The 72,089-nt window shown below is 41.4% G+C and overlaps 2 protein-coding genes across 4 annotated transcripts; both read right to left on the minus strand.

The window, feature by feature from the left end:
• Positions 1–9,022: 9,022 nt before the first annotated feature.
• On the minus strand, positions 9,023–14,732 carry LOC311066091 (nuclear factor 7, brain-like). The gene is made up of 6 exons (XM_084087088.1): positions 13,944–14,732; positions 11,842–11,937; positions 11,397–11,627; positions 11,297–11,319; positions 11,097–11,215; positions 9,023–10,017 (listed from the first exon to the last, which is right to left on the minus strand). The coding sequence occupies exons 1-6, from the start codon at positions 14,418–14,420 to the stop codon at positions 9,545–9,547; spliced, it is 1,419 nt and encodes a 472-aa protein (XP_083943214.1). The 5' UTR covers positions 14,421–14,732; the 3' UTR covers positions 9,023–9,544.
• A 6,859-nt stretch (positions 14,733–21,591) lies between these two features.
• Positions 21,592–44,519, minus strand: LOC311066089 (zinc-binding protein A33-like). Of its 3 annotated transcripts, none has more exons than XM_084087085.1 (7): positions 44,153–44,509; positions 28,904–29,164; positions 27,130–27,225; positions 26,687–26,917; positions 26,591–26,613; positions 26,391–26,509; positions 21,592–22,590 (listed from the first exon to the last, which is right to left on the minus strand). In XM_084087085.1, exons 1-7 carry the CDS (start codon positions 44,285–44,287, stop codon positions 22,085–22,087), a joined length of 1,371 nt encoding a protein of 456 aa, XP_083943211.1. In that variant the 5' UTR covers positions 44,288–44,509; the 3' UTR covers positions 21,592–22,084. The 3 variants fall into 3 exon arrangements, with proteins under 3 accessions (XP_083943211.1, XP_083943210.1, XP_083943209.1); XM_084087084.1 differs by lacking the exon at positions 44,153–44,509 and adding an exon at positions 30,257–30,406 and having other exon boundaries at positions 28,904–29,475; XM_084087083.1 differs by lacking the exons at positions 21,592–22,590; positions 26,391–26,509; positions 26,591–26,613; ... (1 more) ...; positions 27,130–27,225; positions 28,904–29,164 and adding exons at positions 32,303–37,632; positions 38,931–39,049; positions 39,131–39,153; positions 39,231–39,461; positions 39,674–39,769 and having other exon boundaries at positions 43,895–44,519.
• Between the last annotated feature and the right edge of the window lie 27,570 nt (positions 44,520–72,089).

Here is a 72,089-nt window from a genome sequence, read left to right on the forward strand (position 1 = left end):
TTTTCACTGTTAAGCGGTGTCATTGCAGTGTCTGACGATTGAAGTGAGCACGTTGAATATTTAAAGTGGTTTGATACATGCACGAGTGTTTGAAAGTTTGATGTTACCAGCACTTTGAAAACTTAGTCGGAGACCATCTAGTCTGGTGGAGTACCAAGCATTAATGTGAACATAGAGGACCTGAGATCCGCCACTGCATGCTGCCATCGCTGTCCTGTGGTAAGAAGACTCAGTTGTTAACTGCTGGATTCTGTACTCACCACTGCTGTTCTGTGAACACAGAGAACCTGTTATCCGTCACTGCATGCTGCCATCGCTGTCCTGTGAGGGATCCTATTATCCGTCGCTGCACTCCAACTGCCGCTGGCCTGTGAAAGGAAGGTGACACCCAGTTAGCTGACGCTGTCCTGTGAAAAGAGAAAGCCCACTGTCTGCTGCCACCCACCTGTAGTCCCTTGTACCCTGCCCGTCACCTACTGCTGACTACTGCATTTGATCTGACGGTTATTGCCTTCTGCCTACCATATACTGATCGTTGCTCCCCACCAAAAAGGTCCTGGTCCTCCGTCCAATCCCCGTCGTCCTGTGAAAGAGAGGTGACACTCAGTTATCTGATGCTGTCCTGTGAGAAGAGAAAACCCACCGTCTGTCGATCCTTACCTGTAGCCTCCTGTGTACTACTCATTACTTACATTGGTCTGCTGTCTGCCATCTGAAGGTCCTGGCCTTTGGACCAATCTGTCCCTCGTCCCTTTTTCCCCTCCCCCCTTCTATTGTGGTCCTGTGAGCAGAGTTTCCCAGTCCCTGCTGTTGCTTAACCGAAGGCATCCGTCCCTTGTCCTTTCCCCTCCTCCCTGTACCGATCTGTGCAAGGAGGTGATCAACTGGCGGCTGACCTGAGCCTTCCTCCACTGAAGCCCCGTTCCGATGAGTGGCCCTTATGAAGAGTTCTGGGGCAGTGACATTCCTTTAAAGTGTTTTTATATTCAATAAAAAGAATCAAGTTTTTAAATCACGTCGTTGTCTGGCTTTTGGTGTGTTTTGGTGTAGCTCCTCCGGAGTGGTGGTTGTCCTCGGCCCTAGCGGTGACGCATACATTTGGCATTTGCTTTAATTCTATCTAGAAATTGTCTTGTATTGCCATCATCCTCTTTGCCATATAACGTCTGATAAAAGGTTGATATATAATTAGAAATTTAATAGGATCTTCAGACACCTCCCCATTTATATTTAGTTTTAATACAGAATTCAATTCAGTGTTTATTTTTTCTAAGTTAAAGAAATATCTGGAGTTTTTCTCCCCTTCAAGCCATTTCCCTGTAGACCTTACAAATGCCCCTTTGGCTTTATATTCATACATCTCGTCTAACTGTAATTCAAATAACCTGAGTTTGTCCTGCTGATTCGTTACATTAATACTTGTCAAATTAACTATCTCTTTTATTACTTGTTCCTCTCTAGTCCTTTTAGCCTGTGCTACTACACTGAACAAAATTATAAATGCAACACTTTTGTTTTTGCCCCCATTTTTCATGAGCTGAACTCAAAGATCTAAGATCTTTTTCTATGTACACAAAAGGCCTATTTCTGTCACCAGGTGACCACATGTTGTGGGGCGGAACTAAAATTACAGAGTTTTGTTTCCCATAAGGAGGAGGCATTAAAAGACGGACCAAAACAAAGCCGGCATTTTACACGTGATGTCCTTATCGTTGACGATGGACAGGTGTGCAAGAGGGAAGTGTGGGGTTTAGTGATTGGCTAACAAGACTCGTCAATGTGTTTTTAAGCTTGTGACTTACAGTCTTTGAGTCGAGAGAGTGTGGGGTGAGACGGATTCGCGGCGAGTTCTGGATTTCCGACCGGGTGCTGGCTGGGGACGCAACGGTGGAGTTTGTAATCAAGAGAGGATAACGAGCACGAGTGACGTAGAAGCAGGACTGCCTGGGGCTGTGGATTATCGAATCTGACGAGGCAAGAGAGAGATCGGCTGAGCTACGATAAGCTAAGTGAACATTCCTACACAAACATACTGCTGTCTTGCTAGTGCTGTAGCCAACGATTCACCTGCCCCATTGCACTGTTATATTGACTTCCATACTGAATGTGTATACTGTTGTCTTGCTAGTGCTGTAGCCAACGATTCACCTGCCTCATCGCACTGTTCTATCGACTTCCATACTGGATGTGCATACTGCTGTCTTGCTAGTGCTGTAGCCAACGATTCACCTGCCCCATTTCACTGCTCTATTGACTTCCATACTGGATGTGCATACTGCTGTCTTGCTGGTGCTGTAGCCAACGATTCACCTGCCCCATTGCACTGTTCTATTGACTTCCATACTGGATGTGCATACTGCTGTCTTGCTGGTGCTGTAGCCAACGATTCACCTGCCCCATTGCACTGTTCTATTGACTTCCATACTGGATGTGCATACTGCTGTCTTGCTAGTGCTGTGGCCAACGATTTACCTGCCTCATTGCACTGTTCTATCGACTTCCATACTGGATGTGCATACTGCTGTCTTGCTAGTGCTGTAGCCAATGATTCACCTGCCCCATTGCACTGTTCTATTGACTTCCATACTGGATGTGCATACTGCTGTCTTGCTAGTGCTGTAGCCAACGATTCACCTGCCCCATTGCACTGTTCTATTGACTTCCATACTGGATGTGCATATTGCTGTCTTGCTAGTGCTGTAGCCAACGATTCACCTGCCTCATTGCACTGTTCTATCGACTTCCATACTGGATGTGTATATGGCTGTCTTGCTAGTGCTGTAGCCAACGATTCACCTGCCCCATTGCACTGTTATATTGACTTCCATACTGAATGTGTATACTGTTGTCTTGCTAGTGCTGTAGCCAACGATTCACCTGCCTCATCGCACTGTTCTATCGACTTCCATACTGGATGTGCATACTGCTGTCTTGCTAGTGCTGTAGCCAACGATTCACCTGCCCCATTTCACTGCTCTATTGACTTCCATACTGGATGTGCATACTGCTGTCTTGCTGGTGCTGTAGCCAACGATTCACCTGCCCCATTGCACTGTTCTATTGACTTCCATACTGGATGTGCATACTGCTGTCTTGCTAGTGCTGTGGCCAACGATTTACCTGCCTCATTGCACTGTTCTATCGACTTCCATACTGGATGTGCATACTGCTGTCTTGCTAGTGCTGTAGCCAACGATTCACCTGCCCCATTGCACTGTTCTATCGACTTCCATACTGGATGTGCATCCTGCTGTCTTGCTGGTGCCGTCGCCAACGACTTAACAGCCTCACTGTACTACTCTATCGACCCCCATACTGGATGTGCATACTATCGTCGTGCTAGTGTTGTATTTAACGACTTAATTGCCTCACTGTGCTATTCTACTGACTTCCAGATTGGGCGGGCATTGCTGTTGTGACCCACCAGCCTTACTGTAATATTCTATCCTGTGTCTCGCTATCATCAGTCTGCATTGTCGCTTAAGGATCCCAGCTCTTTGCTCCAGCCAGGCAACTGTAAATCTATCATCCAGTTTGTCTCCTCCCTGACATGTAAATAATGGAATAGTCCATCTCAGTGTCGCCGGCGCCGCCTGCCTGTCATTGTTCCGAGTCGACCGCCTGCTGATTATTGGTGTGAAGATTGTGGTGAGACCTCACTTGAACCTTGGGGTGTTGTGGTATTTTCTTCTGTTTCAAAGAGTATTCTACGTTTGCTGTGGATTCCCCCCAGGCTTCGTTGACGGGGCTGTGGCAGACTAAGCGGTCAGCTGAGGGTCAGGGAGCAAGCCGGTGACACCACACTGCTGGTTACCTGCTGTGGGAGGAACCAACTCAACTGAGTGGCAGCACCCTCTAAGTGGGGGAGCGTGGAGGAACTTCGGACTTAAGCCGGGCTTGGAGACACAACGTGGAGAAAAGCAGTTGTTCTGCTTCAAGAGATATATCGTAGTAGAAGACAGTTGCCTTGCTTCCAGAGACATTTTAACTATTGAGACTTCAATAAATTCTTTGTTTTAAACTCACTTGACAAGCCTCTGAACTTTATTGGTGGGTGTGGTTTGCTCCTCGGGGTGGTAGGTTAAAAGAAGGGAATAACGCCCTCATCTCCTGGTCACATTTCTCTTAAATATTGTTCACAAATCTGTCTAAATCTGTGTTAGTGAGCACTTCTCCTTTGCCGAGATAATCCATCCACCTCACAGGTGTGGCGTATCAAGATGCTGATTAGACAGCGAGATTATTGCACAGGTGTGCCTTAGGGCTGGCCACAATAAAAGGCCACTCTAAAATCTGCAGTTTTACTGTATTAGGGGGTCTGATAGTTGTTGCTTACATATAATAGTTAAAGCATATAATAGTTATAGACAATTAATATAAAGTAGGACCTTGCTAAGTTACTTTATTACGTGCATCTTTAAATGAGTGTTCAAATACTTTATTTATGAATGTTACATGTGCTCCGAGCTAGTTTATGTACTTATGTCTTGTATGTTTTTCTAATCTATTTGTTTAATTTTGGTTATGATTATTTAAAGGACATAAAAGCCTTTATGTTTATGCCAGTATTTCTTCAAAACAATACATTACAAATAACGAACAAAGATCATTTAAGACTCCATTCTGCTTCATGTAAGATATCTGCCCGAACAAACAACAGGATGAAGTGATACTGTTAAACAGAAACATGATACTCTAACCAATGTGTTCATCCGAGACACTCTCATGGAAGCAGTGGCTGAAGTTCAACTGAAATCATGAGGATCGGGATCTATCGACACGTCTTCACTGCACTGATCCTCTTTCCTGATGTTTGTGCATAAGCTGCGTGACTGCGCAGTGTAACAAAGAGGAAATGCTTTTGTTTTCAATCGCTCTGCGCACTTGGAGCGCAGCTTTGACTGGAGAAACTACATGAATGTTAAGATGCAGAAGTTGGATTTTTTTATTGCAAATTAAAGGTTACAGACATTAACAGTGAGAAGAAAAACAGATGAGGAGAAATCATAAGAGAATAAATTAGGCTACACAAATCAATACAATATTACATTTTGTCAATATGAAAAATTAAAGGTTCCTTAAAACAGACTCAAGGATATTATATATTTTAGAAACTGTTGAGTTCAAAGGTTTTGATATTTTCTTAAGGGAAGTAAAAAGGGACTTTATATCAGAGGAGAATATTCTAAAATCAGGATTACATTGAATGGTTCTGGCTTGGTGAAGATGAAACTTTCCCAGAAGACAAAGTAATAATACAGTATAATCAAAATTAGTTCAAGTTCAAGGAGTCTTTATTATCCCCGAGGGGTAATTCGTAGTGCAGCAGCATGTGACACAAGTAACACACAAATTATACAAACAACAACCATACAATCAGGTAAAAAAAATACATACTACACAGAAGTCCACGACTCACATTGACTTATTTAAACGACCTATAGCAGTAGGGACAAAAGAGTTTTTATGTCTATTTGTCCTGCATTTAGGCATACTGAATCTACGGCCCGACGGTAACAAAATGAAGCAGCTGTTCAAGGGGTGATTTTGGTCAACCAGGACTGAATTTGCCTTCTTGAGGGTCCTTGTCTCATATACAGAATTTAAGTCTGTCAGAGAGTGGTTGGAAATTTTGCCGCACACATTAACTATAAATTGCAGCCTATTCTTGTTTTTAAGTGTAAGGGACCCAAACCAACTCACAAGAGCAAAAGAAAGAATGGATTCAATAAAACAACAATAGAACATCCTCATAAAAGTATTATCGACATTAAAATTGCGAAGTTTACGATAAAAAAACATTCGTTGATGTGATTTCTTACAGACAGCGTCGACTTGTGGCTCAAAGGTGAGTTTGTCATCGATTATAATACCAAGGTATTTGTATTGCTTCACCACTTCTATAGCTTGATCATTAATAAGGGTAGAAGAGAGGGTGTGTGGGGGGGGGGGGGTGTTCTTCCTAAAATCAATCAACATTTCTTTAGTTTTAGCCCCGTTAATATTAATAAAAGATGACTTACACCACTCTGTAAAATCATTTAAGATAGCGCCATGCTCAGGATCCTTATGTGTCAGCAGCGACACTATTACCGAGTCGTCAGCAAACTTAATGATATGACGCCTAGTGTGCTGACTTTGACAGGCATTTGTATATAAAATAAACAAGATCGCGGAGAGGACACAGCCCTGGGGGAAACCAGTGGAGGAAAAGAGGACATCGGATAAAATACTATTCACTCTCACGCATTGAGACCTGTTAGTTAAAAAGTTCATCAACCAACAGATGAGACAAGGATCGATATTAAAAGTACTCTTTAAAGTCTCTGCTAGAATATGTGGTTGAATACAATTAAAAGCTGAAGAAAAATCAATAAAAAGCCGCCGCACAAAGCTCTTTGCACCCTCAAGATGTGTATAGATCAAGTTAAAAAGAGTACATACTGCGTCTTCCACTCCCCGATTTGGTCTGTAGGCAAATTGAAACGGATCTAATAGATCCTGGACAGAGTTCAAAAGTTCTTCCTTCACAATCTTCTCTAACGTCTTCATAGTGAGGGACGTGAGCGCCACCGGCCTTAAGTCAATAAGAGACGCTAGAGCTTTATTTTTAGGCATCGGGACAATAATTGAGTCTTTCCAAATGCGAGGAACGGTATGGAGATTTAAAGACATTTTAAAAATAAAACAAAAAATGTCTACCAGCTGGTCAGCACAGTTCTTTAATGTACGGCCTCCAATACCATCGGGGCCAGGACTTTTCCTTTCCTTTATACCTCTGAAGAGTGTCAGAACCTTGTTTCTGTCAACCTGGACTTTACCTTGCCCAGGGGCAACGTTATTAAAAACTGACAGCTCCTCACTAAAATCGTAACTATTAAAACGATTATAAAAAGTGTTCAGATCATTTGAGAGGGCAAGGTCTGACATGCCATTTAGGGAAATTGGACACTTCTTAGGCTGCATCCCCATCATGGCTTTCACACCTTCCCATGCAGGACGTGATTTACCTGTGCTCAGCATGTTCTCAACTTTATCCTTATAATTAAGTTTTGCAAGCTTAAGTTCCTTTTTAGCTTGTTTTTGAAGTACTCTGTATTGAGTCATGTTACCTTGATTGAAACTAATATTTCGATGGTTAATTATGCTTTTGACAGATTTGGAGACCGATGGTTTATTGTTTGGATATATAAAAATGGGTTTACGAGGGATGACTAAGTCCTCACAGAAGGTGATGTATGCGGAGACAGTCTCTGTAAGCTCATCAATGTCCTTACATTCATTTTTGAATAGATCCCAGTCAGTGCAGCCGTAACATTCCTGTAGACACTGAATTGCGTCCTCTGACCAAACCGGAACCCACTTCCGTTCCAACTTGTTTCTCTTCAGTACCGGTTTGTAAGACGGAACCAAATAAACAGAGTTATGGTCAGACATGCCGAGTGGGGCTCTGCTGTAGGATTTATAAGCACCTTTGACGGATCCATAACAGAGGTCCAAACTTTTGGTCCGTCGTGTTGCGCAGGTGACATATTGATAAAAGTTACACAGGGACTTCCCTGGTTTACAGTTATTAAAATCGCCCATGATGAAATTTGGTGCTTCAGGTGAAATCCCCTGAAGCCGCTGCACGCACTTCACCATAGCCCGAGTTGCTAAATCTGCGTTAGCCTTCGGGTGAATGTAAACAAGTGTGACGAATATCTGTGGGAATTCCCTGGGCAGATAAAAGGGGCGTAAGGACACGGACAAAAATTCTATATCGGAGGTACACAATGTTTCTCTGATGATCACCGTATTGCACCATTTCTTATTTATATAAAGACATAAGCCTCCACCGAGTGATTTTCCCGTCACTGTGGAGTCTCTGTCAAAACGGACAGGTTCCCCAAACCCGTCCAGCTCAAGATCAGAGAGTGGATCCTGTTCTTTAAGCCATGTCTCTGTCAAAGCGAGGAGACAGGCATTTCTATATTCCGAAAGGAACTTTACTTTAGCCTGCAGCTCGTCCACTTTATTACGAAGAGACTGGATGTTGGCAAGGATAATTGAAGGAAGAGGTATCCGACGATGGCCTTGTCGCTTCAGTCTTTGCCGTACGCCACCGCGTCTCCCTCTTTTCCTCACTCCTGTCCTGGATGCCCAACTCTGGTTCTCCGCGGGAGGGGTGTCTGCCGACCGGATGATCTCTGATGGAAGAGCCGCCGGGGGATCCACGGAGCTACGCAGGAACAGGAGAAACTCACGGGTGTATTGGAGGGACTCCTGGTGTTCACAGAGTACACCCAAAAGTTTGCATACCAGCATAAAAAAAATAAAACAACACGTCAAACTGAGGTGAGTCATTGTTATCACCGTCACACGCAGATAACTTAAAAACAAAAGTTAGTAGGAACGAGGTTAAAAAACAGTTTAAACGTTAAAGGACAACACTCTCACTCTGCACTCTGCTGCTGCCTATCGCCATTACAGCGCCATACAGCGCCAATGTAAAAATTAACATCATTACATTGAAAATCTGACAAAAACTAACAATTATTAGGGTTAAGTCCATAAGTTATTAAAATCAGAGTTCGGATAACAGATTCTCCATGTAGATCGTGCTTTAGGGAGGGTTCTTGGAGTTGAAGAAAGAGCATTTCTAATAAAGAAGTTGTTGCATTTTTATCTAAAACATTAACACCACTGATTGCAAGTAGGAATATAATTGTTTAAACAGTCGTATCTTAAATGCGCTTTAATCAAGGTTCTTAAACTGACAGGAATACTTTTAGTCACCTTATTAAAATCTCTTACTGAAATTGCAGCATCTTTCAGAGACATAAACTCAGAAAAAGAAAGAAGGTCTCGTTGAGCACTGAAATAAATCAGAAACAAAAATAATATTTTGATCCACCCATTCCTTGAAAAAAGTTTAACCTAAAAATAGCCTAATAGCTGCACCCGTTTCTGAATATTGCTGGATCAAGTATTGATCTAAATAGCCTTTATAATGAAGTACAAAAAATCATGACACTTGTTAATAAAAATATTTTTTTGTATACAATTTATTACTATAAAATACCTTTTACATCCATTTATTCCAATGGACAAATGATCATTTCTCCTCTATAACTGAAATAATTATTCATTTAGTCTCACGTTGAACAAACACTGAGAATGTGCAGAATTTACTGCTTCAGTGATTTGATGTAATACAAGAAAAAACATGATATATAATCATATATAATTATGATACAAAAAGTTAAGAAATTAACAAACACACATTGACTGTAATAATCGGGTAAATGTCAATTATCCTGAAAACATGAATGCTAAAACGGTCTCTGATCGGTCTAATTGTGTGAAGTGGAATATAAATGAAAACTTCTTGTTTATTGATCTGAGTGTTGCTGTAGTGCTGGATATCAGTCATGTGATCATCACGGCCCAATCACAGCCACCGTACTGATATTCAGATCAACAGCACTCTTACTCATGTGATATGGATTAAATATTGGAAACATGATGAAAGCAGGAAGATCCAGATCTACAGGAGTGACGTTTACTGATTATTGACCGGTAAGATCCTCAGAGAGTCACAACAACAGAAGAATGGAAAGAGTGTGTGAGTGAAGGTGGTTGTGAATGTGTGTAGATGTGTGTTAGTTACAGGATCAGAGAAGGACAGCGTTCCTCCGTCATAGTCCAGATTCACTCTCACACGATCAAGCTTCTGTTTAACATGAAAACCAGAACTAAAATACAGTCCATCCTGATCATACTCCACACACCAGACATCAGTCTTGAAGAAATCATCTCCCTTCCTCTGGTTTGATGCTGTAGTTACTCCAAGAGTCCAGTCTGAACTCTCTTTAACCTCCACATCCCAGCAGTGTGTTCCTGAGTTAAAACCCTCTGAACCCAGAACACAGTAATAATCGTCAAATCTCAAATTCCAGCTCCATCTCACACTGGTCAGATCATCAGACAGGACGAGACGTGGATCTGCAGTGTTTGGATCCAGAATCACAGGAGCTGATGAGACACAATCAACAGATGCTTTTATTCTGATCTTCATATAATGATCAAGAGTGACCCAACACAGATTATTATGAATTATGACACTCGTCCTGTTGATCAAACACATTTTCCTCTGATCACTGTCAGTGCTGTTATTAGTTTCACACTCGTTTTTATCATCAGCGTTTAACGGCATCAACTACAAACATTAAATATGAGATTCAGACATTTGTGTCCATCAAGAGAAACTGATACTTTGGGAAAGTTAAATAACAATAAATTAAAGAGATCTGTTGAGATTTATGCTGTAGATGAAGAACTGTAAGTGTGTGTCTGATCTTCAGCATCTGATCATCTTCACTTTATTGGCTCTTATAGTCTGTGTTTTGTTTTAAATTAGTTTATTATGACTGTCTGTTGGGTTTGACTTACAAACACGAATCACCTTCAACACTTCCTAGCCATGCCCTAGCAACCATTGTCGAGCACCCTAGCAACCCAAATCCAAAGAGGGATATCTTGTAATCTGAATGTCATCGAGGAGTTGCGGTTGGTTTATATCATTCATACTGGCAAACAGCCTTTGAAGTAACATCATTGGCAGCTGTCAAGCCACTCCCTAGCAACTAAACAGAGTACCCTAGCAACTGTTAGGCAAGACCTATATCTCTGCACCAGAACATCGTAGAGACATGGTGGTTGGCTCCTTTGACTAATGCTAGCAAACAGAACTTGCTACAAATGCTAGCAGTGAATAGCTACATGCTAATAGCAATTAGTTAAGTTTTAAAACATGAAAAATGCTAACTAAAACACAGAAGCATGCTAATCATGTTAGCACAATGCTAACAACATGTTAATAATGCTAGCATTATGTTAGCATCTTGCTAAAACATGCAAGCAACATGGTAATTGTATTAGAACAGTTTGGTGTTTGTTAGATGGTTAGAATTAGTAGCACAATGCTATCTATCTATCTATCTATCTATCTATCTATCTATCTATCTATCTATCTATCTATCTCTGTCATGAAGAGCCTCTAACTCTCCACCCATCCATCATGTCCAGCTCAGATCTCCTGCAGTCAGACTCACTGTTTTGGACGATGTCCTGCATCTTCTTCCAGACTCTGAACGGCAGGTTGCCCAAGTATCGTGGCACATGAATCAAAGCTCCAGAAGCCATCTGTGGATCCGGCTGTGAGCTCTGGACTCTGGAAGAACATTCAGGAGTCAGAACTGCAGTGGCTTTGGATCAGAACCAGAGAGACCAGAGACAGGAGCAGATCACTCACCTTTCCACTGAGACTGGAAACTCCTGCAGAACAAACACACCATTTATCATCAAGAACTCAATCATCAATCAATCAATCAACCAATGATCTGAAATCAGACCTTCAGAAAGCAGACGTCATTGGCTTTCATCATCTCCTCCATGTCTTTGATTGTGTGTGAAAGAGCTGAGATGTGTGTGTTCATCTCCTCCAGCTTCTCCTTCATCCTCTGCTTCTTCTGCTCCTCTTCCTCCCTCAGTGCAGTGACTGTAGCTTCTTCTTCATCTCTGAGAAACTGATGAAGCTTCTCAAACTGCTGTTTAATCTGACGCTCTGTGTGCTCAGCTTGAGACTGAAATCAAAGCACATTCACTTCAATCATCTCAATCGACACACATCATTAATATCCAAGATAAACTCGGATACCCGACATAAAACGGATCCAGAAGCAGATTGCTGCTAGTCATTTACAGAAATAATAAACTGGAATCTATTATATCAAATCATAACTGTATATAGTGATCCAACAGCTGTAATGAAAATGACTCTCGTTTCTGTTTCCTCACCTTGATGTGTTGAACTGTTTCCTCAAACTCTGCTTTCATTTCTTCATTGTGTTTAAGTTTCTCTTGTAAGGACTTCAGTGCTGTATTGAGCTCCTCCTAGAATTGAACAAAAATACATTAAAACACCAGATTACAGTGAAGAGAAGACAATACAGTGATATGATCATATAATGCAGTGAAAAAGTATTTGCCTCCATCTCATATTAAATTGATTCAGAAATTAAAACCTACTATAAAACAAAGGCAATCTGAGTAAACACAAAGTACAGTTTGTAAATGACAGTGTTATTTATTGAAACAAAAAAAGTAATCCAATACCAACTGGGCCGGCGTGAAAATGTATTTGCCCCCGTAGTTACTAATTCCTCAGATCTATGAAACTGCATTTATAATGTAGCTCAGCTGGACTAAACACAACCAGTCCTGATCACTGCAGCCCTGTTCAATCAGATCAACACTGAATACTGAAGCCTGATTGGTTCACATTTGTACAGACAAATGGCTTTTCAGCCCGCCAAAACGGACGGGGCCGACTGCATATTTAAGTCGGGCTGAAAACTATATTCATCAGAAGTTTTCTCCTTCAAGTGTGAAGATCATCTCCTCGCTGTCTCCGAAGAGAAGAAGATAGGAGCCTTTCTGCTCACCGTTGAAACGAGCCTCAAGCAGCTGTTTAAGATCTGCAGTGTTACAAAGCTCAAAGTCTCAAACCCAAAGAGATATTCTTTGTAAAAGTTAAGCCTCAGCCACGCCTTCCTATAATGCTTCATTCAAACACGCCGCCACAAATCTACGTCAGTGTGTGTGCGCAGTTTCGTAACACCGCCCAGATGTATACGCACAGAAAGAAGGTGTAACTTTTATTATCGCTGTATTATTGTTGCCGCCGGCGCCGGCATGTCGTGGAGACGCTGTGAAACTACTTTGTTTGGGCTTCCAAAAGAGGACAAAATTAGAAAACAGTGGTTAAGCTTTACTTACAACACTGTTCCAGAAAAGTACAACCAAAATGTTCGACCGTGTGCTGTGCATTCTTCTGACTCACAGACACAGCCTGTAAGTATGTTTTCATATTTTAATAATTTGCTACTGACTATTCAAACGAGAGTTTTGAGCAGTATAGAGTACGATCACAAATGCAGACATGGTTTTATGCTTACAAAGTGTTGTCCCCCGTAGCGCGGCGCAACGTAAAAAGACGGTATAAGTCATAAATAGCCTCTCATCACAGTTCTTGAGATTCACGTTCGAAGGGGTGGCTTACCATCCTACAGTCCTACCATTCGGACTGTTTCTTGCTTCGCGCACTTTTATGATATTCGTGGATGCGGCCCTCTCCCCCTGAGACAAATAGGAGTTCGCATCCTGAATTACCTCAATGATTGGCTGCTTTTGGCCTAATCGAAGGCCTGATCGCACAAAGATCTTTTGCTCCTCACAACGGCCGACCTTCGGCCTCTCTCGCTAAAGATGCCCTTCTGCCGGCTCTGACATCGGTCAAGTGAGTTGGTGATCTGCAGGCTCTTTCAGTGGACGCATTCTGCCTCGAGTTTGGGCCTAATGACAGTAAAGTCATCCTTAGACCAAGACAAGGCTATGTGCCTAAGATGCTTTCCATGGCCTTTAGAGCTCAGGTCATAAAGCTCTCTTCTGTTCTGCACTAGTAGCACGGCGCTATTGGATTGCGTTCCCCATAAGTATCAGCTACTTATGCAAGGCGAGTGAACAGTATTGAAAGGGGATGTTCCAGTTACTAACGTAACCCTGGTTCCCTGAGATAACAGGAATGAGTATTGTCTAGTTTGTCGTGCTACTGTACACAAGTCGATGCTGCTGCTCATCAGTAGAAAAATTCGGATGAAAATGGCTTTCGGTGTGACTTAAATAGGCAGTCGGTCCTGTCCGTTTTGGTGACTGAAAAGTAATTTGTCTGTGCAGGTGCAGAGCAGGCTTCAGTATTCAGGGAAAAAGTGAGTTTTCCTCATAAGCGTCAGTTACTGAATCTGATCTCTGGGAACTGAGGTTACGTTAGTAACCGGAACGATCTGTGTTTATGACTTGTAATGGTTCTTTACATGTGAATCAAGAAACATTTGTCTTACCTTATATGATGAAACCACTTCACTGATGGGTCTGAATTTATGATTGTCATGTTGTTTTGAATCTCTGCACACTAAACACACAGGCTGTTTGTCCTCCAGACAGAAGAGTTTGAGTTTCTCACTGTGTAAACTGCAGATCTCCTCAGACCCTGATGAACGCCTCTCATTTCTCTCCTTCAGGAACGACTCACACAAGTTTTTTAACACAAGATTAACTGGAGGATGATTTCTTGAGGATCTTTTCCTGCAGACAGGACACTCCTGAGATTCCTTGGTTCTCCAGAACTGTTGAAGACACTCTTTACAGAAACTGTGACTACAGGATAAAATAACAGGAGCCTTGTAGATTTCACAGCACACAGGACAAGACAGTTCTTCTGCAGAGACATTTAGTGAATCCATTTTCACTGTTTGAGCTCCAGCAATCTGAACTTTACTTTCACTTTCTGAACGACGGTTTAAAAAATGAATCACCATGAGAATCACAAAGATCAGAAACAAATTTGTTCAGAAAGAAACTTCTCAAATTCCTCTGTAAAGTTTTCCCCTTCGTACTCCACTGATCGCTGAGTCTTTATTGCTTTTGTCGAGACAAAGTCAGTATGGCAGAAAAGAGAAATAACAAGTCAGTGTCTTCCTGGTTAGTGTTGTAAGAGGGTGGAGCTTCTGATCAAGGTGTGTTGAAACAAGTCAAAGAACAACATCAGGATTTCTTTATGTAAAATTAACTTGAATTGAAACGTTAAGATATAACGCTTTAAAGCCTTAGATAAAACACAAAAGAACAATGAAAATAATGAAAATATTAAAAATAAAAAATAAAAGATCTCAAAACCTTTGTCACAGAGTTTCTTCAGGGTCTGTCATGATCCAATCTTTCTCAAAATGATTTCTTCTCATGCTGAAGTTTCAGTGATAAACATTCCTCTGTTTATCTGCTGATTGTCAGTGTTTGTAGAAACGAACAGATCAACAGATTAAAAGTCCTGAATAAACAGGAGAAACGGAGATGAGACAAAAGTTTGTCTCTCAGGAATCACTCATCAGCACCTTTGTTAATACTTTCTTGTCACTTATGAAAAATATACTCACTTCATTAGCATAAAGACATTTCTTAACGAATAGAATTTCAATATACAGTGCGTGCAGAATTATTAGGCACGTTGATTTTCTGATCATATTTTTTTCCAGGCACATTTTACCAATTCCAAACCACATTAATCGTAATAACTACTATTAATTTTGTATTTAATAATTTAAAGAATTCGTCTTCCCGAATACATTTTAATAAGTTTTGGGAGTTTATTTTTAGTCCATCTCCTACCCTGAAGTCTGTTTTGCAGAGATGGACTAAAAATGAACTCCCAAAACTTACTGTCAGATTCTGGAAGATGAATTCTTCAAACAGTGGTAGAAGAGGATCTGGTGCTGGTCCTTCAAGAGTCTCTCAATCTGTCAGTCTATAAAGCCTATAAAAAAACAGTCTTCATGTATTTTACTACACTTCAGCTTGTGATTCTTATTAAGTGGGGGTCATTTTTTAGGATTCTTTGCCTAACCCAAGTCTCTGAGATCCTGACACCTTGCTCTTCTGGAGACTCCAGGTTACAGTTCTGGAAAATGGTGGCGCTGGAGACTAAAGGGTTCCTGATGGTTTCACACTTAATTCTTCACCTTAATTCTTCATTCTTTTGCAGTTAACATGTGTCTTTTCTTCTCCACCTGTATTTGTCTGACCCTGCTGACCCAATGAGCATTTCACTGTCCAATGGTCATACCTTAACTGCAATCTCTAGTATTGCATCAGTATTGCAACCTTCTCATGGGGATTTAAGAATTTTTTACTTTTAAGTCTGAATTAAATCTCTTTTTTGGCTTATTTTATCTGTAAAAGTAAACTTGCCTAATAATTATGCATACCTGAATATAAGGCGTTTTTTATATTTCCAGCCTTCATGAACAATTATACTGTATATCACTTATAAATGATTAAATAAAAAATTAATAGTAGTTATTACGATTAATGTGGTTTGGAATTGGTAAAATGTGGCTGGAAAAAAAATATGATCAGAAAATCAACATGCCTAATAATTCTGCATGCACTGTATATAAAATCTTTATAAAGAAAATGTACCAATTATTTCTGTTACAAATAAAATGAGTATTAATATGTTCGAGTTTGTGACTTAATTTTTTAGTTAGACTAACAAATTTGATTTTATGATTCAAATACATGTTCGCATGACAGCCGACTGCCTTCCCAAGTGAGATACATATTGCATGAGAGCGTCCCTGAGAAGCACAGCTTGTGCAGAAGGTCGGTCATCGCATTGCAAGCAACACGGTTGTCTCTCGCCTTCGCCTCGGGAGTCTTCACAAGGCTGTGTGAATCGTTGCTTCTCCATCTCACAGATGTTATGGAGTACACAACATGCTGCCACAACTGTAGGCATGGTGAATGTCTGACCATTTTGCCAGGATGCGCCATCTTCCTTTCAGGTGTCCGAATGTGTACTCCACCTTAAAGGCAGGGTAGGTAGGACTATATAAAAATAAAAGATCCACATTTGTTAAAACTTTCTATATATATCAATACATAATTAAAATGTAAGTACTCTGAAAAAAAGAGTATAAAAATCAAGTGACTCTAGACCGTTTAATCTGTATTAAACACAGCTCATTATTTCGATTCGGGACGAATCAAAGGATTGGCTTAGGCGACTGTCACTCTCTCTCGCAACCATGGCAACCACCCTTTTGCCACGGGATCTGCCCACTTGCGCGCGCACGTTTGATTTGAGGAATTCGAGAGGCACGGAACCTAGGAATAGCAAAACAATGGCAGAGAAAGAGCAATCAAAATTCACATTACCGGCATGCAGTTAGTGAAGGCAAACAAGGCAAAAAAAAGAAGACAGTACAAGAAAAGGTAATGAACAAAAAGTCTTTGGATAAACAAAGAAATAAAACGCGTGTCAATATCGGCGTAGCTTTCCAGCGACCACTCCGTCCTCAGCCTCTACTTCCTCGGACCCTAGTTGCACGCCACGGCCTCTTGCACGACCTCCTCTGCTTCGCCCTAAAATTATTTTTATTTTACAAAAGGACATTTTACAAACCTACATTTTGCGCATGTGCTCCTGCACGCACTTTTCCAGTCACAACACAGCAATCAAAGGAGGACGCGCTGAAAACTGTAATGCTGTTCTCTTCCTTCATAACTCGTACTGAGAATGTTTGCGTTGCAGAGGAATTTGTGACTGTTTCAGCTGTTCAACCACATCAAAGTTTCGTAATTAGTAAGTCCGTGCTTTTTCTCTTTTTGTTCTTATGTGCTGAAGGGCTGCTGTGCCTTGGTGAAACGGTGTTTGTACGTGAAGAGCTCTTTTCCAAAACGCCATAAACCTAAAAAGCTGCCTCAAAGAACCAGCAAAAGTAATGATTATGAATGTGTAAAATATTGCAATAAGACATTTTAATTGTTTATTAATTTCTGTGTCGGCTGCAAAGATGAAGTTGACGATATTTGACTCGCGATCTTCGCAGTAGGCTAGTGAACGCATGCACTGGAGAAATGCACATTTATTAGGCTACATAGTTTTATTTTGTTTTGGATGGTTTTGTTTAGAACCAGATTTCTGTAAATATATTCCACATTTTTTAGGCCTGTGAGGCGAGGCTACAGTTCGGTTCATGATGATATAATCTCCAGTTCAAGCACCTTATGTTGTGATTGATAGCCTATATTTACTTTATGTATTTAATCCAGGAATGAAAATATTAATGAATTAATGAAAAAAAAAAATATTAAAATTAAGATACAATTAATACAAAACGAAATTCGTTTTAAAGAAAGGCTTTGTGCTTTCTGTTTTGAGGTCTCTGTTAAAGTTTGAAAGTCTTAGTGCAGCTTTCAGAGCGCTGGCGTCCATAATGGAGAAATGTCAAGTAATATTGTTTTTTCCTCATAAATGCAAACACGAAAAATAAAAGACAAAAACTTTTTTAAAAAGACAAACCATAAATTTAGAAAAAAAAAAAAAAAAAAAAAAGGATTTATAGCGTTTTGGGGGAAAAATGAATGGATTTATACCGTTTTGAAAATGTTGATTGATCATCAACAATATTGTTGTTTGATTTAATAATCACTGTTGCAAGAAGTGCCTAGTTAAGTGTTTTTTTTTTGTTTTTTTTTTGTAAGTGGAAAAAGTAGGGGCTGCCACAGATTCTGTTTAGTTAGCTCCTTTATTGTTTTTTTCTATAGCCTAGAATAATACAGGTCAAATGCAGCAAGTCAAAAGACCAACTGGACCTTCTTTGCCAGTTTGCTCACATTTCTTTGAAGGATGGCAAAAATATCGCCTGAATATCGATATCTAGATATTGGAAAAAAATTTCGAGATATTCATTTTTGTCAATATCTCCCACCCCTACATGCAGAACACCATATATGTTATGAATCTTACACGAAATTCATCTTCATCACAATATAACTGATGGTAATGTAAAAAAGTGTATCAATGCAACCTGTTTTTAGCTTATATAACTAGCTCGTTAGCGAATCAAAAAATATATATATTTTAAATTTACCAATATCAATATGCTAGCTTGATAGTGAGTACTAAAATACATCTTATTTGTTTATATTCATAAGCAATTAGCGTTAGATTTTTTTATTACATGTGATTCTGACATGATGTCACTACATGCACTGTGCTCCTTCCTCTCTGCTTGTCTCTTGGTAAATAATGCGTCTTCAGCTCAGCGGTTGGAGTCGCGCGTTCATGTGTTTTGGGGGCGTGGCTTTGGAAGGAGCCCAGAAGGGAGGGGGTGGAGTGAATGGAAATAATGAACTGTCTTTAAAACAGTCCTGAGAGGTCTACAGACACTCGATTTTTATACTTTCTTTTTCAGAGTACTTACATTTTAATTATGTATTGATATGTACATAAAGTTTAAACAAATTTGAAAAAGAAGTTTTTTAGACCATTCCTACCTACCCTGCCTTTAAAGGATTAGTTCACCTCAAAATGAAAATTTCCTGACAATTTACTCACCCCAATGCCATCCAACATGTTCATGTCTTTCTTTCTTCAGTGGAAAAGAAATGAAGTTTTTTGAGGAAAACATTTCAGGATTTTTCTCCACACAATGGACTTCAATGGCAACCAAGATGTTGAAGTCCAAATCAGTGCAGTTTCAAAGGGCTCTGCCCGATCCCAGCTGAGGAATAGGGTCTTATCTAGCGAAACAACCTTTCCAACGTGATGACGTAATATGAGTAATATGACGCACAGATCAGCACAAGACGAACAATTGTGGTTAAAAAGTATATAATTTTTTTTTTTTTTTTGAAAATGACAGATCGTTTCGCTAGATAAGATCATATTCCTCAGCTGGGATCGGGCAGAGCCCTTTGAAACTGCACTGATTTGGACTTCAACATCTTGGTTGCCATTGAAGTCCATTGTGTGGAGAAAAATCCTGAAATGTTTTCCTCAAAAAACTTCATTTCTTTTCCACTGAAGAAAGACAGACATGACCATCTTGGATGGCATTGGGGTGAGTAAATTATCAGGAAATTTTCATGGAAAAGAAATTAATTTTTTTGAGGAAAACATTTCAGGATTTTTCTCCACACAATGGACTTCAATCCATCCATCCAAGATGTTGAAGTCAGGGGTGAGTAAATTGTCAGGAAATTTTCATTTTGAGGTGAACTAATCCTTTAACTCTCGATCCATTCAAGTGACAGCTGAATGCTCCCTGCTCTTCTGACAAAGTGGGTCCAGAATAAGCTTTTATGAGCCAAGGCAGTAGTGGATCGGCTGGGTCTCCTGCCACTAGCAGAGGCACCTGGACTCCCTCCACAACAGCTGTAGCCTGGGGGAGTCTCTCAGGGTGTCTGAGTAATACAGATACAGCAGAGCTCATTTACTGTGCAGGTGAAAAGATTTGACACACCTCACGTATCTTCATTATTTAAACAATGTTTTATTAAATTGCAAATATTTCAAATTCTTTCCCATAATAATTGTACATAATTTAATACCCCCAATACATTTTTTTTTGTATAAATGAATGTGGTTCAGTGATGTTAAATAATATTTTTGACTAAAGAAACCTGTTAATGTAGATGTTACCATGTTCTTCAGTGCAGCATATAGTTCATATAGTTGTAAGACACAGAACAACAATTGTTAACTTGTTTTAATCATGACAACACTTTAACAAATTATTTTCATGATTTATCACAACTTTCTTTTGTCAAATACAATTAGATTAACTAATATTTTTACAGAGCACAACTTTGAAAGACATTTTATTGTGTGTAAAGCTATTTTGGGCCTGGTAAAGGATGTTGAATGGTTAGGCTTACCTGTGCAGATCTGAGGCTGCAAACACGCGTCATGGGCACTTCCAGGAGTGCCAACACACACGTCTCGTATCATGCACCTGTCATCAACAAGTGCCTGGAGAACAATAGATGGCCATCCTTTGAGATTAATGTAATCGCGGTAATCACAAGATGCGCCAAGGAATTATGGTATGGAATTTCATTGGCCTCCGCTACATTTGGCAGCCCTCACGTCATCACGCACACCATCTTATCGGTAAAAGGCCAATTGAATGGAAACAGGCTGGAGACGGCAAATTTCGTAATGTTTTTTTTTCCCGCATATTCACTTTGTCGATAACAAAACAGCGCAAAAAGTGGATGTAAACTTGGCTAATGACACCTTCTTCACATAATTAAATAAATCCTCCAGCTGTGAAACATTAGGATGGTGAGCAAATCCCTTTTTTAGCTGTTTCTTATTATTGTCGACTGTCATGTTGTAATGAAGCCATTGAGGTTTTGAGTCAGTTGCTCAGTTTGACCTCTAGATGTCAGTAAAGCTGCTCACAGGGACTGAGGACTGATTTTACATCAGCAAGTCTTTCTTGTTCAAGTTTTCTTATACTTCTATTTATTACTTTATTTTGGATTCTTTTATATCTATTTCACTGGGGAAACACAAATAAACATTTTGGGTTCCCACTCATTTTGAACAAGTATTGTTTCCATAAACCCTAATTATCATCCCAAACATTTCATCTTTCACTCTTTCACATTAAAGCTGCAGTCGGTAAGTCTGGCAGATTGGGTCGACTTAGACAAAATTTTTAATATTTACAACTCTCATGCCCCTCCCCCACTACCACCGAGCCCCCTTCCCATCAAGGTTGAGCTCGTCAGTGCGTCACTGTGCGTGTGTACCAGATTTTCTGTGAACGCGTCCGTCTCTTCAGCATCGATCAACACCATGGACTGGAGGTAGGCTGTCCTGGCTAATCTATCCATAGATAGCAATAACCGAGGAATTGGAAGCTTGTTAGTAGATTTTCTCTCCGCCATCACGCTTCGTACAATCTTCAGGCGAACTTCAGGCGTGTCGTGTGCATGTGATATTGTAACGTGCGCGAGGGAGGGGGGATCTGTGGCGTGTGCATGACCTGTGATTGACAGTCAGATCTCACACCCCCCACGCTCCAGGTGGAGTTAGAAGCTCGGGTTCTTTTCTAAAACAACCTTATTTATGTTGTTCTGTCAGATTATAGTGTCGATTTCACTGAATATGATTAAAAAAAATTGGCCGACGGCAGCTTTAAATCACAATCACATTTTTTTATTTATTTAAAACGCATAGTTCAAGGGATCATCAGCAAGAACCTTTTACATCCATTTATTCCAATGAACAAATGATTCCAATGAACAAATGATGATTTACTGCTTCAGTGATTTGATGTAATACAAGAAAAAAATATGATATATAATCATATATAATTATGATACAAAAAGTTAAGAAATTAATAAACACACATTGACTGAAATAATCGGGTAAATGTCAATTATCCTGAAAACATGAATGCTAAAACGGTCTCTAATCGGTCTAATTGTGTGAAGTGGAATATAAATGAACTTCTTGTTTATTGATCTGAGTGTTGCTGTAGTGCTGGATATCAGTCATGTGATCATCACGGCCCAATCACAGCCACCGTACTGATATTCAGATCAACAGCACTCTTACTCATGTGATATAGATTAAATATTGGAAACATGATGAAAGCAGGAAGATCCAGATCTACAGGAGTGACGTTTACTGACTATTGACCGGTAAGATCCTCAGAGAATCACAACAACAGAAGAATGGAAAGAGTGTGTGAGTGAAGGTGGTTGTGAATGTGTGTAGATGTGTGTTAGTTACAGGATCAGAGAACGACACCGTTCCTCCGTCATAGTCCAGATTCACTCTCACACAATCAAGCTTCTGTTTAACAAGAAAAACAGAATCTAAAGGCACATCCTCCTCAAAATACAAATCAAGATACTCCACACTCCAGACATCAGTGTTGAAGAAAACCCTTCCCTTCCTCTGGTTTGATGCTGTAGTTACTCCAAGAGTCCAGTCTGTACTGTGTTTAACCTCCACATCCCAGCAGTGTGTTCCTGAGTTAAAACCCTCTGAACCCAGAACACAGTCATAACAGTCAAATCTCTCTGGATTATCAGGAACAGGTTTATATGAGCGGTATCGCACACTGGTCAGATCATCAGACACGACGAGACTTGAATCTGCAGTGTTTGGATCCAGAATCACAGGAGCTGATGAGACATCACAATCGTGTTAGCATAATGCTAGCAACAAGCTAATCGTGTTAGCATTTTGTTAAAGGCATGTTTGCAAAATGATAATCATGTTAGCATAATGCTAAGAACATGGTAATTGTGTTAACATCATGTTAAAAAAAAAGTTAATTGTTCATCATGTTAGCAACATCAAGGTATATGCAGGAATCATAGAGATGAATTTACTACCTTTTACTACCTTTTTTACCACCTCCACAATATTTTTTACTACCAACACGACATCAAGCAGCAGCCCTTTTGTGGGGGTGTGGGGGGCTGGGAGGGGTATGCAAAGCACCACTTACTACTTACTATAAGGTACACGGTCACACCCATCATACATATTACACTAATGTTTAATTGTGATCATTAAGTATTGTCATTGTCAATTATGTTTTTTTGTAGTGTCGAGTTGAGTTTCAGTTGCCCTTATCTTAACCCTAGCCCTTGAGTTATCCTAACCATAGCCCTTAGCCCTAATAAGCTGAATAATAACCTTGGCACTTTGTCATTGCTATCAACTCCCGACTCACTCAGGGCTCGACATTAAGCCTTTTCATGTGCTTGTCCTTTGGACAAGTAAATCAAGTCAAGTCAAGTTTATTTATATAGCGCTTTTCACAATACAGATTGTTTCAAAGCAGCTTCACAGTATTAAATTAAAATAATACATCAATGTTTGTTTCTAGTGGAAAACGTCCACGTTTGGTAATGCTGATCAATAGTATTGTTGATTGATTAATTAAATTAAATATCCCCAAATATCCCCAACTGAGCAAGCCAAAGGCAACAGTGGCAAGGAACCGAAAAACTCCATCAGGTGACCTAATGGAGAAAAAAAAAAAACCTTGGGAGAACCCAGGCTCAGTCGGGGGCCAGTTCTCCTCTGGCATTTATGAACTAGAGGTCGGATTTAACTGTAAGATTAAAAGTATTGTATGAATGCCTGGCTGAAGAGATGCGTCTTTAATCTAGTTTTAAACTGGGAGAGCGAGTCTGAGCAACGAACAGTATCAGGAAGACTATTCCAGAGTTTTGGAGCTAAATGTGAAAATGCTCTCCCTCCTTTGGTGGATCTGGATATCCTAGGTATGACCATAAGCCTCGAATTTAGTTATCTTAAAGAGCGCAATGGATTATAGGGCGATAGAAGATCCGTTAAATAGACTGGAGCTAAGCCGTTTAGGGCTTTATAAGTCAGTAGCAATACCTTGTAATTAATACGGAACTTTATAGGTAACCAATGCAGTGATGATAAAATTGGTGTTATATGATCATATTTTCTTGATCTAGTAAGAACTCTAGCGGCGGCATTTTGGACTAACTGTAGCTTGTTTATTAAGGATGCAGGACAACCAGCTAATAAAGCATTACAGTAATCTAGTCTCAAGGTCATGAACGCATGAACTAACTTTTCTGCATCAGAAACTGATAGCATGTTACGTAGCTTAGCAATGTTTCTAAGGTGGAAAAAGGCTGTTCTTGTAACATATGAAATATGATTTTCAAAAGACAGGTTGCAGTCTAGTATAACACCCAGGTCCTTTACTGTAGAGGATAAAGTAACAGGACATCCTACTATGTTAAAGTTGTAGTGTGAGAGATTTTGTGGGCAGTTTTTTAAACCGATGATTAGTACCTCTGTCTTGTCTGGATTTAATAAAAGAAAATTGCGCGTCATCCAATCTTTTATATCTTTAACACACTCTGTCAAATTGGATAATTTAGCGTTTTCATCTGGCCATGATGAAATATATATTTGAGTGTCATCAGCATAACAATGGAAACTAATTCCATGTTTCCTTATAATATTTCCAAGTGGCAGCATATATATTGAGAATAATAGAGGGCCTAACACAGATCCCTGCGGCACTCCATAGTTTACTGGAGTTATGATCGATTTTTCTCCATTTAAATAGACAAAATGGTAGCGGTCAGATAAGTATGATCTAAACCAGCTTAATGCTTGTCCTTGAACACCAGTATAATTTTGTAGTCGATCTAAGAGTATTGTGTGATCTATATAGAACGCAGCACTAAGATCAAGTAAAACTAGTATTGAGATACAGCCTTGGTCAGAAGCTAAAAGTAAATCATTTGTTTAAATCTGTCATTCACTTGTCCGAGTAAAAAAGTTGCTTGTCCGGAATTTTTTTGGTGTGCGTGTGTGCAGTAAATATAATTTATTCTGAAGAAATATCCTCATCTGTGTTCAATCAGCTCTGATATATTTAAATCTGCATATTGTCATATCTGCACCTTTAAAGGGCACCCCCCCCCCCATTTTAAGAAAAAAATCTTATTAAATGTATGCTGCTTCTTCAGTTTTAAATTTTATCAATAGATTAAATTGGAATAGCCTAATAAGATAATATAGGGCTGTTGTTACCCAAGGAAGGGCTGATCAAATTAAATCATTTACACTGAAAATTTACAACTGCATTAAATAATGTTATGAATATGAGATCGTTTTAAATATTTTTCAATATACAAATAAGAAAAGTTGGAAAGAATGATAGTTTTAAACATGAAAGTAAACCGCCAGTAGGTGGCGGCAGGCGACCGTCTTAATGAGCGAGTCATTGAGTCATTCATTCAAACGATTCGTTCAAACAACTGATTCATTCAAGAATGAGACAGATGTTTATGAATGGGACATTGAATCTTTGACTCAGCCAGTTCGTTCAAAACGCTGAATCATTCAGTAATGAAAACACGGTCAAGTGTTGCTGTGAGATGCTTTACGGTTCTGCTGTGATCTTTGTTTGGAATTATTTTCGTGGCTGAAACAGAACAAAAACAGTCAATATTGTGTCTAAAATGTAAGTGACTTAATTTGAACTGTTTATTGAACTGTTGTATCAAAAGCAATGTCACATTTTCAGTCGTGATGGTACTCAAGAAAACAGCACTTGTCGTGTGAGGTTGCTAAACTGTATCATATGTTAAAAATATTAAAACACATTTTGAATTTTGGCACTGGCAGTATGTTGTTAACAGAGTTTAAACTGAGTTTACATTTGTTTGGATTTCTCCTCGAGAGGCTGCGCGAGCCTCAACAGCGCAACCTTGTTACCGTCAGTAATAGCCTACTTATCCACTATCGATCGCAACTTACAATAGGCTAAATATAATACAATCAGAATCATTCTCTCATTTTAGTGATTCCCTAGTTATTTTTGTTATTTTTATTTTTTTGTTATTGACGTTTAAAGGAGAACTCCGGTCAATTTTTTTGTAAATTTGGAGTGCTGTCAGTACAGAGAACAACGACAAAAATCGGTGTTGCCTACATGTTATCCTCTTTTTAAAATTTGCACCCTGTTGACTTCAATAGGGCAAGTTTTAAACCTGCTTTTAGCCTCTTAACATCTTTGATGTGTCATTACAAGTGCCCAGCCATGTGAGTGATTCCTTCAGAGTGAACGCGGGTCAATCTGACTGCAGTAGATGTGAAAGATATGGATAAAAATGATGTTAATTCAGCCAGCGCTCATACCTGTATTTACATCCTGTTTTCGGTCGAAGTCCACAGTAATCGATTGTATGATCATAGGTAACTAAACCAATGCGCATGAACTCGACAATCGATTACTATGGACTTCGACCGAAAAAAGGATGTAAATACAGGTATGAGCGCTGGCTGAATTAACATAATTTTTATCCATATCTTTCACATTAAAATTGACCGGAGTTCTCCTTTAATCAGGCTAACTCAGTTCTAACTCTCCACCCATCCATCATGTCCAGCTCAGACCTCCTGCTGTCAGACTCACTGTTTTGGACGATGTCCTGCATCTTCTTCCAGACTCTGAACGGCAGGTTGCCCAAGTATCGTGGCACATGAATCAAAGCTCCAGAAGCCATCTGTGGATCCGGCTGTGAGTTCTGGACTCTGGAAGAACATTCAGGAGTCAGAACTGCAGTGGCTTTGGATCAGAACCAGAGAGACCAGAGACAGGAGCAGATCACTCACCTTTCCATTGAGACTGGGAACTCCTGCAGAACAAACACACCATTTATCATCAAGAACTCAATCAATCATCAATCAATCAACGATCTGAAATCAGACCTTCAGAAAGCAGACGTCATTGGCTTTCATCATCTCCTCCATGTCTTTGATTGTGTGTGAAAGAGCTGAGATGTGTGTGTTCATCTCCTCCAGCTTCTCCTTCATCCTCTGCTTCTTCTGCTCCTCTTCCTCCCTCAGTGCAGTGACTGTAGCTTCTTCTTCATCTCTGAGAAACTGATGAAGCTTCTCAAACTGCTGTTTAATCTGACGCTCTGTGTGCTCAGCTTGAGACTGAAATCAAAGCACATTCACTTCAATCATCTCAATCGACACACATCATTAATATCCAAGATAAACTCGGATACCCGACATAAAACGGATCCAGAAGCAGATTGCTGCTAGTCATTTACAGAAATAATAAACTGGAATCTATTATATCAGATCATAACTGTATATAGTGATCCAACAGCTGTAATGAAAATGACTCATTTCTGTTTCCTCACCTTGATGTGTCGAACTGTTTTCTCAAACTCTGCTTTCATTTTCTCATTGCGTTTAAGTTTCTCCTGTAAGGTCTTCAGTGCTGTATTGAGCTCCTCCTAGAATTGAACAAAAATATATTAAAACACCAGATTACAGTGAAGAGAAGACAATACAGGGAAAAAGTAGTAACACGGCGCTATTGAAATGCGTTCTCCGTAAGGGCTTGTTAATACTTTCGCCTGGCTCCTCAGCGCGAGTCTCCGCAGACTGTGTGCGCACCTCCCCAAACGGACGAGACGTTTACTTGATGCGCTCGCCGTTGTACTTTGAAACGATAGGGGGCGGCTCGAGTAATTGTCCTCTAAACCATCAGGAATCAGAGGTGAGAAGAAGAAAGCTATACACACGTGACATGTTTATTTTAGTACACCACCACCAATACCACACTACAAAAAGAATCGTGTAAAACCCAGTAAACCCTGAGATTATTACTCGTCACAATAAAACAAAATATATGGATATGAGAATGTGTATACAACATAGCTAAATTAACGATCTCTTACATATTTTCTTATTTCACTAAACATTTCATTATGTTTCCTTAACATTTTTATTAAACATGGATCTTTGTTCATTAAAAATAGTTTTATGCTATTGAATGCTCATTTTTTTAAATTTAAGCAGCTAATTTAGACGTGCAAACTGGGTGCCGGTGTGGTGAGAAGTTTGAGCTCGGCCAGATTCGGCTCTAAGTCGTGCATCTTCAGATGTGGAGCCGCGCGCGCCGTTACAAAAAAAGCTGTGCACACCGCTAAGCGAAATGGGGGGTGTTTCTCAAAACCAAGAATGCAAAGAACGGACTTGTGTTCTTGGGGCGAACGCTCTTGCTAGTTGTTCTTGGAAGAATGAACTCACAAGGTGACGAGCGCACAGAACGCTGATGACAGTTTGAGACGATGTGTTCTTGCTGGTATTGCGCAATAATCTCCGCACAGACGCCGTCTGCAGTCCCCACACATAATGAGAATTATTGATAACAGCCAGGCTTTATCGCCCAAGCCTACCCTCAGCTCAAGGGATTACTCTACAACTGTACACTACAATATAATGTATAACAATAAAGCAACGCTTATGGAGATTCTCACTTCCGAAAACGTTTGAGCACATTTTCGATTCGCCATAAATTTTTGTAAAAATGCCAATATTTGAAATCTACAGTTTATTTCTCGCATCAAATGTTCTCAGAAGTGAATTTAGTGATGAAATAGCGTACGAAATTGTAGAAACGCCCGGGGTCTTGCGCACCCAACCCGCACGACCACCCACACCGCAATGATGTCATTTTTGCCACACGAACCTTCACGCTCGTGCGGACGCGTCGAGTATAGTGTCAGTTACTGACGCAAGGCGAGTGAACCGTATCAAAAGGGAACGTTCCAGTTACTAACGTACTGGTTTCCCTGAGATAACGAGAACGAGCATTGCGTAATTTGTCGTGCTACTGTACGCAAGTCGATGTTTCCGCTAATTAGTAGAAAAATTCAGATGAAAATGTATTTTAGCGCGACTTAAATAGGCAGTCGGTCCCGTCCGGTTTGGCGGACTCAAAAGCAATTTGTCTGTGCAAGTGCAGAGATGTGTCAGGCTTCAGTATTTTTAAAGTATTTTAAACTTTTTCCCCATAAAACGTTGCTCGTGATCTCAGTGAACTGAGAATACGTTAGTAACCGGAACAATCTGTGTTTATGACTCGTTATGGTTCTTTACATGTGAATCAAGAAACATTTGTCTTACCTTATATGATGAAACCACTTCTCCGATGGGTCTGAATGTATGATTGTCATGTTGTTTTGAATCTCTGCACACTAAACACACAGGCTGTTTGTCCTCCAGACAGAAGAGTTTGAGTTTCTCACTGTGTAAACTGCAGATCTCCTCAGACCCTGATGAACGCCTCTCATTTCTCTCCTTCTGGAACGTCTCACACAAGTTTCTTAACACAAGATTAACTGGAGGAGGACCTCTTAAGGATCTTTTCCTGCAGACAGGACACTCCTGAGATTTCTTGATTCTCCAGTACTTTTGAAGACACTCTTTACAGAAACTGTGACTACATGATAAAAGAACAGGAGCCTTGAAGATTTCACGACACACAGGACAAGAAAGTTCTTCTTCAGATACATTTAGTGAAGCCATTTTCACTGTTTGAGCTCCAGCGTTCTAAGCTTTACTCTCACTTTCTGAACGATGGCTTAAAAAATAAATCACCATGAGAATCACAAAGATCAGAAACAAACTTGTTCAGAAAGAAACTTCTCAAATTCTTCTGTAAAGTTTTCCCCTTCGTACTCCACTGATCGCTGATTCTTTATTGCGTTTGTCGAGACAAAGTCATCATAAAAGAAAAGAGAAATAACAAGTCAGTGTCTTGCATATTACAACCGTTCAGCACATTACATGGACAACGGCAACCCATGTATGACTTTTGCATAGTAATGCCTGAATATAAACATTAACAACTTTAAACATTTTGCATATTCAGCATTTACAATTGCCAAAGTGACACTAATCAATAATATATATATATATATATATATATATATATATATATATATATATATATATATATATATATATATATACATACATTAATATACATAACATTTTCACTAGTATTTAACCTTTATCTAAATAATAGCATGAGAATGATATAAAAATACATTTAGAATACAATCCATATTCTCAGTGGAGAACATACTAAGTTCGTTGTCTGATGTATTACTTTGAATGAAGAGACACATGAAATTCACTCTTCAAATACATTCACTCAAATGTAACATAACACACAGTTTACAGACATCACCACAGATTAAACGACCACGTATGTAAATTAAAGATAATTCATAACGCTAAACAATATTATCTCTTATAGATTCGAATATTATTTCTACGTTAACCATTTATGTGGCGGACTTTCGCGCTAATCGTGGAGCACTAACGTTAATGCTAATGCTAACCGCACTGAACTCATGACAACTTTTACTAAAGTATAAATATCAGCTTTAAACACATGCAACTCGTTCGTATTATATTAACAGTGTTTATACTTTAATCGAAAGTGTGTTTTGCGTTAGAATTTGCAGTTACCTGTAAGTAATAAGAAAATGAAGAGAACGCTATGTGATGGCTTCTTCTTCTTCTTGTAGGATTCCGGCAGTGTAGAGACGCTGCTGAGTGTATTACTGCCCTCCACAGGTCAAAGTTTGATCTAAATTCCTACATACAGTCAAGCCTGGTTTATACTCGACGAGTCCACACGAGCGCGAAGGTGCGCGCGGCAAAAATGACGTCATTGCGGTGTGGGCGGTCGTGCGCGTTGGGTTCGCGGCATTTCGCCTGGCGGTGTGCGCGACATTTTGCGCGCGGCGCCGCATCCGAAGATGAACGACTTCGAGGCGACTTTGTCCGAGCTGGTACGTCTGTACCAGCATATATGATCCCTCCATGCGGGACTATAGAGACAGCCAGATGGCACATAATTCCTGGAGAGAAATTGCAAAGACGTTGGGGAAGGAAGAAGTTTTTTGTCGAAAAGTATGGAAAAAATCTGAGAGACAAAGCTAAGAAAAAAGTCCATGGAAGAAGTGGCGACCCAGGTGGATACAAGAACAATCCTTCGATATTGAACGAACTTGGTTGGCTGTTCCAGTTTGTAAAGCACCGTGAAACCGATTCCAATGTGGAAGTTGAGGTGAGCAATATTTTTGTTTAATTACTTTTTCTCTTTTAAAAGAGATTTTTTGGGGGGTAATTTAATTTATATGATACACTGTAACACTCTTGCAACTGTTATTTGTTTGAAAGAATTAAAAGAGCAGTTTCATGTTTAATTAATAAAATGTTATTAGAAAAGTAATACATTTACAATGTTGAACATGTAGCTAGTAATGTGCCTGACGAACTGAAGTACATTGTGTTTATAAATATGCATTCTATATTTTTGTCTTGTTTTCAAAGACTGTGTTTTTAATTATTTTTTACATATTGCATTTTTTAGGAGGAAGATAACACGAACTCCACAGCAGATCAGACACAAGGAACAAGCATCTCCAAGGCCGGACTTACCATTGGGCTTGACTGGGCTCAAGCCCATGGGCCCCGCCCAATAGGGGGCCCCGCCCGTTTACGTTTGATTTTTTTCAATAATATGTCAGTCATTTAATTTTTAATTTAAAGTTTGTGGCCTGGCCCTGCCCTGCAATGAAAAATGTAATTTAATTAGCTAAATTAAATGTCAGTCATCTTGAGGTTTGCTGATTGGTTATTGGCAGTTACGTAGTGCCTCGTTTACTGCCGAACCGATGAAAAAACCTGTTTGCATTAGACAGTAGCCGCGTTTCCATTAGGCTACCCTTCAAATTGCGCAAACTGAAATTGCGAATTGAAAATAAGCACAATGGAAACACGTCAATTTCGCAAAAAAAAAGTTTTTACGCTCGCATGAGGTGGTTTTTCAGTCAATTCGAAAAAGGAATATTTCGCAAAACTGCAATGGAAACAGTTTTTGCGCATTTACAGTCACCTGACTTAGAAGACGCGGTGTGTTTGAGGTCCATGTATAGCTACGCAAATAATAATAATTTTATATTATTTAATTATAATATTTAATTGGCTATATTTAGAAGACGCTTTTATGCAAAAAAGGAACAAAGCTGTGTGGAGCGCGCACTGCATGACACGGAGGCGCAAGCGCGAACACTTGCATTTTCCTATCAACAGTGGAAACAACTTAAAATACTCTATCATTTCTGGTCATACAGAAAATAATAATACATTATTCTATTCTTTTATTTGTGTAAACTCACAATAACAAGAAAACGTGCTTTTGTAAAATAAAAGAAAACAATCAGACGCACTTTCATGATCTCCGTAAACTGGAGCGCGAGAACTGAAACAAAATATAGCCTATGTAGGCTAAAGCTTGAAATGTCCACTTTAAAACGAACTAATTCGAATCGAAAGCTAATACCTTCTGATTAATCCATATGAAAGGTGCATTTCTCTCTAAAAGCGCATCTGCTTAACAGATGAAGATGTGATTTTAGCCAAAACAATAGTTTTTTAATAGGTTAATATTAATGGCTCTTCTCATTCAGCACTGTGGGAAAACACCAATTCCAGGTTCTAATTTGGCCTTAGAAAACCAGTAAAATCGACATGTTTTCCATATTAATTTGTGAATATTTTAAATGTTTAATAAAGGGGCAAAAAGTCAAACAAAAATCTGAAAATTCGTCGATATTTACTTTTTTGCGCAGCAGTTGGTGTAGCCAGTTCAAATTAAAATGTTGGTGTTCAACTTTGCATTTTAAAAAGACAACAACCGTTCATTTTTCGTTTTTCAATTACGGGTTAAAAAAGGAAAAACGAATGGACACAAAAGTAGCCTACATGGATCGTTTGGACAGAATACGAGACAGAGTTCTTTATTAAATTCATAAAAGAAACAATAATTAGCCTATAGGAATACTGGATTCTAAAACTCAAAGAAATGGCACAATCAAAACATAATGTTTTCCAGGTAAATAAGTGTTTTATTCTCATTCTGACCAAGACATTTGTGCATTGCAATAAACATGATCACTTTGAACTTTTTTAATCATTATTTATTTATTGGAAAAAACTTTTTCAAGCTTCAATCAGTGGTCATATAAATAAATGATTACGTTTTTTTAACATGTAACACTGTCTACGGTACCAGTCACCTTTTGAAAGTAGCTTTGCACTTCAAATAACGATTGGATCGATTATATTCTTACGCCACCAGATGGCGACAAATGACTTTTAAAAAACATTTGTCATTGAATCGTTCATTCAGGAGATTCGTTCAAAAATGCTGATTCATCTATGAAACAAGTGTATTTGATTGAGGAATTGAATCATTCATTCAAACCCAAGTTTTTTTTTTAAATAATTCAGATTAATTAAACATTTTTAATAGACTTCAGCAATTTACATAAATTATGTTATTTTGTTTAGTTGTTTGTTCAGAATCGTGATCTCTATTTTTATTCTCAGTTTATCCAGAATTGTGTAGCTCTAATATATAGCTTGTGTATGTATCATTTTGTTCTATTTAAAGTAATGTATAGAAGGTAGGGCCCGAAAGTGACTCAAGTCCAGGGGCCCCCACCACCCTAAGTCCTGCCCTGAGCATCTCCATGGCCACAGAGTCACATGGAACATCTTCATCTTCTTCACCACCTTCAACAGACTGTTCTGGAACACCAGAGACAACAACCTCGAACTGCTCCTCACCAGCGCCATCACCACCTCCCATCTCCCCACTTCCTGTAACATTGCAGATTCCACCATCTCCTACTCCATCTTTGCCCTCCCTACAAACACCTTCACCGAGAGACAATCCACAGCATCCCTTCCAGTCGCCATGTACTTCATCCCGCAAAAGAAAACGGAACATTGAAGACGCCCTGCTAAAGAGATTGGAGAGGCTGGACGAAGAGAGGCAAAGTGCCATGCAACAGGACAATGAAGACTACAGATTTGCTTTGGTTATGGCTGACATGCTTGCGAAAGTGGACCCAAGGAAGAAGCTTGATGTAAAGTTCAAGCTGAATCAGGTCCTTTTTGAAGCACTGAGGGACAACGATGCATAGACTTTTTTGCATTTTCTTCCCAAGACTTAAGTACTTTGTTTGTAATGTGTGTAAAGTTTTTTTTGTTGTTGTTGTTTTTGTATGTAACCTGTATTATTTAAGATTAGAACCCTAACCTAACCCTACAAAAGAGATTTGTATATATAGTTTGCTGTGAAATAAAAACAAAATCTAAAGACTTTCTTTTGTGTACCATTCATCAGTGTCTTCACAAATAAACATAATCGCTGCAGTACAGTGATAAACCTCATCCTTTTGTCTCTATACATAGAGAAATTTGCATTGATGGGCGACCATAAAAGCCACTCATTTTGTGAATAGGACCACATTTGCATTAAGTACCCCATTCACTCTTAGAAAAAAGGGTTCATTGGGGTTCTATATAGAACCATAGGGTTCTTTACTCAACTCCAAAGAACCTTTTATGCTAAAAAGGTTCTATAATGACAAGAAAGATCCCTTTTGGCACAAAGGTTCTTTAGGCTATTCATTCATACATTACATTATTCTGCAACATTTTGTAGTTGTAATTAAATTATTGTTTATTAAACTGTTGTAGTAACTTAATATCACATTTTAATCATGCTGATTTTTTGAGGAGAAAAACTGAAATGGCACTCTTCGTGTGATATTGATTAACTGCATAAAATGATATACATATATACATTTTCTAACCCCCATATCTTGAATTTTGTGATCATTCACATGCATTCATAAATGCATTTGAATACACTGAATAATGCAGTGAAAGAACGCACTCAAAATGCACACGCGCACTAGTATAGCTAGACTTCATCATGTAACTTTACATTAGCCTAGATGCGTGCACTCTGTAGGCACGATTTGTTTAGTTTTTGAAATATACTTGATAATGTTAAAGCGCACATCGTTAAAACAAAAAATACGATATTATCGCAGACGATTTAGCTATATCGCACACCCCTATATTGACCTTATCGTCATCATCATCATCATCATTATCATCATAACAAGAAATACATAAGGAAAACATACATAAGGGCTCATTCTAAGCCATTTATAGCTGAATAGGCTTTTGTCTTGTCTTAGCCTTGTTTGCTGCTCTTTCATTTCATTCTTTGTCATTTATGTGAAATTATTGTACCACAACTAAACAATTTTGCATTATGGATTTAAATTTTTTATCTGTTGAACAGCAAACATAAACAAAAAGAAGTAATAAACTCATTATTTTCATTAATTTTACAAAGTAAACAATTTGTTTGCATTTGCGCGAGCATATTCACGCAGCGCTGTCTCGCGAGTGCAGTGCAGTGCACGTCACGTTTTTGAATTCCAACGGTCGAGAAGAGAGTCAAGAGACTGATGCCCGTCTGCTGATTTAAATTGACGGTCTGACGGAAATATTGTTGTGGTAAGTCAGAAAAATACATCGATTTTTTTAAGTAATTTACTTGTTATAAGCTTTAAACCCATTAGTAATGAAGTTGTCAATGTTTCTACAGCGGATTTACACTAAAACACGAAAGAGCCTGAACCGCGACAGTGTCACAAGTTGCCTTACATCGGTAAGTTTTGTTGTGCTTGTTGCAAACTGTTACATTTTGTGTTTTCTGATCCTAAGCTTAAGTTAGTTTTTAACTGCAGATAGTGCTCTAAGCTAGTTTTTGACCGCACACTCAAATGGTCATGAAGAACAGCCCTACAAGAGCGCTTGTGCGTTCAGCTTAGGGGCGGTTCTAGACCCTTTTTAGGTGGGCTTCAACCCCCATATTTTTAGTCTCAGCCCCCCTAAAACTATAATCAGCTATCTGAATGATCAGGCCAGTGCTGCTTCTTCAGTAAAGTGTATCATTCTCTCTTGTTTACTGATCGACCCCCCTAAAGGTGAAATCCTAGAACCGCCCCTGCAGCTAGTGGTTAAATGTACTCGCACTTCGGCTCAGAATGCTTTTATGATGCTAGATAATTGTAAACAGCCCAATGTGAACACTATTGTGATTCACTTCAACCTTTTCAAACTTTATGAATGATTATTTTATGTTCAAGTCAAGTGGTGTCTAAGGAACTGGAAGCAGGCCAGGGTTCGGCTGTTTCTAAAGCACACACAGCTTAAAGGGATAGTTTAATATTTACATTTACAGAATACAACTTTACTTTTTTTCATGGTAGACTAAGAGGTCAATAAAGTAGTGACATGTACATGATGTGAAATTAATAGTAACTTTCTGTTTTCCTTTTCAAGATTACAGATGATGTCTGCAAATGGCTCCAAACCATCAACCAGGAGGCAATGGAGTGCCTCTTTGCTACTTATTTCGTATTCAGTGTGGAATACCCCAAGCACATCACTCACACAATGAATTTTGTTGAGCACTACCTGTTTAAACTCTCCAGCAGCTAAAAAAAAAAAAAAAAACTGTCTGTCCCAGTGCTCAAAATGTATAATCAATTATCATAATACTTTGATATGTCATGAATAGTGCTAATGTTAATTTGTAAATATGAGGCGATTGATGTTATTCTGAAATGCTGATCTGAATTTGAATCTGTAATTACAATTCTTTATGAGTGATATTAATGTAAATTTGTAGATTTGAAGTACTAGATGTTCTGAAATGCTTAAAAAGGGTTCTATATAGAACCTTTTAGGGGTTCCAAATACGTAGCGCCTGATAGAACCTTTTCTTCTAAGAGTGTATATTGTAATCGGCATGGTCATGATTGCATGATCTTCATAAAAAATTATGATAGCCTAAAAAAAAACTGCTTTAAAAAACTGCTTTACAACATTGGGTATTAAGTGGCTTGGAAATGCCAGAAAAAAAACCTGAAACTGTTTTTTAAACCTAAAAGCGCCAGGTAAACTCCGAATGACACGACAGACAGCACTTTCCATCAAGTTCTCCGCATCTCCAATAGTGTAAAGGAAAGAGCCACTCGCAAATAATCTTAGGGCAATGCAAACAGTTTGTGCTGTAGTTAAAGCCCGACTCTGACAAGTCGAAAATAAATGTGCGTTTCCAACAAATTAAAAATGTAAACGACAATCTCACGAGTCACGAGAAAAAATATATATCTCAGAAAGTGCACTATCGCGCTGCGCTGGACTTCCCGTATCAGCTCCGCTTGAAGCCGCAGTCTAATCCTGTTAACATGAAATAAGCTGCTCCCGAGCAGGTTTAAGTTTGCGCACCTGTTGCTATGACAGCAAGTCCAGGATGAGCGTCGAAGAACCAAACAATCCAAGATCATGCCAAATCGCCAACAATCAAATCCAGCTAACTGAGTTAGCGACGTATGAAGAACGGGCCCCAGATCTACAGGAGTGACGTTTACTGACTTTGACCGGTAAGATCCTCAGAGAGCCAGAACAACAGAAGAATGGAAAGAGTGTGTGAGTGAAGGTGGTTGTGAATGTGTGTAGATGTGTGTTAGTTACAGGATCAGAGAACGACACCGTTCCTCCGTCATAGTCCAGATTCACTCTCACACGATCAAGCTCCTGTTCAACATGAAAATCAGAACCTGAAGATACTCCAAAAGACACTCCGTACATCGCACTCCAGACATCAGTCTTGAAGAAAACACCTCCCTTCCTCTGGTTTGATGCTGTAGTTACTCCAAGAGTCCAGAATAAATCATAAATCCAGCCTGAACTATGTTTAACCTCCACATCCCAGCAGTGTGTTCCTGAGTTAAAACCCTCTGAACCCAGAACACAGAAATTATTGTCACAGGGAAGACAGTCAAATCTCTCTGGATTATCAGGAACAGGTTGTTTGCTCCAGCTGTTTCTCACACTGGTCAGATCATCAGACAGGACGAGATATGGATGAGCCGTGTTTGGATCCAGAATAACAGGAGCTGATGAGACACAATCAACAGATGCTTTTACACTCGTCCTGTTGATCAAACACATTTTCCTCTGATCACTGTCAGTGCTGTTATTAGTTTCACACTCGTTTTTATCATCAGCGTTTAACGGCATCAACTACAAACATTAAATATGAGATTCAGACATTTGTGTCCATCAAGAGAAACTGATACTTTGGGAAAGTTAAATAACAATAAATCAATGAGATCTGTTGAGATTTATGCTGTAGATGAAAAACTGTAAGTGTGTGTCTGATCTTCAGCATCTGATCATCTTCATTTTATTGGCTCTTATAGTCTGTGTTTTGTTTTAAATTAGTTTATTATGACTGTCTGTTGGGTTTGACTTACTATGTTGACTTGATAAATTATTATTATTATTATTAGTGAAGGCAAAGCATCACTACTTACAAACACAAATCATCTTCAACACTTCCTAGCCACGCCCTAGCAACCATTGTCGAGCGCCCTAGCAACCATTGTCGAGCACCCTAGCAAACCAAATCCAAAGAGGGATATCTTGTAATCTGAATGTCATAGAGGAGTTGCGGTTGGTTTATATCATTCATACTAGCAAGCAGCCTTTGAAGTAACATCATTTGCAGCTGCCAAGCCCCTTCCTAGCAACTAAACAGAGTACCCTAGCAACTGTTCAGCAAGACCTATATCTCTGCACCAGAACATCGCAGAGACATGGTGATTGGCTCCTTTGACTAATGCTAGCAAACAGGACTTCCATCATGCTACACATGTTGGCATGAATAGCTACATGCTAATAGCAATTAGCTAAGTGTTGAAACATGTCAAAAATGCTTACTAAAACACAGTAGCTGCATGTTAATCACGTTAACATCATCTTAATCATTTTAGCATCTTGTTAAAACGTGCAAGCAACATGGTGGTTGTGTTAACATTATACTATAATTATGCTAATAATGTTAGCATCTTGTTTAGCAAAATATGACAATCATGCTAATATCATGCTAACAACATGGTAATCATGTCAGCATCTTGTTTGCAACATGCTAATTGTGCTACCATCATGTTAGCATCATGTTAATTATATTAGCATCTGCCCAGTTCTGAGTTAATTTATTATTCCGAGTTTATTATATATATATATATATATATACATATATATATATATATATATATATATATATATATATATATATATATTCTATCTATCTATCTATCTATCTATCTATCTATCTATCTCTGTCATGAAGAGCCTTTAACTCTCCACCCATCCATCATGTCCAGCTCAGATCTCCTGCAGTCAGACTCACTGTTTTGGACGATGTCCTGCATCTTCTTCCAGACTCTGAACGGCAGGTTGCCCAAGTATCGTGGCACATGAATCAAAGCTCCAGAAGCCATCTGTGGATCCGGCTGTGAGCTCTGGACTCTGGAAGAACATTCAGGAGTCAGAACTGCAGTGGCTTTGGATCAGAATCAGAGAGACCAGAGACAGGAGCAGATCACTCACCTTTCCATTGAGACTGGAAACTCCTGCAGAACAAACACACCATTTATCATCAAGAACTCAATCAATCATCAATCAATCAACCAATGATCTGAAATCAGACCTTCAGAAAGCAGACGTCATTGGCTTTCATCATCTCCTCCATGTCTTTGATTGTGTGTGAAAGAGCTGAGATGTGTGTGTTCATCTCCTCCAGCTTCTCCTTCATCCTCTGCTTCTTCTGCTCCTCTTCCTCCCTCAGTGCAGTGACTGTAGCTTCTTCTTCATCTCTGAGAAACTGATGAAGCTTCTCAAACTGCTGTTTAATCTGACGCTCTGTGTGCTCATCTTGAGACTGAAATCAAAGCACATTCACTTCAATCATCTCAATCGACACACATCATTAATATCCAAGATACACTCGGATACCCAACATAAAACGGGTCCAGAAGCAGATTGCTGCTAGTCATTTACACAAATAATAAACTGGAATCTATTATATCAAATCATAACTGTATATAGTGATCCAACAGCTGTCATGAAAATGACTAATTTCTGTTTCCTCACCTTGATGTGTTGAACTGTTTCCTCAAACTCTGCTTTCATTTCTTTATTGCATTTAAGTTTCTTCTGTAAGGACTTCAGTGCTGTATTGAACTTCTCCTAGAATTGAACAAAAATACATAAAACACCAGATTAGAGTGAAGAGAAGACAATACAGTGATATGAAGTATTTGCCCCATCCTGATTTCTTCTGTTTTTGTGTACATCTCATACTAAATCTAAATCATCTCATACTGATTTAGAAATTAAGAAATTGAGGAAACACAAAGTACAGTTTGTACAGTTTGACAATGATATTTATTGAAACAAGTTATCCAATACCAACTGGGCCGGCGTGAAAATGTATTTGCCCCCGTAGTTCCTTATTCCTCAAATCTATGAAACTGCATTTATAATGTAGTTCAGCTGGACTAAACACAACCAGTCCTGATCACTGCAGTCCTGTTCAATCAAATCAACACTGAATACTGAAGCCTGATTGGTTCACGTCTGTGCACCTCTACAGAAAAATGGCCTTTCAGCCCGCCAAAACGGACGGGGCCGACTGCATATTTAAGTCGCGCTGAAAACTATTATAAGAAGTGTTCTCCTTCAAACGCGAAAATCATCTCCTCGCTGTCTCCAAAGAGAAGATTGGAGCCTTTCTGCTCATCGTTGAAACAAGCCTCAAGCAGCGGATTAACGGCTCTTCGACACCTGCAGCTCTGTGCTTTTCCCCTGCGGCTATCCAACTCTTCAAGAGAAAATATCATTATTAAAGGGGTCATATGATGCGATTTCTTGTTTTTCTTTTTCTTTAGTGGCTGTTTAAGTTCTGCAGTGTCACAAAGCTCAAAGTCTCAAACCCAAAGAGATATTCTTTGTAAAAGATATTCTTTTATTCTCGCTGTATTATTGTTGCCGCCGGCGCCGGCATGTCGTGGAGACGCTGTGAAACTACTTTGTTTTCCTTCCAAAAGAGGACAAAATTAGAAAGCAGTGGTTAAGCTTTATTTACACTGTTCCAGAAAAGTACAACCAAAATATTCTACTGTGTGCTGCGTATTTTTCGGAGGACTGTTTCCAGAACCTGGGAGAGTACAAGGCCGGCTGTGCAGAAAGGCTGATTCTAGAAAGTGGGCAATTCAATCTTTGCTAGTACAGTCTGGCACTTCTGACTCACAGACACAACCTGTAAGTATGTTTTCATATTTTAATAATTTGCTACTGACTATTCAAACGCGACTTTTGAGCAGTATAGAGTACGATCACAAATGCAGACATGGTTTTATGCTTACAAAGTGTTCTACCCCCGTAGTGCGACATGTAAAATGATGGTATAAAGGCCCTTTCACACCGGATGCGAAATGAAAAAGCGAATAGTTTGTGTGCGAATAGTTTGCCTTCAAAACCATTCACATCAGCCATGACGCGAATTTGCGACGTCTGTGACGTTCAGAGCTTCAACATTCCAAAACTTTCGCGCCGACAGATGAGAAAACATGGACACTTCATCATCATCATCATCATCCAGTGAAGACGAGCTTTTCATTTTCTTTAAAAGACAGAAAAGAAGGTTTTGGGTGCACCCAATCTTACAGAACAGAGAGTCTGAAGGGGATTATGCTAATGTCCACTTTTAGTTTCCTTTTCCTCTCACATAGGTGTCCCTGAGGTTTTTCCACAGTTTTTTTGTGTCTTCAACTAAACACAGAGTGTTTTGTCAAACATAGTGCGTTTTGCATACTAAAAGCAGCCCTAAATAGTCTCACTACATTTTGTTACATGTTCAAAGTAAACACGGTCTCTGTCTCTATCTTTGACAATAATAGTGTTAGCTTTCTATCACAAATGTAGTTTAGCCGGCTAGCCTACACAGCACAGGACTGTACAACGACTAAAACTATCACACAACACACTCACAGTCGTGATAACCGAGTTGGTTGGCAATGCTACACCAACACATTGTCTTTTTAAATCGTTGTCCTTGTAGTTTGTGATTGGCTGAAGCCTTTTCTGTCGCCGCAAAAGTAAAAAAAAAAATCGACATTGAAGCGAAAAAAATAAAAGCCGTTTTTTCGCCGCAGCACATTCGCGTTCGGTGTGGAAGCACTCATTACACAAACAGCTGATCAAAAAATAAAACCATCACGCGAATTATTCGTGCGTCAAAATCGCGTCCAGTGTGAAAGGACCTTAAGTCAAAATAATCAGTAATTATGTCCCCAATGAAATAAAACTTTACCAATCTGATACGTTCTGTGATTGGCTGTTTTTGGCCTAATCGAAGACCTGATCGCACAAAGATCTTTGCTTCTCAGAACGGCCGACCTTCGGCCTCTCTCGCTACAGACGCCCTTCTGCCTGCTCTGGCATCAGTCAAGCGAGTTGGTGATCTGCAGGCTCTTTCAGTGGACGCGTTCTGCCTCGAGTTTGGGCCTAATGACAGTAAAGTCATCCTTAGACCAAGACAAGGCTATGTGCCTAAGATGCTTTCCATGGCCTTTAGAGCTCAGGTCATAAAGCTCTCTTCCGTTCTGCACTAGTAGCACGGTGCTCTTGGATTGCGTTCCCCATAAATGTCAGCTACTTGTGCAAGGCGAGTGAACAGTATCGAAAGGGAATGTTCCAGTTACTAACGTAACCCTGGTTCCCTGAGATAACAGGAATGAGTATTGTCTAGTTTGTCGTGCAACTGTACACTCAGGCTTGTGCAAAATTCAGAATTGGCCTCCATTGAATTCATGAATTGTAATTTGAATTGAATTTACTCCGCCCCACAGGACGTTGAATTGAATTTGAATTGGAATGACAGGAAGTGGAATTAAATTCATGGCAATTCAAAGAAATTCCACACAGTCACACAACAGAAAGAATGTGTTGAGTCTCGCATGCATTCAGTGTTAGGAAGGTTACTTTGAAAATGTTATTGCTTACTGTTATTAGTTACCCATTATAAATGTGGTTTGGATTACTTTATTTGGATAACTTTATCAATGCAAAGCAATTTCGTTTTAAGTTGATTAGTAACTAATTGAATTAAACATTTTACCTCAGTAATACAACTAAATACAATTACATTAATTTTGTAATTTAATAACAGAAATTTCATTTCACGTAACTGTTTACTCCTCAACCCTGCATACATTTTGTTCTAAAATAGATATTGATCAAATTCTTGAAATAAATTACCCCCTCAATGTTGTTTAATTAGTTTTGTTCCAATGTAATTTTCATTTCAAAGTAATCACACAAACACAAAGTTGTTGTAAATGCAGTTATCATTTATTCCAATGCAAAAAATTCTCTTTGTCTCTAATTCTTGCATCTAATTCTCAATAGCTCCTCAAATGTTTTTTCATTGAGTCTGCACCGTTCTGGTCTGAATATCTTTCCTGCAACACTAAAGATTCTCTCAACAGGTGCAGAGTGAAGTTGTAAGGGACTTCTGAAACTTAAAAAGTCCAGTGTTGCCCATCAAATTGTGCTTTCAAACAAATGTCCACCTCAAATTGTTTAGCAACCATTTTAAATACTTGGTTAAAGTAAAGCATTCTGGGAAATGGAGTCATGTTCCATCATGTTCCACAAAATTACAATTACAATAAATCAAACTTAATTATTTGTTCTGTGACTAGAGCTTTTAACATTCATTGCTGGGGGAAAACATATCATTTTAATGTAATCTGTACAAGTAGTTCAAACTAATATCATTTATAATGCAATCATATCTGACATATACTGTAAAGCTTCATTGTTAAACACTTCACTTAAAATATGTATGTGAATTTCTTTGAATTTTTATTGAATTGCAATTCTGCTTCCTTTAATTCAAATTCGAATTGCAATTCTAGATCCTGTTTTTGACATCAATTCAAATTCAATTCAAATTCAAGAATTGAATTGGAATTAAGGAGTCATTCTCAATTCAATTCTGAATTGTGCACAAGCCTGCTGTACACAAGTCGACACTGCCGCTTATCAATAGAAAAATTCGGAAAATGGCTTTCGGTGTAACTTGAGTAGGCAGTCGGTCCTGTTTTTGCGGACTGAAAAGCCCTTTGTCTGTGCAGGTGCAGAGGCGTGAACCAATCAGGCTTCAGTATTCAGTTTTCCTCATAAGCGTCAGTTACTGATGCATTGCTCATGATCTCAGTGAACTGAGGTTACGTTAGTGACTGGAACGATCTGTGTTTATGACTTGTAATGATTCTTTACATGTGAATCAAGAAACATTTGTCTTACCTTATATGATGAAACCACTTCACTGATGGGTCTGAATTTATGATTGTCATGTTGTTTTGAATCTCTGCACACTAAACACACAGGCTGTTTGTCCTCCAGACAGAAGAGTTTGAGTTTCTCGCTGTGTAAACTGCAGATCTCCTCAGATCCTGATGAACGCCTCTCATTTCTCTCCTTCAGGAACGACTCACACAAGTTTTTTAACGCAAGATTAACTGGAGGTTCAGATCTTGAGATTCTCCTGCAGACAGGACACTCCTGATATTTCTTGGTTCTCCAGAACTGTTGAAGACACTCTTTACAGAAACTGTGACTACAGGATAAAAGAACAGGAGCCATGAAGATTTCACGACACACAGGACAAATATAATCATCTTCAGCTGCTGAAGCCATTTTCACTGTTTGAGCTCCAGCAATCTAAACTTTACTTTCACTTTCTGAGCGACAGTTTAAAAAACAAATCACCATGAGAATCACAAAGATCAGAAACACACTTGTTCAGAAACAAACTTCTCAAATTCTTCTGTAAAGTTTTTCCCTTCGTACTCCACTGATCACTGATTCTTTATTGCTTTTGTCGAGACAAAGTCAGTATGGCAGAAAAGAGAAATAACAAGTCAGTCTCTTCCTGGTTAGTGTTGTAAGAGGTGTAAGCCTGAAAAACTGGAAGAACTGGAAGATAGGGCTACTCTCTGAGAGAACAAAGGAAATTAACATTTGAACTCACTCTTGTGCACTATCGAGACGCAAGTCTCACCTCAGAATCATCCTAATTGTAATGATGTCGCAGACGCTGAGGGATCCATTTGCAGCTTTTTATTAGAGTGGTCAACAGGCAGGGTAAATCAACAGCAAACAGATCAACGGAGAGAACACAGAGCAGAACGAGGTCACAGGCAGAAGTCAGGGCAGGCAGCAAAAGGCAAAGTCCAATAAGCAATCCGGGTCAAGGCAGGCAGAGAACGATCAGAGGTCGGGGGAAAACAGTCCTAGGTCAGTAATCAGATCAGCAAACACAGAGATAAACGCTTGGAATTGAAAGCCGGGGCAATGCAATACTTCGCAGAGAAGTGGAGTGTGGAAGTGGCTTTTATGTGTGTGTGAATGAGGTGCAGGTGTGTGTGTAATCAGTGCAGTGCAGGTGTGTAATGCAATCAGTCCCAGGTAAGAGGTATGATGGGATATTGAGTTCATGAAGGTGTTCAATATTCCGGAGACGGATCCCTCCGGTGGTGGAGAGGAAGCGGTACAGGAGCCTGCTCTGTTACAGAGCCCTCCCCCTGCGAGCGGCTCCTGACGCGAGGAGGCAACTGACGCCGGGGTCTTCCACGAGGTCGAGGGGCCGGTTTTCCCGGGTGCATCCGGTGAAACTCCTCAGTTAGAGTGGGGTCAAGGATATCTCCAGAGTTGACCCAGGATCGCTCCTCCGGACCGAACCCCTCCCAGTCGACCAGATACTGGAGAATGTTGCCCCGGCGTCTGGAGTCAAGCAACTTGTGCACACGATACACCTCCTCGCCGTCGACCAGGATAGGTGGAGGAGTCTGAGATGTGGCTCCCTCCTCCGGCTCTCCTCTCGGACCACCGGCAGGTTTCAGAAGAGATACATGGAACGTGGGAGAAATACGATAATTAGTGGGCAGGTCTAATCGAAATGATACCGGAGAAATTTGTCTTACAATTTGAAACGGACCAACATACCTGGGACTGAGTTTGCGGCATGGAAGTCGGAGTCTTAGGTCTCTGGTGGACAGCCAAACCCACTGGCCGACGTTATACTCGGGAGCTGGACGACGGTGGCGGTTAGCCTGTTGCTCTTGTCGTCTGACAGCGTGAAGTAGGTGAGTGTGAGCCTGATCCCAAACCTCCTCGCTCTTGTGTAGCCACTCAGTGACTGATGGTAGCTCAGTGGGTTCACCTGACCAGGGGAACAGAGGAGGTTGAAAGCCCAGGATACATTTAAAGGGAGTAATGCCTGTGGTGGGTTTGACCAGCGAATTCTGGGCATATTCGGCCCAAAACAAGTATCTACTCCATTCTGCTTGTTGTTTTTGACAGTAGGAACGAAGGAAGCGAATGACGTCCTGATTCAGACGTTCGGTTTGCCCGTTGGATTGAGGATGGTACCCAGAGGTGAGACTGATGTTGATATTGAGATGCTTGAAGAATGCGGTCCAAACCCTGGAGGTAAACTGAGGTCCCCGATCTGAAACTATATCTTCGGGCAGACCATAAAAGCGGAATACTTGGTTGCAGAGGAGTTCAGCTGTTTCGAGTGCAGTGGGAAGTTTGGGTAAGGGTATTAGACGGCAGGCCTTGGAGAATCAATCGACTATGGTGAGTATGGTAGTGTGTCCTTGGGAGTTGGGAAGATCAGTGATAAAGTCAATGGCAATGTGGGACCAGGGGCGCCGGGGTGTCGGCAGAGGTGTTAAGAGTCCAGCAGGCAATCGTCTGAGTGATTTGGATGTGTTGCAGTTGGTACAGTCCTGAACGTATTTGGTGGTATCAGTCAGCAAAGTGGACCACCAGAAGCGATTTTGGAGCAAGTGGGTGGTAGCAGTGATCCCGGGATGACCAGAACTGGGTGAGGAGTGAACTTGCTCGAGGAGTCGAAGACGAAGAGAATCTGGAACGAAGAGGAGATTAGCTGGGCATTCAGGAGGTGGTCTTACTTGAAGGTTGGCTTGTTGGATCTCCGTGATAATGTCCCATTGAACTGGGGCTATTAGCAGGTTAGCGTGAATGATATTCTCGTGAGTAGGGGTTTGAACTGTCTCTTCTGTTTGACGTGAGAGAGCGTCTGCTTTGGTGTTCTTGGTGCCAGGTCGATATGTCACAGTGAAATTAAATCTGGTGAAGAATAAAGCCCACCTAGCTTGCCGGGGATTCAGACGTTTGGCTGAGCGGAGATATTCGAGGTTTTTGTGGTCAGTGAGAATTATGAAGGGTTGACTTGCTCCCTCCAGCCAGTGGCGCCACTCCTCCAGTGCTAACTTCATGGCGAGTAGTTCACGATTACCCACGTCGTAGTTACGTTCAGCCGGGGTGAGTTTGCGGGAGAAGTAAGCACAGGGGTACATCTTGGCTGGATTGCCTTGTCGTTGAGATAATATTGCCCCTACCCCTGTGTTGGAGGCATCTACCTCCACGATGAATGGGCGTTCTGGATCTGGATGACGGAGAATTGGTGCGGACGTGAAACGAGTCTTCAGTTCCTGGAATGCTTGATGTGCCTCAGTTGACCAATTCAGACGAGCAGTGTGACGCTTAGTCATGGCGGTTAATGGAGCGGCAATAATGCTGAAATTTCTTATAAACCTCCTGTAGAAGTTGGCGAAGCCCAAGAACCGTTGAAGTTCCTTGACGGTTTGAGGTAAGGGCCAATCCAGAACCCCCTTGACCTTTTTCTCGTCCATGGCTACCCCCTCATGGCTGATGATGTATCCCAGGAAAGATGTGCTTGTTTGATGAAACTCACATTTCTCGGCTTTGGCGTAGAGTTGGTATTGAATCAGGCGATCCAAGACCAACCTGACCTGTTGGATGTGCTCCTCCATAGAGCTTGAGTAAATTAGGATGTCATCGATGTATACAATCACCCATTTATCCAGCATGTCCCGAAAGATGTCGTTCATGAAAGCCTGGAAAACTGAAGGACTGTTTGACAGCCCGAAAGGCATGACCAAGTACTCGTAGTGCCCACTAGTGGTAGAGAAGGCAGTCTTCCACTCGTCCCCCTCACGGATGCGAACCAGATTGTAAGCGTTGCACAGATCCAGTTTGGTGAAATACTTGGCTTGGCGGAGCTGTTCTAGGGCGGCAGGAACAAGAGGCAAGGGATACCTGAACTTCACAGTGTTGTCGTTCAACCCTCGGTAGTCGATACAGGGTCGTAACCCTCCGTCTTTCTTTTTCACGAAGAAGAATCCGGCGGCTGCCGGTGAGGTTGAGGGTGTGATGAAACCTTTGGCTAACTCCTCATCAATGTAGCGTTTCATGGCCTCGGATTCAGGCCTGGACAGGGGGAATATTCTTCCCCGAGGAGGAGAAGCGCCGGGAAGGAGGTCGATGGCACAGTCACTTGGGCGATGTTCTGGAAGTTGAGAGGCTTTTTTCTTACTGAAGGCTTCGATGAGGTCTGCATAATCAGGTGGTATTGTCGGTTCTTCTGGATCTGACGTGGGGGTATCCGGACTTTGAAAGGAAACACGAGTGACTCTGGATAGACAGTGGTTCTGGCAGGTGGTGCCCCATTGAGTGATCTGACCCTCCCTCCAAGAGATGTGCGGATTGTGGCTTCGTAACAAAGGAAGACCAAGGATGACGGAGTGATGAGGGGACTGGATGACGTAGAATCTGATATTTTCTGAGTGTAGTGATCCGATGTGCAATTTGACTTCTTCAGTGATGTTGTGAATTTTTCCCTCTCCGAGGGGTCGACCATCTAGCGCCTCCACTGCTAAAGAAGAATGACAAGGATTTAGTTTGAGTTTGCACTGAACAGCGAACTTGTGAGAAATGAAGTTCCCAGCAGCTCCTGAGTCTATCAGAGCGGTGGTACTGATAACTTCATTCTGAATAACTAGACGAACTGGTAGAGTGAAACTGGATGTAGTGGTGTTAGCTTTAGCACAGTAACTCACCGATGGGGTGTTAGAAGAGGGACGAGTTGGGCAGGCGAACTTCATGTGTCCGGGCTGACCGCAATACAGGCATAAACGGTTCTGCATCCTGCGTTCTCGTTCTTCGGGTGCGAGGTGTGTGAAGCCGATTTGCATGGGCTCGTGCAAGGTGGGCGTTTCCTGATGATAGCGCAGTGGGACTCGAGCTGAGCGTCTGGAACGGATTAGGTTATCAACTTGAATTGCTAGATCGATGTATTCATTCAGATTTCTCCCCTCATCCCGGCAGGCTAATTCAGACTGGAGTTCGATGGTTAATCCCTTCCTGAAGAGGGTTTTCAAGGTATCTTCTACCCAGTTGGTTTGGGCAGCGAGTGTACGAAAGGTGAGAGCATATTCAGCCGTCGTTCTTCTTCCCTGAGAGAGAGTTAACAGTTGTTCTCCAGCACTTCCTCCCTCAGTGGGATGTTCGAAAACGTGATGAAACTGCTGGAGGAATTCACCGAAGGTGGAGAATGATGACCCATCTGGTCTCCAGACCGCGGTAGCCCATTCCAATGCTCGACCCGTGAGCAGTGAGCAGACAAACGCTATACGGCTCGCGTTAGTGGTATAGAGTGAGGGTTGCTGATCCACGAAGAGGGTGCATTGAAGCAAGAAGCCTTTGCATTTTGCGGTGTTACCATCAAATTTCTCAGGGAAAGCAAGCCGATGATTGATTGAAGGGCTCGCTGCTGGTGGAGAAACATCTTGCAATGGTGTGGCAGGAACAGTGGGAGCGTTCCCTATCGCTGTACGGAGCTCTTGCAGACCCTGTACAAGTTTCTCAGTGAGAGAAGTCAGATGGCTCAGTTGTTGATGATGCACATCAAGACGTGAGGCTTGGGTCGTAAGTTCCGTGGATAACTGCATGACCGCTGCTGGATCGGAGAGTGGCGAAGTATTCTGTAATGATGTCGCAGACGCTGAGGGATCCATTTGCAGCTTTTTATTAGAGTGGTCAACAGGCAGGGTAAATCAACAGCAAACAGATCAACGGAGAGAACACAGAGCAGAACGAGGTCACAGGCAGAAGTCAGGGCAGGCAGCAAAAGGCAAAGTCCAATAAGCAATCCGGGTCAAGGCAGGCAGAGAACGATCAGAGGTCGGGGTACACAGTCCTAGGTCAGTAATCAGATCAGCAAACACAGAGATAAACGCTTGGAATTGAAAGCCGGGGCAATGCAATACTTCGCAGAGAAGTGGAGTGTGGAAGTGGCTTTTATGTGTGTGTGAATGAGGTGCAGGTGTGTGTGTAATCAGTGCAGTGCAGGTGTGTAATGCAATCAGTCCCAGGTAAGAGGTATGATGGGATATTGAGTTCATGAAGGTGTTCAATATTCCGGAGACGGATCCCTCCAGTGGTGGAGAGGAAGCGGTACAGGAGCCTGCCCCGTTACACTAATCTACATCTCTTTCCCTCTTCCCCCATCCCTTCTCCCTCACGCTGAGATCACCAACATTCACCCAATAATCTATATGGTTTAATGTGAATAATTATCATACAGTATTACACATGTTTGGTATTGTTGATGAAAAATTCATTGTTCTTGTGTTCATTCATTTAAACTTGTTGATTTCATTTGAGTGTGTGTAAAAGCATCTGACCATATACTTCTGTGAGGTTTTTCTAACAGCTGAAGAAGGGACAGGAAGACAGGGTGATAAAACTTACACCTGAGCACGAGAAAGGATCCAGCCAGGAGAATACAGGGGTCGTTTAACAATAAACAAGGGGTCCCATGCCCTCCCCTTAGGGGAAGCAGGAGGTCATTTAGATTGTAAATGAAGGCCTTTTGGCTTCTCAGGGACAAAGAACAGCATGACCTGCCCAGGGGGGGGGGTAGAACCAGTCCATACTAGCTTGAGATATAAGATGTCTTTAAGGAAATTTACAGAAACTGGGAAAGGAGGAGTCAAGAATGTCAGAAACCTGTATAAAATGTCTCAGTTTTATTATATCAGGAGGCTTTCTGTTTCACATCTGGGTGGCTGCGGTTGCGAAAAGATTCCTCAAAGAATAAAGCCTTTTCTTCTTTATTACAATTTTGCCTTTTGAGTGTTGTCTTACACCTGTGATGCTGTTTTTCCAAGTGAGATAAAAATTGCTATTACAGCTGGTGTCAGAAGAGGGATCCTGTGCGGACGCTTCTTCTCCTGGTCCTGAGAACGGATTTGACGGGAAAGTGCACAACCTCGGCAGCAACAGGCGGCCGTCTCATACCTCGACAGTTTGGGATAGAAACTCAACAGATTACGGGAGAGAGAGCAATACCGCATTCAGGGCCAGTGGAGGAAGCTCCCACCAGGACCATAAAGAATCCGCGGATTGCGGGAGAAACAGAAAAAAGCATCTGGGTAAGACACGGCAAATTGTTTTATTGAAGTTGAGTGTAATTTGATAATTGTGAGTGAACGTGAACCATATTGGCTGAGTTTTGCTTTTTGGTACGAGCGAGAGGTGATTCAGGGGAATCACAATTTTTTGGGGGTAAGGGAAAGAATTGATCTGAGGAATTCGGATCAGTTTCTACCTCACTTAGCTCGTTGGTGGACGGAAAGCCCACAGGTGATTCAGGGGAATCACAGATTCAGGGGAATCACAGTTATTGATTAATTAGTTTTACTCAAAAGTGCTAGTAACCAAAAAAAAAAAAAAAAAAAAAAATTTAATCGATTTAGGTGGACGGAAGAGCCACGTCAAATCAGAATTAATCGAGCGCTGGAAAGTGCTTATAGGAAGTTTTTGAGTGAAACGTAATTACAAACCACCCGACCGATCTTGGGGTAAGGGAAAGATCGGGTCTGTCGAAGACGTTTGACAGATTCTGTAAGACACGTGTCGAATTGTGAAATCCAGAAAAGAGGAACTCAGCCAAAAATGGGGTCATCTAACAGTAAATTAGATATTTTTTACACACCTATTTTGTGTCGAATGAAAAATTACGGCTAGAAATGCATGCAAGAAATTGTGGAAACGGATAATTGTTTAACAAAAAGGTTGTTGTAGTCGTGTTCAGCATGGTTGTAAAACTGTGAACAGACAGTAGTTTGTTGAACTAAAGAAGATAGGGAAAGATAGAATGTTTTTCCTGATGGAAATTATAAACAGAGAATTGTTGGATTGCAGATAAAAGAGAACAGATGCAGAAGGAACTGGCATGTAGGGAAAGAGTGTTAGATAAAATAAGGCATTGAGTATGATTAACAGGGATTAACATGATATAAAGATTAGGAATCATGTACGCAAATGTAAGCAAAACGGGAAAAATTCTATATTTTGGAGATAAAATAATGATTGAAATTACGATGTGAATGCTTTATTGTATTAATGATATGAAAACAAGGGTATTGAAGAATAGATTGCCATATTTTTGAGTTGAGGATAGCTGTCTGTGTAATTTAGAGACTGAGAAGAATTAGGGAATCTTGTGGTTTCTGTGAAACAGTAGAGATAAGTAGGACTGAATAATTATAATACAATCTTGTGATTTATGTTGAATCTGCAAACTAACCATTTGATAGAAGAATAAGCTTTTAAAACCAGTGTTGATGAAATTAATGACACGTTAAAGTTTTAATACTGTATGAAGAGTAACTGAACAGTCCTGATAAATAGTGAGATAAAAGAGAGCAAATACTGTAAGCAGTTCTGCTCATGCTCTGAAGAGATTTGCAGATGATGTTTTGTAAAAGTTTGATTGTGATTGGAAAGATAAACAATAACTTAACTGGCTCCAAACAAAGAAAGTGCCAAAATTACACAAATTTAAAGAAAAGTCTTTGTTAATATGGGTTAGAAAGTAGTTCAATGTTAACATGATGAAGATTATGAGTCGGCTATTGTAATTGAATTTGCAAACGAGACTATAATAGAAAAATACAGACAACTGCTTATCAGCGGCTCTGTTTACATTTTCAACACACTGCTTCGGGGGTGTGAGGTAGGGTGGAGGTGTTAGAAAGATCAGAGTGATAAGACTGTTGGCAGAATAACAGAGAGTGTTTATTGCGGTCAGCGGGGTCATTCAGTGACTGTAAATGTCACGACTGTAAAAGTAAAATGATAAATAAAGTTGATTAGATGATATAGAGAGACAAATCTAATGAATGATTTATAATGATAAAAAAAAAAAAAAAAAAAATGTATCACAAGCAGAGAGCGCAGCCTCAAAGGTTGAATCATAGAAGCAGATTGATAAACTCCTAGAGAAAACATTGAAGTCAGGTATTAAATTATGGCAATTGAAAACCTGACAACTAAAATTGAAATGAAATTTTAAACGTTATTAAGAACTAGAATAATTCTTATTATTTCTTTAAGATAAAATAAACAGAAGCAGTGTTACAGGATTAACAGTTGCTAAATGTAAAATGTGTAAAAGGCATTTGATTAAACAAAGGCTTGTTAATGTTGATTTTAAAAGATAAGATTGTGATTTGGCCAAAACAGGTTTGCTTATCTGAATCTGGCATGTGCTGTGACTGAAGCTGCCACAGTTTCAGTGCAACAGAGACTCATTCTGAGTGGAAATTTGTAATGTCTAAATTACAATACATGTAATTTATGGAAAAGATGCCTTAAGATGGGCTACAGTTAAAGAAAAGATGGCAGATAAAGTCTGAAGTTAAAGGTTTATGAGAATGCAGTGTACCAGTCCTGATGCCTCAAGAGTCTCTCTCTCATTCAATGTCAGCTGAAAGCTGTTGTCTGAGCCTGTGTAAAGCACAGTGTTTCAGTTGAAAATCATAGATATGGAAAAGCTAAAACGAATCATGCTACAGGCAGTTCAGATTTAACACATTTAGAGGATAATTTGTAAATGTTTTAGAAGTAAAACTGAATGACTTTAGAAGTCTTTACAATAACACTGTTTAGGACTTGCTTATTTTAGGACCAGTAACTTTTTTGTCTGATTTTAGCCTCCACCATGAAACAGGGCTGATGGCTCCGGCTACAGATGTAACAATACACTGAATAGACGGTTGTGATGACTAAATTCACTGAGTATAATCTCAGTATTGCGATTTTGCTGATTTGAAGATGTTTAAAAGATTTAGGTGATTAAATACTGTTGTTATTAACCTGTCTCCCTGTGTTAACACTATTAGGCAGTCCAGAGTGCTCTGGTGACTCTTGAGTGTGCCTTTCCTAAGCTCCAGAACTGATTATGTTGAAGAAAATGGTCAAAGATTCTGTTATGGGAAAGAGCGGTTACCAGTGTGCACGAAGTGATATCACTCAAAGACGGGTAAGATTCTCTAGGGCCAGAGGTCAACCTAAGACAGAGGGTCACGCCGACACTGGGTATCTGCAGAATGGCGGTGTTTTATGTGAGTTGGGTATGAGAGTGGCGCTGATTGACTGAGTGGCCACCAGCATCAGCAGATCATTGAGAGGCCAGATGGGCTGTGAGGAGTTACGGCATGTCTGACCCAGAAAATGTGAGTTCCTCTATATACCACTTGCAAGAAACCGCATTCATTGTATGGCTTGTTTTTCATTATGACAAGTGTTTGCAACCATGCCAGGGGACAACACCCTGATGAAGATTATAGATAAAGAGCTGATGGGAATGGGCTTTCAAGAGCCAGCTGAGACCGTGAGGTGATTGTCATTATTTGTTGTGGAGACAGTAACAAAACTTAATTTTTATCAGGAACATGATGTTGGTTGCCTTATGGGCAAGGGAAAATATTATAGAAGTTAATATTGAAATAATATATGTAAGAGATGTTTTGTAAGTTTTAAATCCTGAAGGTCATTAGACGTGGTGGTGGCTAAAGGTGAAGACAGCTTTTGTAGATTCAAGAAAAGTCTGGATAAAGGTTAATGGTCAAAGGTTATTGAAATGAATTTATTATTAGATTTTGTCTGAATTACAGTCTTAGGAGGCTGTTGAAAAGATTATTTGTTTATAGTGAGAGAGACTGCTTGAGTGAAGGAACGGATGGTATTCTGTCAGTCTTTCTGTTATCAGCATGCTAAAGCAAGCTGAAGCAAAATAATGATAATGCACCAAACCAATCCAGCTGACTTTTCTAAAATCAGATGGATAATGAACAGACATGCTTTGAAACTGGTTAAGAGGCCATAAAAACATTAGATAAAAGATACAGGAAAATGTAAGGTTAAAATGTCATTTAAAATTTAAATCTTCTTAGAGAAAAGATATGAATAAGAAATATGAGCAGTTCATAGTCAGGGATGAGTGTGAGTGTTAATTCATGTTTTGTACAGTATGTGTTAGTTTAGGACAACTATTCTGTCTGAATAGTGTGTATAAATTTGTCATTAACCTCTGGAAAGAGTGTTTTAGCATTATAGATGGGTTAAGGCAAATGACAAATTTGAAAGTAAGCTGAGGATTGTGAGTCAATCTGATGAGAAAGCAACACAGAACATAGGACGAGCTTTAAGTTGATTGATCATCGAGCTCTGTCTGTTAATTATTATTTTGGTCATTTATGATGTGCAGTAGATTTGAATTACTTTCTGGACAGGTTTAAGTATTGATGTGTAAATTAGAATTGTGAAGTCGTAGATAGCCGTCAGTCATGTGTTGAGAAAAAGTTATAGATTTGACAGCAACAAACACGTAGGCTAAATAAATATCAGATTATCCAGAGAGCCCTTAACAGTTATGAATTGTAAAAAAGGGGAGATTGTTATTTGACTGACATTGACGAAGTGTGCACACCACGACCTGACCTGACCAATTGATGACCTGGAGAATGTTCGTAGATGACAGTTGCTTAAGAGACCAAACAATAGGCCTGAAAAGCAAGAAACGCTGTGAAACTAGGGGCCGTTGCCTTAAAATAATTATTAGATAAGAAGATGAGATTGTGGCTTATGTAATGTTTTGTTTCAGAGGCAGAGAAAGATGTCTGGGGGAAATTTGGCTGAAGGACAACATTTGGGTTAGTGTTGAAAACTTTGTTTACCCAAACACCATTGTGTATCATGCATCAAAAGGGGGATGGTAACAATTACCATACCAAGGGGTTCAAATTAGCTGAAAGCAAATCGTACAGGTGGGACAATAAATGTTGGGAGAACACTGCGTTTAACTGGGTAAAAGCCCTGTAAGAAGTCATTTTTCTCCCTAACAAAATTGCTGTCTGTAAGTGTGCAGATTCGGCAGCGGAGGATGCGGCAGCACAGAAGACAAAAGAAACTATGTGTACTTTACTATCTGACAATAACCTCAACGTTTTGTTCTTCTCTACAGAGGATGCAGACTTTTGATACAGGGCAGACTGTGCCCAGTAAACTGGGTTATTATTGTGGCAGAGAGGTGCCACACCTTGCGCAGCGCATAACTTAAAACTTTCCCTTTGCAGAATGTCAGGATGGATTGTGTCGAACAGAACTGATTCTGTTCCAAATGTATAAATATTGTTTTGATTAACATGAGCAAAATTATCTGGTGACAATATGTTTCAGGCTGTTGATTCAACCGGTCACACCAAAAGGGACGACCGGCTAGACGAGCGGTCAACAACAAAATAGCTAGGGTCTGCATCCACAGGTGACAGCGGGCAGGAAATGGTTCATTCCAGTGGAGGTGCAATCGTGATCTAAGGGAAAATCTTGTAAGGTCTAGGGAAAATGCTCGGAGAGGGTGACATCTGGGTCCGTCCAAGCCTCTCACCTTAGACTACACCAACCAACCTCAGCAACCCCAAACGCCAACGCTGCAGAAAGTGAGGGATAAAGGGCTTGTGCTAGTAACGGCCTCCTTCGCCGACGTTGGAAAAGACCAATGCAACGTTTCGCAAAGAATCACCCTGGTGAAGACGGAATGTTCATGGGGCAACGAGATGGTCAACACACCTGGAGGAGGATGTGGACCAACTAATGGTTTAAGTTTAGCAGAATAATTTGTTTTGTGATGATGTTGATGATTTTATTTGATTAAATCAAACTAGGACTTAGTATTGATATAGATCTAATGATTTGATTGGTGCAAATGTTTTATAAAATCTATTCAATGATGTGAAGTACGGTCATAAACAAAAAAAAAGACAGTCGGTCTGCAATGGAAAAGTAAGAGTTAATTTTTAACAACCAAAGTGGATTAATGGAAAGGGCTGAATGTAGGCTATAGGAGTTATGATTGTATGTGTTATTCTGACAATTTTGTTATTCATGGGTGAATACGAGTACTGGAATGTCTGTTCAGTTTATCCCAAGGATGGACAAAATTAGGCAGACGGTGGAAGTAGCGGGAGCTACAGTAACGTGGTAAACAGGGGGGTGTTTTTTTCACTTTCGGATTTTCTTACTTTCTAAATTCTTTCTTTCTAAGGACGATGATAATGTATAAAGAGGGTTAAAAACAGTAGCCATCCGTGTTACGAGGTGGCATACAAGGACAGGGTTTGAATTGAGGGATATTTTTGTATCTACTTTTTCCTTTTTCTTTGTGTAATAGGTTGCTGAAATTGATATGTGTTGAACTGATGTGTTGTTTTCCTACTAAATATAACTACACTATTTCTTGTTTATATTGAGGTGACCGAGAGTCCGAACTATAGTTTTGGGGGTGCAATAACAGTGCTTGTTCACCTAGCCCGGCCTTATATAAACCTTTACTTGATTGCTACAAAATAATTGAGGACCTATCCTTACAAAAAACAGCCTAAACTTTTCCATCTTAATTTTTCTACAAGACTCAAGTAAAATGATCAGGTATATGAAAGTCAGCAATGAGGAGTATAACTGTGATGTAAAGACTTGAAGTGATTGTATTCTTGGGGATTCAATAGTAAAATGGGTTTGATTGATTTTAGAAAATAGAAATGAATTTTTATTATGTTATTGGTTATCAGAGAATGATAAACAGGGGGGAGATGTTGATGAAAAATTCATTGTTCTTGTGTTCATTCATTTAAACTTGTTGATTTCATTTGAGTGTGTGTAAAAGCATCTGACCATATACTTCTGTGAGGTTTTTCTAACAGCTGAAGAAGGGACAGGAAGACAGGGTGATAAAACTTACACCTGAGCACGAGAAAGGATCCAGCCAGGAGAATACAGGGGTCGTTTAACAATAAACAAGGGGTCCCATGCCCTCCCCTTAGGGGAAGCAGGAGGTCATTTAGATTGTAAATGAAGGCCTTTTGGCTTCTCAGGGACAAAGAACAGCATGACCTGCCCAGGGGGGGGGGTAGAACCAGTCCATACTAGCTTGAGATATAAGATGTCTTTAAGGAAATTTACAGAAACTGGGAAAGGAGGAGTCAAGAATGTCAGAAACCTGTATAAAATGTCTCAGTTTTATTATATCAGGAGGCTTTCTGTTTCACATCTGGGTGGCTGCGGTTGCGAAAAGATTCCTCAAAGAATAAAGCCTTTTCTTCTTTATTACAATTTTGCCTTTTGAGTGTTGTCTTACACCTGTGATGCTGTTTTTCCAAGTGAGATAAAAATTGCTATTACAGTATCATTTGAAATGTCTCAGTGCGACTGGTACAAAGGACTCATTCCCAAAGAAGTAAACCAAAAGGTTGTAGCGTATGGATGAAATCACGATGGCTTACTCATTCTAAGATTCAGAAAGCTTTTAACTTATTGACTTATTTCATGTAAATTACAGCTTAGCGCCAATGAGTCTGGATCGAATTGCTCCCTTTGACACGTTTGTGGCTTGGTGGAAATTAAACAGAAACACCTCCAAGCTCCGTCGTGAGCTTGAAAAACAGATCGTAATCAGTTCAACTCCCCTTTCTCGGCAAGCAAGAAGTCCAGGTGGCAGGAAGAGCGCTCTCCGAGATGCCCAATACACATACACAAACATTCTTTGCATCTAACTCAGAATATAAGTAATTCCAAAATGTATATGATATATTCCTGTATGCATGTATGTTTGCCCCCTCACATTAGCCTAGTTATGACTTTCTAGTTGTGTTAGTTGAACTCTAAGTGCTTATTTTAAAGAATACGAATGTATCTCTACGTTTGTATCTTCCAGACATATCGATCTTGGTACCGAATTAAACCTCTCGGTTTGCCTAAGCTAAATATATATAGTGGGTTACAATAAAATGTACTATACTGTGTTTACCATCTTTTGGAGTAGAAATGATGAATTCTATTACCATAAACCATGCAAATTAGGCTGTCAAGAGGAGACAAAGAAACTCTCTCCCGCTCAAAGTTTCTGAATTCTATTGGTCGGTTCACCCAGTAAAGGTGTGGACTACGATCTCCTTAAAGGACGATGCACCGCCATCATGTAGTGCTTTAAGTTTTTGTTCGCTTTTTGCTTTTGCAATGCTAAGAAAAAAGAAGTTTGTTTTGTCTCTCTAAGTTTGTCCTCTCTCCGAGTTTTGTTTTATGTCTTGCCTTGTTTTAGTCTTGTGCTCATTCATTTCTATCTACGAGTGAAATAGATTTAGCCTGAGTTTCTGGCAACTTTGCTTACAAGTAAACCGTTTGAACTTCCCGCGAACGACACTAGCTCCGGAAGAACCGAGAGAACGCTTCAATCTAACGGACACACCAAGGACGGACACTCACACACACGCATTCTTGCTCAGCAACAAAGATCCACGCAAGTATTATTTCTCTCGAAATTTAAATGCGTTTAAGATTGTCTGCCCCTGCTTTAAAGTGATTTCATTCTTTGCTGGCTTTCAAAGGTTTGTGATATTTTGCCATTCTGTGATCTGCTCTTTCTTTCTTTCTTTACTTTCGTTATTCTGTTTCTATATGTTCTTTGTGTAAATATAGTCGTGTGCTTTTATAGTTTCATTTATTAAACCCCATTATACGCTTGATTGTCTCTGTCTGCTGCTCACCGAACAAAGTCTCTTAAATGAGTGATCTTAAGCTACAAGCTTTATATTGTTGAGTAGGCTACTTTAGTTAGTAATCATATAGAACAGGAAAGTTATTCTTCATGATCAGAAGAATAGCCTTTCTTGAGAGTTGATAAGAAGACCGTACGGTCGGTTCGGTGGACGAACGGATTATTCGATGTGAAATTAATTCTGTTAAAGGTTGGGCCTATTCTTAAATTTGATCCATAGCCTATCTGTTTATTCATAATTGATTATAATTTGTTGTAGTTAAAGGACAAGTTCGATATTTTACACTTAAAGCCCTGTTTACAGATTGTTTCTGATGAAATAGAACGGTTAAGATTGAAATTTGGACACGTTGCTGTCCCGAGAATTTTCAGTTCCCTTTCAAGGGAACTCCCGTTGCGTTGAGAATGACGCTCGTTCCCTCTTCAGGGAACCGAGGTTACAGTCGTAACCGAGGCGTTCCCTTTCAAGGGAACTCCCGTTGCGTCGAGAATGACGCAACGCTCGTTCCCTCTTCAGGGAACCGAGGTTACAGTCGTAACCGAGGCGTTTCTGTTGTAGCACCCCCCCACCTCCAGAATGGCTGCATATGTGCACTGGAACAATCCTTCCTAAAACGCATTAAACTTTCGTTTACAAAGACGTGAAACTCACCGAGTGGTCAGGGGTGTTCACTGATATGCTCACACAAAAATCGCTGCAAAAGATGCTTTCCAACAGGTGTTTTACCATTCGTTGTAAAACTGCGGACCTATTTTTCCAAACGCCTCACACCCGTACATTCTTCCGTTGAGAGCTTGAATAATAGACACTCCAGTCCAGTTGGTGGTGATAATGCACCTTTGATCTTTTAAAAATGTTTGGATAGCGTAGCCAACGATACCGCAACTGCATAAGACTACAGGAAGAATACAAACAACCCCATTTCCGTTTCCGGCGGCGGAGTAATACCGTACCTCACAGCACATCCAATACAAGTCAATGGAGTTGGAAAAAAACTACGATAAAACCTGTTGGAAAGCATCTTTTGCAGCGATTTTTGTGTGAGCATATCAGTGAACACCCCTGACCACTCGGTGAGTTTCACGTCTTTGTAAACGAAAGTTAAATGCATTTTAGGAAGGATTGTTCCAGTGCACCTATGCAGCCATTCTGGAGGTGGGGGGGAAAGCGAAAGAAACCTAAAATTCTCGGGCCAGCAACATGTGTCCAAATTTTAATCTTAACCGTTCTATTTCATCAGAAACGATCTGTAAAGAGGACTTTAAGTGTAAAATACTGAACTTGTCCTTTAATTATCTATATATAGAGATACAAACATATGGGCTATGTATTCCCTTTTTGGGCGATTTTAAAATGTGTAGGTAATAATTGATCATAACCAGTATGATTAATTATGAATTATATATTCCCCTCATTTGAGCTGATTCGCTACAAGGTAATAAAGTTTTTAAGAGTTTAGAGATAACATGCACACAAAGGAGGGTGTGTCTTCCAGGCAAATGGCATCCTGCTCCCAAAAGGTGTAAACTCTGAATGCAAATTCACATTGTTAGCAAATGTTTCCATGTGAAAAGGAGTTTCTGTGTTGGTCTGGCTATATAATGAAATGCAACAAAAGACTCGGGGCGATTTGTAGACAAATTGGCCCGTGAGACTGAGAGTGGCCAAGACTCGCAGAATCATGTAGTTTTCGAGAGCATTTGATGTTTTGTATTTATTATCTTTGAACTGATTATGTAATTGACATGATACATTTACCTGACATAATAAATTGTAAACATTTGATTTTATTCTAACGGACTCTGACATTATTTTCAGTAAAGAGTTAAAAGACTAGTCAAACAAAGTGCTGTAAATGAATGAAACATTTATGATGGGAAAACAGGACTGATATTTCTGACCATAATCAACGTTCAGCACTGGGACGCTTTCATAAAACATTTATGTATTTTTTCCATTCTTACACAAATCGTCATGAGATTTAGATAAGAATGACTACATTTATTCTGCTCCTGTTTCATTAATAAGGCCCAATATGCCTGTTTATGTATCCGTATGTTTTAGTCAATCACCAAAATGATTATGAAATGATACTTCATGGCAGTAGAATTGAAGGCCTAATCTCAGCCGAACCCTTAACACTAACACTCCTTAATTCAGATTCAAACATAAGAGCTAAAAGGTCAAAACAAACAAACAAACAAACAAATGTGCAAGCGGCGCCCACAGGACTGGTTTGATACATTAACACACTCCTCGTGCCCACATTCACACACGCACACAAACTCACACCTCATATTTACAGGCTCAAAGGCTTCATACAGACGCGTCTCCCATCCAACAGCGATCTAAAGCACACAGACATTGAGGAGAGATTATGGTTTGATCCTGAAGCCGAGTTAAAACGTGTTGCAGGAACTCCCAGTAAGTTTGAGTTTGCGTGATTATCCATCTGCAAGTGTGCATTGATTAGCCTTATGCAGAAGAGTGTTTGAAGCGCTCATGCAGTCCTGGCTTTGCTGGGGCACATTGGGGCGTCTGGGCTTTTGACCACCAGAGGAAACGTCTGCAGTGCCGGGCTGGCCATGGTCGGATACGGGACCATATCGGCCGTGCCAAACATTCCCACCGGACTGGGCAAACCGGACCATTGGTGTGGATACACAGGGGCTGGCATCATCCCAGCGAAGGGGTCGGTGGGCATCAGGTATCCGCCCCGCTGGATGACGGGCGACGGGCCGCTGGTGATGCCGTGAGGCATGATAGGACCCAGAGCTGCAGACAGCGGGCAGGACAGGGGTAGATGGAGCTTCACAGCCGCCGCAGGGATTGAGCCTCTAAACTGCAAGAGAAGAGAGAGACCAGATAAAATAACACTGCTTTATGGTTTCTCATGGTTTATGTTTATTCACTTTATATGCTTTAGAAATTTTAGCTTTAGAAAATAATTATTGGGTGCTTTAATCAGAGAATTGCGTAATGTCATTGCATGATTACATAAACTAACCGGTGAATAGGTTTTTTGAACTGGTTCATTGAAACGAACTGTCCGAAAGACTCGTCAGAACAATAGACTGTAAAAAAATATTGGCCTTAGTGTCCGTGACGTCACCTGTAGGTTTCTGAAGAGCAATTTTGAAGCCCAAAGTGGGCGGAGCCGGCCGTCGCCATCTTGGCAGCGCGTCACTCCCGGATTAACGAAAATGGGCAAAGAGGCGGATTAGCTGAGGTGACGTGACGCTAACAGACAGCAGACAACAGGTGTGTTGGACATCGGATGCGGCTGGATGTAACCGATCGGCGAGAGTAGCCGCTTGCAGGTGGGGAGGAGCTGCAAACGCAGACGTGAAGTCGGACACTTTCTGGTTCCCGTAGTGACCGCTCACATGGTGTTCGCATACTTTACCACAGCTGAAGTGAAATAAATGCAATATTTGCCAAATAATACACAGTTGTTTCAGAGACATTTTCATTCAATACTTTATGTACTGCTTCATCCAGCGTCTGTTTGAACAAGAATAAAGTTCAACATAAGCTACTATCAATGAAGTGGAGTCTACGTTTTTTAATCAGTTTTAATTTGATAAACATGACACAATATAACATCGCAACTACATGAAAAGAGTGTTTACTGTTATAAAAAACTGATTTGTGAGCTTTAGAGGAACTAAAGGTGTTCGAATAAACACGAAACACACGTGATCGTTGTCATGCGGTGAATCCGGCCAATCGTGGAACAGCTGTGTCGTCATCAGAGCTTGTGCAGCCGCTCTTGAGAAGCTGCTGACGGGGGACTGCCAAGATGGCGGCCGAGTAAGTCTGTTACTGCTGAGCTCCCGCACATAAGTTCTAATTTGGTGGCATTTCAAGAAAAACTGCATTCCTCTGATATCGGACAATTTCTTATTACTTTGAGAACAACCTAATGTCACCGCCTGAGAGGAAAAGAATGCACAAGAACAAGAAGAAGCTCATCCCTGATGCACAGCCAAATAACGCTCTGATAGCCTCGTGTCATGATTATGCTAGCTCTATGTCGACAGTAGAGGTCTCCACGTCGGAGGGAAACTTTTCCCCGCTACCTGCGACTCCATGTGATTCCCCAGCGGCAAAAAAGGCTTTCTATAATGCAAAACATGAGCCCACATCCTAAGACAACATCGTCATTACTACCCTTTCCCAGCTTATTAAGGAGCAGGCTGACTCCATACAATTTCTGGTGAGTGAAAACTCCAAGAAAATTGATGTAAACACGTTGAAAATTGAAGGGCTAAAGAAAACTGTGGACTTTGTATGCAGTGAAGTAAAAGAAACACGACTGAGAGTCAAGAATGTTGATCGCCGCCTTAAAGAGGAAGAAAAAAAAGTGGCAGCGCTCCTAACTCGCGTGTGTGAACTGGAGACTTACTCAAGAAGGTGGAACTTGAAGGTCTATGGAGGAGCCGAAAACACTGCAGAAAATGTGAAGGAAAAGGTTACAGAGCTTTGCCGGAGTATTCTGCCAGATGACAAATTGACACCAGCAATCAACGTCGCCCATCGCATTGGGGAAACTAACACCAGCCAGCTCTCGGCCGAGAGTCATCATCATCAGATTCTCCCAGAGATCCTACAGAGATGCTCTATGGAAAGCAGCAAAAAATCACCCCGTCATGCGTGATAACAAGCGCCGCTTCGTTGAAGACCTCCCTGAACCTGTCAAGGAGGCCAGGCTGAAGATGTGGCCTTTGGTGAGTAAGGCACGTAGTGAAGGTAAATCTGCTTACTTTGTTGGAGCACGGGCTTTTGTCGATGGGAAGGAAATCACTTGAAGAACTGAACTGACAATGGTCCGAAATCTCCGGAATATTGTACATGAGACGACCTTCTAGATTCCCATATTTTTGGGTAAAATGTTCTTTTATTTTTTGACACATAACCTGAGTGTTTTTACTACCTTGTTCTGAAGCCTGATCCTTAGTTTTGTTTATTGAAGATCGTTTATGTGGGATGTAGCTTAATATATTCCCTGAAAGATCATAATTACTGACCAGCAATTTAAAAGACTTTTATTCTTTTTCGATAAACATGTTGGTCTTCTTTATTTTATCCTGGACACAATAAATATGGTCTTAAGTTTCCACCATATATCACTTTTTTTATTTTAAGGTGCAATTGGTGCTCAGTATAACATTGTTTGTTGATTGTTCCGTAGTACCGTGGTAACATAAGCCTTTTCTATTCTTGAAAATGTCATTGTCTATAGCTTCTTTAAAGAGATATAACTAAACGTAAAGCTTTGTTTGTATTTGTTAAACAGCTGAACACAGATTTCTCATTTTGTCAGGAATCTCACTCAAACTCAAATGACGAGAATTTTTGGAGATCTCAGTGGGGGAAGGATTTATGGTTTTCTCACTGTTCAGAAAGATCAGCTGGAGTCTTAACGTTGAAGCACAAATATAATGGTGACATTTTGCACACGGATACAGATCCAAAAGGGCATTTTATCTGCCAAGTGGTTGGTTACAACAAGATGGTTTTAATCATATTCAACATTTACGGGTACAATTCTAAGTTAGAAAACATCCAGTTATTTGCTAATATAGAAAATAGACTCAAGTATTTGCTAACAAAATGTCCAAACTCTCACATTTTACTTGGAGGAGACTTTAATATTACTCTAAATTCTGAGATTGACACGTGATAATAATAGCAATGCATATTTTAAGCTTTTCATGGACAGGTATGATTTAAGTCACATATGGAGAGTTAAATTCCCAGATGTAGTTTCGTTCACCTGGAGTAATAAAGACAACACTAGACATTCTCGCATAGACTTCTGGTCAGTTTCAAAAAGTATTAAATAGCAGGATATCTCAGTTAACATTCTTCCCTGTCCTTTAAGCGATCATAAAGCAGTATTCATTTCTATTAAATTATTTTCAGATAATGATTATAAAGCCAATTACTGGAAACTTAATAATTCTCTTCTTAAAGTGGAGGAGGTTAAACAGAAAATCCCACAGCTGATTAAACATTTTTTTAACAAAGCTGTGGTGGAAAATTCTTTTAGTCCTAATTGGGAGTTATTTAAATATGATTCAGCAAAATGCTTAGGAAGCTTGGTAGTAAACTTGCTAAAATTAGAAAACTGGAGGAACAGAGAGTTACTGTGTCTGTATCACAGGCATTTCGGTAATGTCTCAAATTTCGCCAGACATCTTAACAGAGGAGGAAAAAATAGAAATGCTTAACTTACAAGAGAGCCTGGATAAAATATATAAAAGGAAGGCAGAAGGAGCTTTTATAAGGTCTTGGAAACAGTGGTTGGAAGGGGAACAAAATTCCTCATACTTCTTCAAACTGGAAAAGTATCACGTAAAGATGAATGAATTGAAAATTGGCAACTCTATAAGTGATGATCAACATTTCATATCTGATTTTGTTCTTCATTTTATAAAAAGCTTTAAACATCAGAATATGCAGACAATGATTCTTCGATATTCCTTAATTCTCTACATAATACCCCTAAGCTCGACAACTCAGAAAGGGATTTTTGTGACCTCCCCTTATCCCTGGCAGAAGTCAGTCAGTGTTTAGAACTGATAAAAGACAACAAGTCACCTGGGACAGATGGTCTATTGTCTGAATTTTATAAATTGTTTTCCCAGCAGATGGTGCCCTTCTTACTGCAGATATTTAAATGTGCTTTAATCAAGGTTCTTAAACTGACAGGAACACTTTTAGTCACCTTATTAAAATCTCTTACTGAAATTACAGCATCTTTCAGAGACATAAAATCAGAAAAAGAAAGAAGGTCTCCTTGAGCACTGAATAAATCAGAAACAAAAAGAATATTTTGATCCACACATTCCTTGAAAAAAGTGATTTGTTACCACACAATACATTTTCATTATTCCAAATAAGACGTATGTGGGGAGAAATGATGTTTGAAAGCAATCTTCCAGGATTCTAGAGCTTGTTTGTAAAACTCTGAGAGTTTAATAGGTAATTTGCTACATTTAAAATGACAAGATAATAAAAAAATGAAGGTCACCACAATGTTTGAAGATTATGTTAGGGATCCAAAACCAGTGTAATCCATCATTAGAAATACAATACTTAATTTTGATAATAATAATTTTTGAATAATATCAGCCACAGGTCTATAGGCTACGTGATTTTTGAGAAAAATCCGATTTAAACCAGGTGTACAAGTGTACATATGTGGGTTTAGATATCTATGTGCATCGATCAGGTTCAGACACTGACAGAGATTTGCTATTAGGTGTTTGACGCTATTAGACACATTTCTAGAAGGAAATCTATCAGCAATAAATCTGGAGCCTCATTGAAATCGTCACCAAATAATAAAGGCAGAGGGATTTAAGTTCCCTTTCAGTCGCTCACGTTCGACGTAACATCGACGTGACGACGTAATTGGGATCACTTCAGGGAGCCCTATCAACTTCGAGTGTCTACAGAACGATCCAATGAACGTTGGCGTGCGTGAATCGCGTCACGCGCCCCCGCCCCGCAGCGCGGGTATAAACAGGAAGCGGGCGCACGCACACATTGTCTTTCACTTCGGAGCCGAGCTTTTGCTTTCACTTCCGAACTCTACAGGAAAAGACTGCCTTTGAGAACGAGAAGAGGACTCTCCTTTGTGTTGGTGTGACGGCGCGATCAGCGGTGGCCGCGAGCATTGCAGCTCACAACTGCTGTTTTCACATCACTATTGTTCTGTATCTGTGTGTGTCGGTTCGGTGGGCGTTTCCCTGTGTGTTCATTCACACTGCGGCTACCCCTGGGTGCCTCAGCACTAAGAGAGTTATTTTTCTATTTTTTTGTTTTCACTAAAAGAGCAACACAAGCGTGACCCTGCGTCTTTTTCAAGATGTCATTCCGATTGTGCGTTTCTGGATGCCGTCGTTCCCTGGCGCCAGCAGATGGCCACAGTAGTTGCCTCTCGTGTTTGGGCATTCAACACGCTGAGGCAGCTTTTGTGGATAGTTCATGTTCCCATTGCGGGAATATGACTATCTCAGCACTTAGATTGAGAATCGTTTACCTCAAGGGAGGTGCAGTCCCCTCGCCTATGCCCCGATCTAGTGTTCATTCTGCCCCGCAGAATAGACCTACTTCGGTGCATGACCAGGGTGATCTGAGGATTACCGTGAGGGCTTCCCCGTCGAGTCAACCTCCGCGGGCCCCTCACGCCTCACAAGCGCTGCTGCCATTGGAGTCCCTTAGCGAACGTCTTGGTCCTTCTCCGGAACTACCAACTGTTTCCTTTGGGGCTCCTCCTGATGACCAGATGTCGATCGCAGCATCGGAGGGGGAGCTTCAGTCCTCTGGAGATGACGACTCGGCTGCGTTACCCCCCTCGGGGCGTGTAGCATTGTCCGAGACCGATCCAGAATGGGCGGCTATGCTTTCCCGGGCCGCCGAGAAGGTTGGGCTTGCGTGGAACCCTCCATCACGTCCCGAACCTTCTCGGTTGGACGATTGGTTTCTCGGGGCGGGCCGTGCTGGTTCTCAGTGCGCCACCCTGGTACCTTTCTTTCCGGAGGTGCATGAGGAGCTTTCTAGGCCGTGGAAGGCACCGTATAGTGCCCGAAGCCGTCTTAGTGGCTCCTCCCCCCTCGCCACCCTCGACGGCGGGGCAGCTAAGGGGTATGTGGATATCCCCCCAGTGGAGCGGGCCGTCGCGATGCAACTGTGTCCGGCGTCCGCCTCCTCTTGGCGGGGTAATCCACGCCTCCCGTCCAAGGCCTGTAAGTTTTCGTCCGGTCTAACGGCGAAGGCTTACAAGGCCTGTGGACAGGCTGCTTCCGCCCTCCATGCCATGGTGCTCTTACAGGTCCACCAGGCCCAGGCGCTCATGGACATGAACGAGGGTGGTTCTGACCCAGAGCTCCTCCGGGAGCTCCGTGTAGCAACCGACCTCGCCCTCCGGGCAACGAAGGAAACCGCACGTTCAGTCGGTCAGGCGATGTCCACCTTGGTGGTCCAGGAGCGCCACCTTTGGCTCAACCTGGTGGATATGAGGGACACCGATAAATATCGGTTCCTGGATGCCCCTCTTTCCCAGGTTGGGTTGTTCGGCAACGCGGTCGAGAGCTTTGCCCAGCAGTTCTCGGCCGCACAGAAGCAGACGGAGGCCATCCGGCACATCCTGCCCCGGCGGACCGCTGCTGCTCCCACCCGTCAGCCGGCCGCAGACCCTCCGTCTACTCGTCGCCGAGGTCGGCCTTCTGCGGCGTCCTCCGCTCCCGCTAAGCCCCAGCAGCAGCAACCATCCAGGCCTCAGCGTGGAGCAAGCCGTAGGAAGCCGACCCCGCCCGTCCAGGCCGCTGCCAAACCAGGAGGCAAGCGACGGTACAAACGACCCTGAGACGGGCGGCCCAGAGGTGGATCAAGTTGCTCTTCAGGATATGGCGAAGGCGCCACTCCTTCCCCCGGTGGAGGGCCGGGTGGAGAATCTTTTGTTTCCTTTTCTTTTTGTTCCGCCACTGACCCGGGTACCCACATTTTAAAAAAAAGAGCAATTTCTGAAACCTCTGGGCCCCAAGAGGGCGCGCTTGGCAGTCGATGACGCCGCCATGCCTTGTCACTCCCAAGCCCCTCTTTCATCGCCAGCAGGCAGCAGTGGCTGTGTCCCGGACGCACTGACGCCTCCGCACATTCACTCTGCCCTTCAACAGAAGCAGGTATGTGCTGCACCACACACTCAGACCCCACTTCGGGCCGCTGTGCCATCCGAGTCGGGTCCCTGCATTCTGCCGCGTTGCCCCACCCCGGGTACGTCTGTGGTGCCGTTGGTCCCGCTTGCTCGGTCTCTGGGAGCCTGGTTAACGCTTCCCAGCCCGCTGGCTCATCCGTACCATCAGACTCAGCTATACGATTCAGTTCGCCCGGCGTCCTCCTGCTTTCAAGGGCATTCTGTTCACCCGTGTTCTGGCGGACAATGCCCCTGTGCTCAGGGCAGAGATCGCAGTCCTACTGGCGAAGGACGCGATCGAGCCGGTCCCTCCAGCCGATATGAAGAACGGCTTCTACAGCCCATACTTCATTGTACCCAATAAAGGTGGTGAGTTACGACCAATCTTGGACCTGTGCGTCCTGAACCGGTCCCTTCACAGGCTACCATTCAAGATGCTTACACAGAAACGTATTTTCAAATGCATCCATCCCCAAGATTAGTTTGCAGCGATCGACCTGAAGGACGCATACTTTCATGTCTCGATTCTCCCTCGACACAGACCGTTTCTTCGCTTTGCGTTCGAGGAGCGGGCATATCAGTACAAGGTCTTACCCTTCGGGCTGGCCCTGTCGCCCCGCGTCTTCACGAAAGTCGCGGAGATGGCCATTGCTCCCATGTGCGAGCGTGGTGTTCGCATTCTCAACTACCTCGACGACTGGCTTATTCTGGCCCAGTCGAGAGAGCAGTTGTGCGAACACAGGGACATGGTGCTCAGTCACCTCAGCCACCTAGGGCTTCGGGTCAACTGGGAAAAGAGCAAACTCACCCCCGGGCAGAGGATCTCTTTTCTCGGTATGGAGTTGGACTCGATCAACATGACAGCGTGCCTCACCGAGGCCTGTGTCCAGTAAGTGTTGAACTGCGTGAGCACGCTCAGACGCAGAACAGTGGCACCACTGAAACTTTTTCAGAGGCTCCTGTGGCATATGGCATCTGCAGCCGCGGTTACGCTGCTCGGGTTGCTTCATATGAGGCCGCTCCAACACTGGCTCCACGATCGAGTCCCGAGATGGGCGTGGCAGAGCGGCTCGTGCCGGGTCCAAGTGACTCCGTACTGTCGCCAAACTCTCAGCTTGTGGTCGGACCCTTTGTTCCTGCGGGCAGGTGTTCCCCTGGAACAAGTGTCCAGGCACTCTGTGGTCTCCACGGATGCCTCTGCCACCGGCTGGGGGGCCACGTACAACGGGCATGCAGCTTCAGGTCTGTGGACGGGGCCTCAACTGCATTGGCACATCAACTGCCTCGAATTGTTAGCAGTACGTCTTGAGCTGAGCCGCTTCAAAACGCTGCTACTAGGCAGCACTGCGACCATTGCGTACATCAACCGCCAAGGTGGTCTACGCTCCCGCCGCATGTCACAACTCGCCCGCCATCTCCTCCTCTGGAGTCAGAAGCATCTGAGGTCGCTTCATGCCGTTTACATTCCGAGTCTGCTCAACCATGCAGCCGACGAGCTTTCACGGCAGCAGGTGCTACCGGGAGAATGGCGACTCCATCCCCAGGTGGTCCAGCTGATTTTCAGGCGCTTCGGGACCGCACAGGTAGATTTGTTTGCCGCCCCGGACACGTCTCACTGCCAGTTGTTCTATTCCCTGACCGAGGGGACCCTCGGCACGGATGCTCTGGCACACAGCTGGCCCCGGGGCCTACGCAAGTATGTGTTTCCCCCAGTGAGCCTTCTTGCACAGACCTTGTGCAAAGTCAGGGAGGACGAGGAGCAGGTCTTGCTAGTTGCGCCGTATTGGCCCAACCGGACCTGGTTCCCGGAACTAGTGCTCCTCGCGACAGCCCCTCCCTGGCCCATCCCTCTTAGAGAGGACCTGCTCTCTCAGAGACGGGGCACCCTATGGCACCCGCGTCCAGACCTCTGGAAACTCCATGTCTGGTCCCTGGACGGGACGCGGAGGTTCTAGGTGACCTACCCCCTGCGGTAGTTGACACCATCACTTCCGCTAGAGCCCCCTCTACGAGGCGCCTCTATGCGTTGAAGTGGAACCTGTTCGTTGACTGGTGCTCCTCTCACGAGGAGAACCCCCGATCTTGCTCGATCAGAGCCGTGCTTTCCTTCCTGCAAGAAGGGCTGGAGCGAAGGCTGTCTCCCTCCACCCTTAAAGTGTATGTTGCCGCTATTGCCGCACATCACGATGCTGTTGATGGTAAGTCTTTGGGAAGGCACGACCTGATCGTCAGGTTCCTGAGGGGAGCGAGGAGACTGAATCCTCCTCGCCCACTCTCTATACCCTCTAGGGATTTGTCTCTGGTCCCTGCGGCACTTCAGAGACCACCCTTTGAGCCTCTGCAATCAGCTGAGTTAAAAATCCTGTCCTGCAAGACAGTACTCCTGGTTGCATTGGCTTCTATCAAGAGGGTAGGGGACCTGCATGCATTTTCAGTCGACGAATCGTGCCTAGAATTCGGCCCGGATAACTCTCACGTGATCCTGAGACCCCGGCCCGGATACGTGCCCAAGGTTCCTACCACTCCCTTCCGGGACCAGGTAGTGAACCTGCAAGCGCTGCCTTCGGAGGAGGCAGACCCAGCCCTGGCTTTTCTCTGTCCCGTTCGCGCTCTGCGTCTGTACGTGCAAGAGTTCCACTGTGTGGGGTATAATGGAACAGCAGTTGAACTCCCTCTATGCAGGTCTTCCGCCCCAGCAGTCTGAGAGTCTTGCGTAGGGCGCTGGATGTGGCAGCAACTTTGATGTTTTCCAAGAGATCCCAATTATGTCAATTATTAGCGACTGAAAGGGAACGTCTCGGTTACTAATGTAACCCTCGTAACCCTGAAGGAGGGAACGGGAGACGTAACGTCCCGTCGCCACCGTTGCTGACCATCGCTGCATGGCCGTCACAAATCTCGGCTCCTCAGCGAAAAACAATGTGTGCGTGCGCCCGCTTCCTGTTTATACCTGCGCTGCGGGGCGGGGGCGGGGGCGGGGGCGCGTGACGCGATTCACGCACGC

The sequence above is a fragment of the Abramis brama genome (assembly GCF_963993115.1).
Source record: "Abramis brama genome assembly, chromosome: 16".
Classification (NCBI taxonomy): domain Eukaryota; kingdom Metazoa; phylum Chordata; class Actinopteri; order Cypriniformes; family Leuciscidae; genus Abramis; species Abramis brama.

What these genes read in the sequence shown, in the direction of transcription:
- LOC311066091 (XM_084087088.1), bottom strand. Translation starts at nt 14,420, where the DNA reads ATGGTGATTCATTTTTTAAACCGTCGTTCAGAAAGTGAAAGTAAAGTT. An exon ending in AAGTGGTTTCATCATATAAG is followed by an intron (nt 11,938 to 13,943) that starts GTAAGACAAATG and finishes GTTCAATTCTAG; the next exon opens with GAGGAGCTCAATACAGCACT. An exon ending in TTTCCAGTCTCAGTGGAAAG is followed by an intron (nt 11,216 to 11,296) that starts GTGAGTGATCTG and finishes ATGTTCTTCCAG; the next exon opens with AGTCCAGAGCTCACAGCCGG.
- LOC311066089 (XM_084087083.1), bottom strand. Translation starts at nt 44,287, where the DNA reads ATGGCTTCAGCAGCTGAAGATGATTATATTTGTCCTGTGTGTCGTGAA. An exon ending in AAGTGGTTTCATCATATAAG is followed by an intron (nt 39,770 to 43,894) that starts GTAAGACAAATG and finishes GTTCAATTCTAG; the next exon opens with GAGAAGTTCAATACAGCACT. An exon ending in ATGACGTCTGCTTTCTGAAG is followed by an intron (nt 39,154 to 39,230) that starts GTCTGATTTCAG and finishes TTTGTTCTGCAG; the next exon opens with GAGTTTCCAGTCTCAATGGA.